This window comes from Pelodiscus sinensis, chromosome 1, assembly GCF_049634645.1.
Source record: "Pelodiscus sinensis isolate JC-2024 chromosome 1, ASM4963464v1, whole genome shotgun sequence".
In the NCBI taxonomy this organism is placed as follows: domain Eukaryota; kingdom Metazoa; phylum Chordata; order Testudines; family Trionychidae; genus Pelodiscus; species Pelodiscus sinensis.
The window spans coordinates 266,926,928-266,999,016 of record NC_134711.1 but is presented as its reverse complement, the minus strand read 5'-3'; positions in this window follow the sequence as shown (position 1 = coordinate 266,999,016).

Genomic DNA, 72,089 nt, shown 5'->3' with positions numbered 1-72,089 from the left:
ATCATTGGCAGAGCCTGGCAGAAGTGGAGCAGATGGCAAGCCCCGTCCCCAGGGATCTCCGGTGGAGCGCAGCAGAAGCAGGGCAGCTGGCAAACTCATCCCCAGGGATTCCCAGTTGAAGAGGGGGAGAAGCAGGACCACAGCGGCTGGGGAGCTACCTCCCCAGGAAGCCCCAGTGGCTGGAGCCCAAGTCCAAGCCCTGCAGGCTGGAACTCAGTGGCACTAGAGCTAGAGCAGAGCCAGTCACAGGGAGGAGGAGCGTCCTGCGAGGCTTGTGGCAGGGGCCCTCCCCTGATTTGGAAAATTCCCTCATTTGAAATGGGTCAGGTCCCAAGGGTGTTGGACAAGGGAGTTCCAACCTGTACCAATAATTCCCTAATGGCCAAGGAAGCCTTAGTTTTTAGAACTGATAACGCTGAAATTGGAGCCTCTGCTTCAGCTTCTGAGAAGACAGGACATACTCTCACAAGGTCTTACTCTCCTTCCCCCTCTTTTTCACATTCTGTTCCTCACTCATCCCAGGTCTTTCTCTCTCTTATATTCCCCCTTCCTTCTGTCCCAAAATCAATTGCTGTCATTGATGTGCCACTCATATTAATGGCACTTTTCCTTCCTTAAAAATAACTTTCTGTTTATCCTCCAGAATCTCCTTCATTGCCCTTCTTCCACTTTCACCAAATAATTTTATCCTCAATTTTCTTAGCTTACGTATCTCACTCGCATCTGACCTTTCTCAGCAGAGAAAGATGCAGTATCTTTCTTTTTGGATAGTCCATTGTATAAACAGCCAGAGCTCCTTCTGTAATTGTCCTGATTTCAAATGTCGTTGCCCCTGGTAACTCAATCCTTTACACACAACCAGCATCATGTCATGATTGATAGTCACTCTTATATGTCAACATTAGAACCAAAAATACAATAAAATAGTAACAAGAAAAATAAATAACAGGGGTTCCATAAATACCATTTTGGGTAACCCATATGTAAGTATGCTTCTCATCACTGAAGACAACATTTAACTGAATCCTTTGTCTACAGAGTTTACCTTCCTTAGGTATATTCAGATTTAGAATTAAATGTTAAGTGATGTCATTATTATTTATAATAATGATGCAAGTGAAACTCATGAACACTATACTTCATAGATTATTTAGAATCAGACAGAAAACATAATGAATGAAATTTTGACTTCACTGAAGTCAATGAGAATTTTGCCATTGACTTCAATGGAGGGGGGGGCAACATTTCTCTCTAAATGAAATACTCTATTGTATGTAACCTTTCTACCAGCTCTTGACAGCATAAAAAAAGTACCATTTTCTAGGGGGTATCTTTACAGATATACCCACTATATACACAACGTGGGGTTCCCTGATGCGCAATACTTCCACACTCACAAACACTGAATCTGAGGATTAAAAACAAAGAGAACTTTATTAAGTAGAAGGAGGGGAGGACAAAGAATGCACTTGGAAACCCCAGCCATTAATAAATCAACAAATTTGTTCAGGCAAGACACTCGTGCCCTAAGGGGTCTTAACAAAAATCCCAATCTTCCTCCTCCTAAGAATTGTGAGTGGCTAGTGCATTCTAGCCACTTCTCTACTTCCAGCTCCCTAGTCTCATTTCAGTTGGAAGGCCGCCCTTGTTGAGGAGAGAATAGTTTGGTTCCCATGACTTTTATACTGAAGCCCTCTACTGAGGCTATCAGTTTGTGTCAATTGTGGAGTGGAAATCCCTAAACTAGGAATTGAACTGAGATCATTAACTCATTTGCCACCGATCGATGAATCAATTGGCTTTTTTGTACTGGTTCACTAGAGATGAGAAGTCTGAATTCCACTGCAAACTCAAGAACCATTTAGGGCCCTTTTATGTGCAATAGTTTTGATTGAATAATATCAACATATTTGAAGGATGATGTCCTCCTAAGATTTATTACATTAAATCTGCACCAGTATAGAAGGAGCTGGGTGCAGCAGAGTCAGGGAGGATGTGGAGAGTTGCCAGAGAGCCAACATATGTTGGAACAGTGTAGGAGCTAGTCTAACTGGAACCAGTCAGCTATGGCCCCAGGAAGTCTGGGCCAGATAAGGACAGCTTGAGCACAGTGTACTCTGGCCACTCCATCTCCCTGCTGTGCACAGAGCACTGTTGTCTGAGCAACAGAACCAGGTTCCAATCAGTGTGGATGCACTGTTTCAAAATAATTCTGAGCTCTTTCGGTGCTGCCTTTTAATGTGTATGCGCTATTTTGACATTATTATTTTGGAAGTTACTATTTTGAAATAAGTTATTTCAAAATGATTTTCTGGTGTACACCTGTCCTATCACACCATGCCAGCTCATGCTTCAATGTTGCCACCACCATTGCACCATCTCAAAGCCATCCTCAGCTTCACTGTCTGCTGTTCTGCAGCAGTCTCAGCTCAGCCTTTTAGGGAGGGAGAGTCCTCAGCACCGGAGAATCACTCACAGCAGACTGTAAGAATCTTTTTTTTTCTTTTCTCTCTCCCTCTTCTAGCTGTGTCCAGGCATTCCAAGCTAGCTATGAATGACAGTGCCTGACAGCAGTCTCGGTGAAGGTGACGTCCAGCTCATTCAGTGTTGATGCAGTATTTTTTTTTATTTCTCAGAAAGGTCAGTTGTGTATCATCACCCTAAACATTTAACTGTACTATGACCAAAATGCTCAAAACCTCACATAAAACTGAAATGTCAATGATGTCTGGCACATTCAATTAGTTCCCCTTGTTCTGCAACAGATGCTAGCAGAAAGCTCCCTGGCCCAAGGTGTCCCTGTGCCTCTGCAGCTCTTAAGCATCTGTGATGAGCTCTGGTCCCATTTCACAACAATTGACAGTAGTGAGTTCCTGTCTCTCTTTGGGCCAGAACTTACATGTGTATTTGTCATACTTCGAGCTCTTTTGTTTTGTTTTCTTTTTTTTCTCATGCCTTAAGTTTTTTTTTCTCTCCAAGTAGATTATGATTTGCCTTATCATGATTCACTTTCAATATAGCACAGGACTCTAGCACATGGATGTAGCAGCAGGAAGTTTGATATAGAAGTTGTGACTTAATCAGGAGATGTTGTGTTTGAATGGTAGAAATATGTACATCAAAATAAGGTCAATATATTAATGTTGTCTACAAAGGCAGTAGCTTTAAGGTTTTCTTGGATTTGTTGTTCTTTCCTAAAAATGTTCCAGAGGAAGTTTTCCCAGACTTCCTTAGCAACATAAGGAAATAAACAAGAACCTGTGATTAGAGATTTTTAACAACCAGCAGTTCTATATTGCAGTATGTGGGAGCTTTTAAATTCCACTGGCAGACAGTTGACAAGTGGCTTTCAGTAGTATGCTCAAAGACAATGAAGCAAGACGGCTCAGATGCAGAAAGAAGAGAAGAGGAAAGAGATACTTTCAATTATTAAAGCGTTAGAGAGAAGCAGAAATTAAGGGACTATTTCTGAGAAATTATGGATGGTAGTTTCTCACACTTCATTATATGACTAGGTCAGTAAAATTTTCAGGGCTGGAATTCAGTCTCCAAAATTTCTAAACAGTGAATTTTGGCTTATACTGAAGGACAAAATCATAAGTAACTAATAAATCATTTTAAGTGATGTCACCCAATACTTAAGGTTTGTGAAACACTTCAAGATTGTTGGATTGAACACAATACTAAACACAAGTGCTAAATATTATTAATTTCAGTGTTTAATCTTTTTATATTTGTAATTTTATATTGCAAGTAAAGCAAATTTTGTCTTCTTGTCAATATCTCTCTGTGCTTCCAGTTTTCCCTCTTTTTAGTGTTGTCAAAGCAACAATAATGGAAATGGCTATGGGCCACATTTATTCCTCATTAACTGCATTAAATTCATTGGCTTATTAACTTCTTTTAAGACCACATTTCTGCTCACTAGCACACAAATTAGCCAAGATGGTCAGATATGCAATCCCAAACTCTGAGTATCCCCAGCCAGATCGCTGGAACCCGAGAATGTATGTCAAGTGATGAACTGCTCAGTGACAGCCTGTTCTGTTCACTTGTCTCTGAAGCACCTGGTATTGGCACTGTTTGAAGTCAAGATACTGGGCTACTTGAACCATTGATCTGACCCACTATGGTCATTCATATGTAAATTCTCTGTTCATGTAAATAGGTGAAAATCCTTTAAAGTCATGCCCCATTCACATCAACAAAAAATGTGCCCTTAGATTTTTGTCTTTGGTATTGGCAGCTGAGTGAAATAAAGCTGGTTTATTTGGGAGAGAGAAAGAAAGAGGGCAAAAAACGGCAGATGATCCTAATTTAGCTGGCATTTCTGCAGCATGGCAAACAAACTTATCTGAGCTAGAAGTTTGGAATCAGGGAAGGTGGCAAGGTTACAGATATCCTAATTTGCTTGGTTCTCAAGGGAGAAAGCCAGTGAGTTCAGATAGTTGCTTTAAGAGTCTTCTATTCATCATTTCTGCCTGTACTGTCTGTGTAGAGGCTGGAGCAGAGAAGCAATGATGAAAAAGAAGCAGCAGTAGCTCTGTCCTTCCCTCCTTCTACTTCTGTTAGTGTGGTGTTGAACCAACGAGCATTGAGAGAGCAGTTTTCAACAAGTTCAGTTTATTAGAGTTATTACATAATTTAAAAAGGGTTTAATTGCAACATGAAGGCTATTTAGGTTAAAATAATGTCACCTGTGACATTATTTACTATAACTATGTGACTTTCCTAATATCAGACCATGCTTTTTGGATACCTATTCCCAGGGCTCGACGAAGCATTAAATCTACTCACCCGTGGCGAGTAGATTTCAGCTGGGCGCCCCGTTTGTTTCCGGTGCGCGCATGTGTAATACGGGTCTTACGCATGCGCAGTGCGGGGCTGGCGAGCGGCTTTCACTGCCGTTCATCAAGCCCTGCCTATTCCAAATAACTAAAAAATCTGTCAACTTCATGAAGAAACTCGCATAGATTACAGAACAACATTGCTGTCCCGCTAAGACTTTTTACAACATCTAGACAAGCCCAGCATTAGTTTCTTCAGTGCTTTCTGATACTAAACTGTAAGTGGCTTATTTCCACAAATGTATGATTTTTAACTCTTCTATTAATTAAGAACATAAGAATGGCCATGTTGGGTCAGACCAAAGGTCCATCTAGCCCAGAATCCTGTCAGCCAACAGTGGCCAATACCAGATGTCCCAGACGGAGGGGACACAACAGGTAATCCTCACGTGATCCCTCCCCTGTCTTCCACTTCCAGAGAAATAGCTATTGAGGGACCTAATCTCCATGAATCTATCTAGCTCTTTTTTGAACCCTGTTAAAGTTCTAGCCTTCACTGCATCCTCTGGCAAGGAGTTCCACAGGTTGACTGTGCGCTGAGTGAATAAAAACTTCCTTTTGCTTATTTTAAACCTGCTGTCTATTAAATAAGCACAATGAGAAGTTCCTGTTGATTAATCTCCAATGTTATTTATGTTTTTATTTTTAAATATCCTTTTTAGTAGTAATCATCATTTGCATAAAGACTGTGCATGCGTGTGCACGCGTACACACACACACACGTAGAAGACATGTATTGTCAGCTATTTTGTGCACAATATAATTAGCAAAGAAACCTGTACCACTTCCAGTTTGATTCATTTGCTGATGCTTAATCTGATTCATTTACAATTATGACAGTAATTGGCATAACTGTTTAGATGTAATTGGAAAACTTCCATAAGAGGATATCCAATTATAAATCTATCCCAGTAGTAGACAATATTCACATTGCATAATAACCCTTTGTTCATATGTCGGGAAGTGCTAAGCAGATTTCTAAAATAAGATACTAAGGCTGCACTCTGTTTGATTATTATAGAAACATTCTAACAAGATGGGTAAACACAAATGACAGATAACTTTCAAAGGGTTGCAGATAAAATCAGAAGGCCCAATCATACTCCCAGTTAAGTCAATGACTAAACTTATGTTGGCTTTAATGGAAGTAGGAAGAGGCCTTTATTTTTATTGCATTCGCACTTTAAATGCTGGCTGGACCTCCCTGGTCTGGCACCTTTGGGACCTGACTGATCCCAAACAAGGGAATTTTGCTGGACCAGGAGAGGTCAATTCTCCCCCCTACCGCACCCAGCTCCACTCCTGGCCCCAGATGCTGCCCTCCCCACCTCCAAATTGGCCGCTGTTGCCCACCCATTCAGCTCTTCTAGCCACCATCCCTGTTGGGGCTCTCTTTCCCCCAGCCAGACTGCTGCCCTAGCCAGACTCCCAGCACCACCACCCCAGCTAGGCTGCCATCCCCGGCTCGACTCCTACTCATGCTGCTCTTGACACATGCTGTCCCTGGCCTGACTCCTGGTCTTGGTGCTGCCACCCTGGCAGAGTTGCTGGCCCTAGTGGGACTCCTGGCCCCAGCCAAGCTGTTGCTGGCCCCCTTGGGGCTACTTCTAGCCCTGTCCCCCTGCCCGGCTGGACTCCCGGCCCTGGTGCTGTCACTCCAGCAGGGCTCCCAGCCGCAAGCCCTCCTGTACCTTACTCCCAGCCACAGGGGCTCTCAGGCACCACAGATGTTGCCAGACCAGAGAGTCTCAGTCTTTAGAGGATTAACTTGTATTCCAATTGTGTGTGGTTTCAATTAAAGAGATCCTGCTAGCCTCTGTGGGGTTTTTCCCCCAGATGAGTGCAAAGAGAGTTAAAACGTCTCTTGAAGGCTAGACATTTCTCTCTGTGGGAACGTCCCCAGTGTATGTAAAGCCTTTGGAGCCAGGGTCTGTTGCTCGGACATCAGTGCTCTGTGCACAGCAGGGAGATGGAGTGGCCAGAGTACACTGTGCTCAAGCTGTCCTTATCTGGCCAAGACTTTCTGGGGCCACAGCCAACTGGTTCCAGTTAGATTAGCTCCTAGACTGCTCCAACATATGTTGGCTTTCTGGCAACTCTCCCCATCCTCCCTGACTCTGCTGCACCTGGCTCCTTCTATACTGGTGCAGATTAAATGTAATAAATCTTGGGAGGACATCACCCTTCAAATATGTTGATATTATTCAATCAAAACTATTGCACATAAAAGGGCCCTAAATGGTTCTTGAGTTTGCAATGGAATTCAGACTTCTCATCTCTAGTGAACCAGTACAAAAAAGCCAATTGATTCATCGATCGGTGGCAAATGAGTTAATGATCTCAGTTCAGTTCCTAGTTTAGGTATGTTCACTCCACAATTGACACAAACTGGTAGCCTCAGTAGAGGGCTTCAGTACAAAAAGTCACGGGAACAATTCTCTCATCAACAAGGGTGGTCCTTCCAACTGAAATGTGAACTCATTATCTAGTCACCATTGGACAATGAATCTCAGGCTGCTAAATTGGTACTTTTCATGCTAAATTAACTAAAACATGTTCACGGACATAGTGAATTTGATCTTGGGTTGATAGTAATCGAGTTCTGATTATGAGATCCAGGTGAGGACTTTCTTTCATACAATTCAATAACACTAAAAAAGAAGTCAAACAGTATTTCTTTCCTTTATATATCAGAGAATCACAAAATTAACATCAGAAAGAAATAAAAATCTGGTTAAATTACAAATTCATGTTTGATTATATATCAATTTTAGCACAATGGACATTTTAAGTGGAGTTTTTTTTCTCTAAATACAATGAGCAAGGTGTCTGGTTTAATGGTTCCAGAAAAGACCATGTTAGAATTCCTATCCTAAATGCAATATATATATATATATATCAATGTGACTTTTTGGAGGGGGGGGGTTACCATTTCAAATAGTTTACAAATCAAACTGTCCATTCGGGAGCCAAAACACATATGCACACGCTAGTTTAACAATAATATTTTCATTAAATATTATCCTTATAAAGATATGTAAAATAACCACAAACATTTGCTAATGCACTCTACTCGGTTTATCTTTGCACGCATTGTGATTTGTTATTGTAGTGAGATATACAAACTTGGCACCCAGCAGGAAGGCATTAACAAATTATTTGAGACTCAGTTAATCCTGCCCTGCTGCACCTGCAAGTTATATCAACCATGATGGAGGAAGAGTTCCAAAGAGCTCAGCTTACCAATAGGCCTCTCAGGGGAAGTATGGCTTGCTAATCTTCTTAGGCTGTCTACACTGCTGGCTTTTGCTGGCAGGGAGTATGCTAATGAAGCGCACATTAGCATTTGTCCCACTGTCATTAGCATATTCTCTGTCTGAGGCTTTTTGCACAAGAGGTTTTTGTGCAAAAACAAACAATATAGATGGATCCGTTTTGCGCAAAAACTCCATTTTGCGCAAGATCCTTATGCCTCAAAAAAGGAGGGATACAGATCTTGTGCAAAAGGGAGTTTTTGCACAAAATGGATCCATCTACACTGCTTGTTTTTGCACAAAAACCTCTTGCGCAAAAAGCCTCGGTCTTCACCTTGAAGACTGGAGGTGTGCCTAACATAGTGAATACAAGCAGAGAGAGGGTACGTTTAGAAGATAGGATACACAAAGAACAAGTTAAAAATCACTTAGGAAAGTTAGATGTCAGCAAGTCACCAGGTCCTGATGAAATGCATCCCAGGATACTCAAGGAGCTGATAGAGGACGTATCTGAGCCTTTAGCTATGATTTTTGAAAAATCATGGCAGACGGGAGATTCCAGAAGACTGGAAAAGGGCAAATATTGTGCCCATCTATAAAAAGGGGAATAAGAACAACCCAGGAAACTACAGACCGGTCAGTTTAACGTCTGTCCCAGGGAAGATAATGGAGCAGGTAATTAAGGAAATCATATGCAAACACTTGGAAGGTAATAAAGTGATAGGGAATAGCCAGCATGGGTTTGTGAAGAACAAGTCATGCCAAACTAATCTGATAGCTTTCTTTGATAGGATAACGAGCCTTGTGAATAAGGGAGAAGCGGTGGATGTCATATACCTAGACTTTAGTAAGGCATTTGATACGGTCTCGCATGATATTCTTATTGATAAACTAGGCAAATATAACTTAGATAGGGCCACGATAAGGTGGGTGCATAATTGGCTGGATAACCGTAGTCAGAGAGTTGTTGTTAACGGTTCTAAATCCTGCTGGAAAGGGATAGCAAGTGGAGTTCCTCAAGGGTCTGTTTTGGGACCCGTACTGTTCAATATCTTCATCAATGATGTAGATATTGGAATAGAGAGTACGCAGATTATACCAAACTGGGTGGGGTTGCAACTTCTTTGGAGGATAGGGACATAATTCAAAATGACCTTAGCAAGTTAGAGAAATGGTCAGAGGTAAACAGGATGAGGTTTAATAAAGAGAAATGCAAAGTGCTCCACTTAGGAAGGAACAATCAGTTCCATACATACAACATGGGAAGCGACTGTCTAGGAAGGAGCATGGTGGAAAGGGATCTAGGGGTCATAGTGGACCACAAGTTGAATATGAGTCAACAGTGTGATGCTGTTGCAAAAAAAGCAAATATGATTCTAGGTTGTATCAACAGGTGTGTTGTAAGCAAAACTCATGAAGTCATTCTGCCACTCTACTCTGCACTAGTTAGGCCTCAGCTGGAGTACTGTGTCCAGTTCTGGGCGCCACATTTCAAGAAAGATGTGGAGAAATTGGAAAGGGTACAGAGAAGAGCGACAAGAATGATTAAAGGTTTAGAGAACATGACCTATGAAGCCAGGCTTCATGAACTGGGCTTGTTTAGTTTGGAAAAAAGAAGATTAAGGGGGGACATGATAGCGGTTTTCAAATATCTAAAAGGGTGTCACAAGGAGGAAGGAGAAAATTTGTTCCTCTTGGTTTCTGCGGACAGGACAAGGAGTAATGGGCTTAAAGTGCAGCAGGGGAGGTTTAGATTGGACATTAGGAAAAAATTCCTAACTGTCAGGGTGGTCAAATATTGGAATAAATTGCCAAGGGAGGTGGTGGAATCTCCCTCTCTGGAGATATTTAAGAACAGGTTAGATAGACATCTGTCAGGGATGGTGTAGACGGAGCTTGGTCCTGCCTTGAGGGTGGGGGGCTGGACTCGATGACCTCTCGAGGTCCCTTCCAGTCCTATTATTCTATGATTCTATGAAAGAATATGCTAATGACAGCGTGACAAATGCTAATGAGTTCTTCATTAGTATACTCTCTGCCGGTAAAAGCTGACAGTGTTGACATAGCCTTAGTGCCTAGGGAAAGAGTGGCCAAGACTCCTGAAGTGAAGGTGGGCTGGTCAGCAGACAGTGAACTGGATTGTTGCTTGATTGAGGGCCCTCTGAGGAAAGAGAGGCTGGCAGATTGTCTGAAATTGACTGCCTTTTTTCTTTTGCTTTGTTTATTTTCCTCATCTTTTGTTTGATCATTTGAAACACTGGAGTGGTTAACTCCAGAGAAACTCAGCAGGAAGGCTGGGATTTCATCCCTGGTCTAGTGCTCCAGAGTACCCCAATTCAGATGACAGAACCTGAGTAAATTCTTAACTCCCAGAGTGCTGCTGAGAGACCCAAAAGTGACAACAACACAGACAAAGGCTAGTAAGGTCACAGGCAGAAATTCTATGTAAAAAATGACCTTGGTAACTGTGTTCCATTAAAAATGCAATTAGCTTATATTTGAATACTTCCTATTTTCAGAAACAATAAATGCTTGTACCAAGATAACAGGCTTATTTTTCTTTGGGTTGTGGGTTTTTTGGTGGTTTTTGTTTGTTTGCTTGTTTTGTTTTCTTTCAAATCTGATAGACTGAATGATCTTTGCTTAAAAAACACTGGTTTAACTTTGCCTTGGCTCTTTTGTGCCAGTGTTAGGCAACAGTAGCTATACCAGCACTCTTACCACTGAATCGCAACTAAATCATAAGAACATAAGAATGGCCGTACTGGGTCAGACCAAAGGTCCATGTAACCCAGTATCCTGTCTGCTGACAGTGGCCAGCACCAGGTGCCCCAGAGAGGGTGGACCGAAGACAATGATCAAGCAATTTGTCTCCTGCCATCCCTCTCCAGCCTCTGACAGACAGAGGCCAAGGACACCATTTTATCCCTTGGCTAATAGCCTTTTATGGACCTAACCTCCAGGAAATTATCTAGCTTCTCTTTAAACTCTATTATAGTCCTAGCCTTCACAGCCTCCTCTGGCAAGGAGTTCCACAGGTTGACTACACACTGTGTGAAGAAGAACTTTCTTTTATTAGTTTTAAACCTGCTCCCCATTAATTTCATTTGGTGTCCTCTAGTTCTTCTATTTAGGGAACTAATAAATAACTTTTCTTTATTGGCCCTCTCCACACCACTCATGATTTTATAGACCTCTATCATATCCCCCCTCAGTCTCCTCTTTTCTAAACTGAAAAATCACCCCAGAGCAAACATGAGGGGCAAAGCTGTTTCTAATTGACAGATTGGGGATGGGCTGGAGAGAACTACAGGACTAATGAACCCATGTGCCTAGAAAGGCTAGGGAGGTGATGGACAGAAGATACTGGCAGGAATCTGAGAGGCAAAGAACCAGGTGAGATGTCTCTGAGGGAAGGGACCTTTTGTTTACCCCATGCTTGTCTGGAATAAGTTAGGGAACATATACTATTGTGAATATAAAGCTGCACAAGTTAATAAGGGTTGTGGAAAGAACACTGTAAATAAATTGCCCAAGGTGTTTGACCAGTGAAGTGAGTGAATGGCTGGCTTGAGGAGAGGCAAGGCCCCCAGCACCACCTCTTCTACTCAAGACTCTGCCCTTTCTGTGCCCACTGGAGTCTGCCCACCCACCCAGCCCCCATTGTATTCAGTGGCCCCTGCCACACACTCCCACTCCCATTGTGGCTGCTGGTGGGCCACAACCCAAGGCTAGCAGCCACTCCCCCCCCCCAGAATGCTAGGTTGCCAGGCACCGGGGCCCCCAATGAGTAGCCACGCAGCCTGATTGGCCAGAGAACCAGACAGCTACATGGCCCCAGCCTTCCTGGCTGCTCAGAGTGCTGGTCAACTAGGCAACCATATGGCACTGGAGCACTGGCCAGCCCCAGCTTTCCCAGCCCTGCAGCATTGGGGGACTTGGGAAGCACAAGCCAGACTATGAGACCTGACCCCTACTTGTCCCGCCCCCCTTCCAGCCATCAGCCCCAGTTCCAAGCCAAGAGCAGTCTGCTGCAGGCAAGTAGGAGGAGGCCTGGCCTAGGGTGGAGCATGGGGAGGGTCACCCATGTTTTTTTGGGGGGATGCCATCCCCTCCCTTGCCTTCACTACCCACCAGCCATGGGTATGTGACTAGAAAAGAGGAGCAGCAGGATGTCCGGTCACACATCTACATATATTGTTCATGCCAAGTAATAGGTACAAAATGAAGTAGTTAGACACTTGTTGTTTTATTTTGGCAAATACAAAACACCACAAAATAAAATGACAAACTGAGGATAAAATAAACAATTAGAAAACAGAGCTTATCCCCCAGGAGGTTCAGCAGCCATGAGCAGCACTCACAGATGCAAATGGTGAGCTCACAAGATCAATTTTTCATACTGAATGAACCAGTCAATGGTGGGTCCCATGCACAAGTGGTATATACATGAAGCATTGTGCTGAGAGGTTAGGATGGGCAATGGTTGGTGGGAAGATCTTGCAACAGCTAGAAGAATGCATGGGAGAGAATGAGAGAGGCATGCCTGAACGAAGAGACCATTGAGATGAGGAAGCTGGGAAGAGCAGGCATTCAGCTTCCCCTGTGCCTGCCCAAAAGGGGGCCACAGCTCTGCAGTTCTTCTCTCCTCTGCCCCCTACATCGGAGAGAGGGGGCACTGAGAGGCGGGCGGAGAGATATTGAAGCAGGAATGTCTGGGGCTCCAGCAGAGGTTATGAATAAGGGAGGGGTGCAATTGGGTATGTGTTTAGGGCTCTGGGGATAGGGGTTGTGTTTGGGAAAGGTCTGAGGGTGGGCAGCAAACAAAATGACACACTATTCCCCCCAAAAAGTTAAAAAATTCACAGGACTCTAAAAATGTTCATAAAATGTTAATAAAAATGGTCATTTATCTTTCAGATAAATATAATGACTTGCCCAGCAATTTGATCACTGAATTCTACAACCATGTCATGTTGTCGTTATCTGTTTCATATTTCCACATATTATACAGATTGCACACATGCCATTAATAGACCACTGCAGTGTTTCTCCTAATCAGTGGTTCTCAAACTATTTACCATTGTGGGCTGCATATGATTCGCTGTATGTGTTATGTGGATGGCATCTACACAATAGAATATTACTTGTATGACCCTAAAGATGAAAGATGCAAGCACCCCACAGGCTATGAACCAGTGCTCCAAATGCTTCAGAGAGGAAAAGGGATAAACAGCCCTTGCCCTGAAAAGCTTAGCATCAAAGGGGCATTTCCTGCTCCAACCTGAGTCAATGGCAAAAGTTCCCCTTGATTTCAGTGAAGAAGTTTACATGGGACAATTTTTCTGCTGCTTTAACATTCATGTCTACTAGCTAGGTTTGCTAATAAATTACGCTTCTCTTGAGCTCCAGTACACAAAAATGACCTAGATCTTTAAAGTGACTAGATATAGATGGTATTTAAATGACTATATACATGTGCCACATTTTATGTCTTATAAAATGGAGATTATTATTTGTATTGTCAACAGGTGCCAAAAATGGAATTGGAGAAATCAGTGGGTCAGGCTTATTTTCCCTATGAATGATTTTAGTGATTACCAGGGCTCGACAAACTGTGCATGCGCAGCTCGCCGGACAGTGCAGCTGGCGAGCGAGACTCGCTGCAGCTCAGCGAGCCCTGGTGATGACTGTCTATCATTTTTTCTCCCATTTTAAATAAATGTTATCCCCTACTATACCACAACATCAATGTTCCCTCTAAGCTGCAGGGTAGCACAACTTCACAGGTGATTAATCAGCCCCGCCCAGTTAGTCAGCTCCCTGCACAGAGCCCTGAGCCTCTGACTGGGCAGGGCTGATTAATCACTGTGAAGCTGTGTGGCATGGCAGTTTAGAGGGAACACTGCACAACATGTACAGTTTTTGTTTTGTTTTAAATGTCAAATGGGAGGTACTTGTAGTCTTGATGCTTGTAGGAACAGGGCTCAATCCCAGCTGATGACATTGGCATCTTTATATCTAGCCATGGATTTTTACACACCCACAGAGACTTTAGTCCAGCTAGCTTCAGCACATGCTCAAGAATTATCTTACTGTGCTTTCATCATTCAATATTTGTGCCTCCTTTCTTAGGTTTCTTTCTCACAGGCCAGTCAGAATTCAACACTAAATCCATAATTGAGGATGAATACAAATCTTCAGGTTTGGTCTGGGCTCTAGCTGATATTTTCTTTGACATGTTTTATCTTTGAACTCCATCAGGTTTAAGAAATGGGGCAGGACACTATTTTATCAATCATCAGACTTATCTGTATGCAAGATTATACCAGCTATAGGGAATGCTAAATATTGATTTTGAAAATCATAGCAAAAAGAAATAAGTTCTTCCCAAATGAAAAGATTAAACAGAAAAACAGAACAGTTAAGGGTCACATATCCCTCTTCCCTTATATTAAAAGAATACACTTATTATGTTGAGCTAATCATTTACTATTTCACTATGCTATGTCATATACAGTAAACTTCCAATAATCTGACACCTTTAGGACCCAGGGGGTGCCAGATTATCAGATTTGCCGGACTATCGGAAGGGGGGGCAATGAGGGGTCTGGGGTGGGGGCGATGCCACCCCAGACCTCTCATAGCCCCCCCTTCCGATAGATAATCCGGCTCTGCCCCAGGCATCCCTGATTCAGCCGCTGCTGGTCAGTTTCAGCAGCAGCTGAATCGGAGACACCTGGGGCAGAGCAGCTGGAGTGCTGTGGGGTTGGTCTGGTAGCGCCAACCCTTGGCACGGCGAGACCAACCCGGCAGCACCCCAGCTGCTCTTAGGGACGCCTGGGGCAGAGCAGCTGGGGTGCTGCCGGGTTGGTCCCGCAGTGCCACTCCTCGGCTCTACTGGACCAACCCGGTAGCACCCCAGCTTCACTGCCCCAGGTGTCCCCAAGTCAGCCGCTGCTGATACTGATCAGCGGCTGACTCCAGGAAGCCCGAGGCAGAGCTGCTCTGCCCCGGCTTCCTGGAGTCAGCCGCTGGTCAGTTTCAGCAGCGGCTGAATCAGGACGCCTGGGGCAGAGCAGCTGGGGCGCTGCCGGGTTGGTCCCGCAGCGCCGAGGAGCAGCACTACTGGACCAACCCAGCAGCACTCCAGCTGCTCTACCCCAGGTGTCCCCAAGTCAGCCGCTGCTGAAACTGATCAGCGGCTGACTCCAGGAAGCCCGGGGCAGAGCAGCTCTGCCTCGGGCTTCCTGGAGTCAGCAGCTAGTCAGTTTCAACAGCGGCTGAATCCAGACGCCTGGGGCAGAACAGCTGGGGCACTGCCGGGTTGGTCTGGTAGCGCCAACCCTTGGCGCTGCGAGACCAACCCAGCAGCACCCCAGCTGCTCTATCCCAGGTGTCCCCAAGTCAGCTGCTGCTGAAACTGATCAGGGGCTGATTCCAGGAAGCCCGAGGCAAAGCAGCTCTGCCTCGGGCTTCCTGGAGTCAGCCGCTGATCAGTTTCAGCAGCAGCTGAATCAGGGACAGCTGGGGTGCTGCTGGGTTAGTCCCGCAGCCCGGAGGGGCAGCGCTACAGGACCAACCCGGCAGCGCCCTAGCTGCTCTGCCCTGGCTTCCCCGATTCAGCGCTGGTCAGTTTTAGCAGCGGCTGAATCGGGGAAGCTGGGGGCAGAGCAGCTCCGGGTTCCTGATGGTGCCGGACCATCAGATGCTGGACAATCTGAGTTTTACTGTACAATGTACACAGGCCTTCGATATTCTAATAAGTTTTCTGCAGCTTTAAGGATTTCTGTCTCCTAATTTATATACATGTCTTCTCAGAATTCCTCTTGTTTGTCTGAAATCATGATACAGGTGGGCCTTTTTTGGTTTCTGCCTTTAAATGTAATAAACAGACCTGTCTCTTATTGAGATGGAAAGACCTAGCTCCTCAGGGGAGTTTTTCATGAAGTAATAGTTCAGAGAGAAAATAAACACACTAAGCCCCTTGAATCTTTTTTGCTATAAATTTCAATTTTAAGTATGCTTCTACTGTTTTAGAAATCTAAAGAGGTAACAGTGAAAGTCATTTGTAAATCCAGGATTTTATAAAGAGTCTAAAGAGTCTTAGGAGAGAAAACTAGAATAGAACCAGAAATGAAGATGACTGATAGACACATGACAATGCTTTAACTGCACCAGTGTAGCAGCTTCAACAATCCATGGTCTTGCAAAGAAAAAACAGTTTTGTAAACAGTTAATGGAGATAACGTCACTCTTCCGTAAGGTGCTTTTACTTTTCCTATACCTACCACACTGGATGACTTAGAACTATCTACATTTATGAAGGTGAAGCATGATCTGGAGAATACAAACACTAACCCATGTCTATACTTATGTGCTGGAAATTGATCTTCTGGCATTAGATTTAGTGGGTCTAGTGAAGACCTGCTAAATCAAATGCTGAGGGTGCCCCTGGTTGGCACCAGTACTCCTTGAAGTTGTGAGGAGTAGGGGAAGCCAAGTGGAGCATTTGTTCCTGTCAGCCTCCCACTGTCAAGATAGCACCAAGCTTATCTTAAGGTATGTCGACTCCAGCTATGTTATTTAAGTAGCTGGAGTTGTGTACCTTAAGCTGACCTTCTGGGTCTAGTAAGTCTTTGAGTGGCATTGGGCTGCAAATCAATCATTAATTATTATGGTTTTGTTAGAACATTGTATCTTAGCTAGTGCTTTGGACCATTGTCTCTCCAGGCTGATGAGGATCACCAAAGCACTATTGGGTTTAAACCACCAGAGAATAGATGACATTTATGACAAATATTATACCCAGTAGTATCTTCCTCCTTAGATGGTTTAATATCTGCAAGCCAAGATTAAGCAATCTTTCTTATTGACAAGATTATAATCTAAGACAAATTATAAAACAAATAAAACAAATTATAATCTAAAAATTTACAGCGCATGTAGTTTGTACTCAGAATAAGTTTCTGAAAACTTATAAATTTGTTAACTTGTTTTTATTAATTATAAGTATTTTAAAACGCAAGTGTGTAGTCCAAATTCATTAATCCAAATCAGAATGAGCAAAGAGTTAACCCTGGCTCTCTTATGTGACAGGGGAGTACTCTACTGCCTGAGCTATTGCCTATTCTGGAGTATCTTTCATAATGGTGGGTTTTTTGTTGTTGTTTTATGTGAAGAATTTCAAAAGATTTCAGGTTTATTCTGATGAGGTTTTGAAACCAAATTATGAAACCTCAAAACTGTGAATTGGGATTCTTATTTTCTGGCAAACTCTAGTGAGATGCCTGATTTAGATATAAGCAGGAATGTAGAGTGGTTGAAGTCTTGGGAGGTTGCCGGGAAGCAAAATTTAGGAATCTGAGGAGCTGAAGAAACAATCATATCTCATCTCTTTAGAATCTTAACCTCTGGCAGAGAAATCTTTAACTGAAGCTCAAGCTTTTTTAAACTGTTACTCTGAAAATCTTTGACCATCAGGCTCCAGCTGCTTAACACAAAGAGCTGACTGGCAGATGGATAGCCCTGTGTTTTCTATCGAGTTGATACTAAATATCTAAACTCATAGGTTGTCATTTAGCTGAATATTTTCATCAGCAATAATTCTGCAATGACTTAAACTGTATTACTAAGATAGAAATGATAATGTTCTATCTGCAGGTAAAGGCACCCCTTCAAGAAAATTCTGGTCCAGTCCAATATGTACATTTAGCCAAAATAAGAAAAGCCAGAAAAACTACTGACCATCAACTCCACAGTTGCCAATTACCTTGATTTCACAATGGCTGTGTCTTAGAAAGAATTATGGTCAGACAAAGCTCCATCAATGTGTTTCATGAGTTCTGGACAGGCATTACTAGGGAGCTGTAGCCACTTAAAAACATTCTTAAAATTGACTCTTCATGAAGCCACTTCTTCGACTCAATTATAAAGCAATATCTCACTCTCTCAGTTGACAGCTCCTGCCAATTTCCCTTTGTTTAGCACTCCTCCATGTTCCACTGTGAATACACTGTAAATACAGGTACATTTCCATAGCAGCCTTATGATTCTCTTGTAATGTTACTGGAAAAACCTCCAAAGTATAATTTAAAGACAGGTTTTTTAACTGCAGTGACATTCCCTTTGAAAACAAAAAGAGAGAATGTTAATAATATTTGTTGTTTAACTATTTGTTAAATATTTTCTCTTCCTTCCATTCAATTAAATGGGGCCTACCATTAATCACTAAGGGTATGTCTACACTACAAAGTTAGTTCGAACTAACTTTCATAGGCACTACACTAGCGCTCTGTTAGTTCAAATTTAATTCGAACTAACGGAGCGCTTAGTTCGAACTAGGTAATCCTCATTCCACGAGGATTAAGCCTAGTTCGAACTTACTAGTTCGAATTAAGGGCTGTGTAGACCCTTAATTCGAACTAGTGGGAGGCTAGCCCTCCCCAGCTTTCCCTGGTGGCCACTCTGGCCAACACCAGGGAAACTCTATTGCCCCCATCCCGGCCCCGGACCCCTTAAAGAGGCACGGGCTGGCTACGGTGCCCGTGCCAGGTGCAAGCCTGCCAGCACCCAGCCAGCAGACCCTGCACCTGACACGGATCGAGCCACCCACCCGATGCCCCCCAGCCCTCCCCCTCTTCCCGGGACCAGGCTGGCGGCTCCCGGGAGCTTGCCCGGGACCGCAAGAGGTAGGCACCCGCCTGGGCTAGTGCGGACATCGTGGACCTCGTCCACGACCTCCGCACTAGGCACAGGAAAGTGACCGTCTAGGGCAGGAGAGCTGCCAGCCTGGCCACCCAGGAGCAGGTGTGCATGAAAATCAAGGGGGTTCACTGAGACCCCCGACCCTGAGCCCTGAGCTTACAATGGCCATCCTGGGTCAGACCAAAGGTCCATCTAGCCCAGTAGCCTGTCTGCCGACAGCGGCCAACCCTAGGGACCCTGGAGGGGATGGACCGAAGACAGTTACCAAGCCATTTGTCTCGTGCCATCCCTCTCCAGCCTTCCACAAACCTTGGGCAGGGACACCACTCCTACCCCCTGGCTAATACCACTCCATGGACCCAACCTCCATGACTTGATCTCACTTCCCTTTAAACTCTGTTCTAGTTCTAGCCTTCACAGCCTCCTGCAGCAAGGAGTTCCACAGGTTGACTCTTTGCTTTGTGAAGAACAACTTTCTGTTACTAGTTTGGAGCCTGCTACCCATTCCTTTCCTTTGGTGTCCGCTAGCCCTTCTTTATGGGAACTAATGAAGAACTTTTCTGTATGCACCCTCTCCACCCAACTCCTGGTTTTAGAGACCTCTATCCTGTCCCCCCTCCGTCTCTTCTTTTCTAAGCTGAAAAGTCCCAGTCTCTTTAGCCTCTCTTCATATGGGACCTGTTCCCAACCCCTGATCATTTTAGTTGCCCTCCCCTCTCCCACCCTCTCTCTTCCCCTCTCCCACCTCCTTTTCCCAGTCTCTCCCAGTTTTGTTCAATAAAGACAGATTCAATTTTTGAACACAATTGTCCTTTATTTTGTACATCAAGAAGAGGGGCTAGGGAGGGGTAAGTGGAAGGAGGTGAGGGAGGAATGGGGTAGGCGCCCCTGATGGGGAGGACTGGGCTGGCTCTGCGGGCTTTTGGGGTGGAAGCTCTCCTGCAGCCCCCCAATTGCCCCCTCTCCCCAGATGGCAGCCTGCAGCAAGTGCAGCCGGGCTGATGGCCGAGTGCTGTGATGTGCCCAGTGTGGGTACTCCGGGCAATCCAAGCCAGGACTGCTTTGCAAGCGGGGCACCCCTGAGAATTGTCTGTCCGGGGTGGGGGTCGGGACCCTTTAAACGCAGCCCTCGGCTAGCCTGACACAGCATCTCCACGCTCTAAGTCCTCCTCTGATTCCCTGCTGGCACTGCTTCCGGCCATCCTTAAGCCTGGTTCAGAGTCCACTTAATGTGGACATGCTAGTTCGAATGAGCAAAACGCTAATTCGAACTAGTTTTTTAGTCTGGATCCGTTAGTTCGAATTAGCTTAGTTCGAATTAACTAAGTTAGTTCGAATTAACGTTGTAGTGTAGACGTACCCTAAAATATGCAATTAGCCCTGAAATCTCTGTCTGTGAATGGGATTCTGGAAATTGAATAGACTGGCTATATGGCCTCTCTAGAAAAATACCCAGATAGAATTAGACCACTATATGCATCGAGGCTGTGAGGCTTGTTGAAAAATCATGGAGAAATGTGTGAGAACTCTAATTGCATTATCATTCTTATGTGAGTTTTCCCCGGGGAACCCAAGGTCATAATCACCTAGCCTATGAAAGATGGAGAAAAACATTCTCAGCTACTGATACTACCTGCACATCCAAAAGATATATAAGATAACCGAATAATATCTTAGTGTTTTCTATAGAGCAAGTTAAGAAAATACAGTAGACTTCCGATAATCCGGCACCCTTGGGACCCAGGTGGTGCCGGATTATCAGAAATGCCGGACTATCAGGAGGTACTCTGGCAGGGGCGGGTCTTGTCGAAGGAGAAGTGGAGGAGGGGGCGGGGGTGTGCCAAACCCTCCCTCCTGCTGCAGGGAGGCAGAGCCTGCGAGCGGAAGAGGAGAGGCGGTGACAGGCAGGCAGCCGCATTCAGGACGTTCTGGTCAGTTACAGTCACTCCGGCTGGATCCACAGCCGACACGCAGTTAATGTAATTTTCCTCTCTACTGCCGGGAGGAGGGGGGGCAGGGAAAGGTAGGGGTCGGTGGGAGAGGGGGAGGGAGAGGAGGAGGGGGCGAGGGTGTGCCAAAGCAGCCGCATTCAGGACGTTCTGGTCAGTTATAGTCACTCTGGCTGGATCCACAGCCGACACGCAGTTAATGTAATTTTCCTCTCTACTGCCGGGAGGAGGGGGAGCAGGGGAAGGTAGGGGTCGGTGGGAGAGGGGGAGGGAGAGGACGAGGGGGTGAGGGACTAGGCTTCCTATTCCGAACTACCATTACTCCCTGGAGTAGGAAGCCTAGTCCGAACTACCTAGTCCGTGCCGCGTGTAGCCGTGCGGCACAGAGTCCACACTAGTGGACATTTAAAAATGGCGGTGCCCGGCAATATGCAAATGAGGCCTGGGAAATTCAAATCCCGGGCTTCATTTGCAACTCCAGTTGCCTACATTACCACCCTAGTTCGAACTAGTGTGGTAGTGTAGACATACCCTTATTTTCACAGCACATATATGAGATAAAGAAGTGGTAATATCCCTATTTACACATGGAGAACTGAGGCACAGACCAGAAGGGCAAAATTATCAAAACCATGCACTAATTTTGAGTGAGGAATTTGAAAGACCTAAGCTTTGATTTTTTCAGAGTACATTATATGTTCACTGCACAGCTTCTCTTGCCTTCAGTTGCAATTGTGAGTGCTTAGCTCCTCTGCAAAGCTGACCCCATTTGCCTCACTTTGGGCACTCCTAAAATGAAGCTCATGCAATTAACTCTGAAAAGTTGTGGTTTAAGATACTTGTCTAACTTTACACAGAGACTCTGTGGCGGAGGCAGAGAGAGAATGCAGTTCTCCATAATGTCTTTCAGTTTAAAGACATCCTTTCTCTTCCTACAGTCCTCTGCTTTATTTGCTACGCCCTTGCCCAGTTCTCTCCCACATGAGGCCAGGTTCTACAGCCAACAGCCTCCTTTACTTCACAATTCTAATTTATTCCCTGCCTATCATTTATTCTGTGCACTGAAAGAGAGAGGTGTTCTGTGGAAAATGTGAACACATAATTAAAGACTGTCATGTATATGCACGAGGGGGCTGAATTAATTGCTCAGGCTTTAAATTGGTAGGCATTTGCTAACTGCTGATTCTGAGCACTTGACTTTGCAACCTAATTTGTTTGGTTTTAAATATATCTTCCTTGGTTGAAATAGAATTTGTCTTTTCAGCTTCTGCTCAGATGGAGCCATTTGAAATCCCACATGATTCATCAGTAAGACTGGATCATTTACATCCACAGCATGGACTTCTGCTTGCCCGTTATAATGGACTCACTGACAGCAATAGATTATCATTCCCTATGTGGCCCATCTAGAAGATTGGGAGACACACTCTTGAAACCTAGACAGTTGCCAGACTGATGAGGATTATTGAGACTAGATTCTAATTCCAGGCTGGAAAGGAGAATTCTGTAGTGTTTACACACCCTTCTTTCCCTGTTCCTGTCTACCCCACCTGTCCCTCTGCTCTAGTTCCTATCCTGCACTTCCCAGAGTCTTTCTACTCCCATTCTGTTCCTTTCCCTTCCTTTGTAGCGTTGGTTTCTATTTTTCTCCCTGACCACCCCTCAGCTTTCTGCATTTCAGTTGACTATTTCTTCTTCTGGACACCAGTAGGAAGAGTACTATAGGAAGGACAGTCTCCCTGGGATCTCAATTCCTGTGCTTAGTACCATAGTGGCTCCTGGCAAGTGGGAGCAGCAATTGTAGGAAAAGTCCCAATCAGCCCCTGCATCCCTGGGCTAACGAATGCCTTATATGGAATGTTCTGAGAATTTGGGGGCAAAACTCTAACAAGTCACCACTGAGCATATGTGAATTGTGTTTTTCTGAGGTGTACCATAGTCCCTCCTATTCTCTGCTTGTGGTACATAATAGTTTAGTCTCCATGGGCTGTAATACTTTGGTGTAATTTCAGTTGTTGGATTTAGTGTGTGAGTGTTGGGTGGCCTTGATGGCCTGCAATATAAAGGAGGTCAGACCAGTGATCTCTTTGGGCCATAAGTTTTATGACTATAATGCTATAACTTAGCCAAATTTTGATGTATTTTCACTGAGTTGACACTTGGCCAATCCTTCTGCCAACTATGAAGTCCCTGATATAGCAGCATGGGGCTCCTATATCTTCTCACTGAAGTAGTTATAAAAAAAATGGAACAAGGGCAAAATAATGCATTTTTCCTAACCTTTTTCTAAGAATCAACTCGACCATTTTTACCAAAATTCCATAAAAATTCAGCTTGAGGCAGATTCCAAGCATAAAAAATAGAAGTCTGATAGACTGAAGTTTGGCAAAGTGAGTTATAAGCAACTGAAAATAGAGTCTTAGCCTATGTCTACACTGCAGAGTTATAGCGGAAAAAGATGCAAATTGCGAACTGCAATTTGTGTATCTTTTTCTGCTTTCTTTCAGAAGAGGCTTTTCCAAAATTTGGCCCGTTTACCTAGGGCCAAATTTTGGAAAAACCTCCTCTTTCAGAACATCCCTTATTCCTCATACAATGAGGAATACAGGGATGCCGAAAGAATGCGTCTGCTTTTTCAGAAACTGTTCCAAAAAAGTGGACGCGTTCCTTGGATGCAGCAGAGCTTTTCCAGATACCTACCCTTGAAAAGGTCTGCAGTGTAGACATAGCCTTAGTAGGGAAAGTGTTTGGTAAGCTTAACTATAGGCATGGGTACTAGCTCCATTTAGTTTGTTTATGTATATATAATACTTGTCATTTCATGCATGTAAAAATAACCTTTGTTGTACTCCCCCTAACAACTTGACTTCTTTGGCTATGTCCACACTGCACAGTTATTTCAGAATAAGCTATTCTGGAATAGTTATTCCGAAATAGCTTATTTCAAAATAGCATATCTACACTGCAAGGAAGCCTCAAAATTAGTCCAAGGTAGGCTTTCCTAATGTAGATGTGCTATCTTGATTTAGAGCCCCAGGAGGAATAACTTAGAATGGCCCTGGTGAGGGGCTATTTCGAAATAGCAGAAGTGGAGCATCTACACACATCTTATTACGAATTAGCTATTTCGGAATAGGCTTTATTCTTCATAGAATGAGGTTTACAGAAGTCGGAATAAGCCATCCATTATTTCAAACCCAACTAATTGCATCCACTGTGTGGGTATGGTGAAAAGGAGAACTCTGACAGTTATTAGAAAATTCACTCTCTCTCTATTTCCACGGCTGGCCTTGGATATGCATTGATGGCAAAGTTAATACAAACAGACCCTTAGAATACCCTGCATAACATACCCTTCCAGGCAGAAAACTAAGTGCCAATAAGAGAATCTTTTTGGGCCCTGGGGGAGGATAACTAACGGATTCATTGCCAATATAGTTCTCCCTAACCCTGCCATCATCCACAGGTATGTCAGTAACATCTCATGGTCAATAGTATAAAAAACAGATAACTGATGTAAAAGAATCATTATATCCACTTTCCATTCCTACAACAACTTGAATCTGAGGATCCCAATGCATTTTTGAAAATATTACTAAAGCATCATATACTGGTAGTACCTCCCTTAACCCGGATTCTCTGGTCCTGCAACATCCATGGTCCGGCAGGACCACAGATGTTCCTGGATCACAGAGGCCAGATATAGGGAGTCTGGCTATGGGGCAGGAGCGCAACAGAGGACCAGTAACACATCTGGGAGCCCTGTGTCAGAGGGTAGGGGGGAGTGCAGCAGGGAGATCTGGCCTCTATGGCTGAGCAGTAGCAAGAGGCGGGCAGCGACCTTGGAGCTGCGGCCACAGCCAGGGAGCTCTGGCCCCACTTGCACAGCTCAAGCCTTGGCAGCGACCAGGATGTGCATGGCTTCAGCCCTGGTGGCAGCCACAGAGCTCTGGCCCCAGTAGCAGCAGGGCCAGGCAGCAGCGGGCTGAACTGGAATCCTATCTGGGGTCAGTGTTAAGCACAGGCCATGAGGAGAGGGACTTCCCCATGTCCAGCAAATCCCCTCATTCGGGACCAGTCAGGTCCCGAAGCTGCCAGACCAGCGAGGTCCAACCTGTACTCATGTTGGGGCAGGTATGTGCTTTTTCTCCCAATTTCACAGTGGAGAAAACTGTAGCACAGAAAAATTAGGCGAGTTTCTCAAGGTCTCTTGATTCTCAAGATCGTGCCTTAATACCAAACTCATCCTTCCTACTGCCACCGATGAGGCTAGCTGCTAAATGTTCACTCATCTGCGTAGTCCCACTGGTTTCAATAGTACTACACATCTGAGTGTGCAGCTCTTGATCACATTGATGAGCACTTAATCCAGCCCATAATATCTATTTAAATGATTGTGTTTGTAGGCGTATAATTTAGTTCAGTGGCACTCAATCAGAGATATGTGCACCCCAGGGGCACACAGAGGTCCTCCAGGGGGTGCATCAACTCATGTAGATATTTGCCTAGTTTTACAATTGGCTACATAAAAAATACTAGCAAAGGCAGGACAAACTAAAATTTCATGAAGAAAATGACTAGCATATACTGCTCTGTATACCATACACGGAAATGTATGTACAGTATTTATATTCCAAATTATGTTTATAGTTATATGGTACAACTTGAAAAACTTAAACAACAAATAGTACTGCAGCACCTTAGACTTAGAGACTAACAAAACATGTAGATGGTATCATGAACTTTTTGTGGGCACAACCCACTTTTTCAGATGAATGGAGTTATTTAAAGGACCAGTTTCTAAATAAATAGGGGATGGGGAACATGGAAAAAAAGGGGAAGAAATAGAGTGTCCATGCTACATGAAGCTGAGAGAGAAGTTGCTAATTGTTCTTAAGTACCCATTGTTTGTTTGTTTTATGTCATTAGGATGTGGAATGTCATGGCCATCCAGCTAACTCTTCATTCATACTTCTGTGGTAGGAATCAAATTTGTAAATGAAGCTAAGTTCTAAGACTTCCCTGTAGTTTTTAATGCATTGCTGTAGTTGGAGTCACCAGATGGCACTATTGCAAATAGTCAATAGCTCTGTGTAACTCAAGTGTTATTTTGAAGAGTGGTTCCTCTCACTGGAAAGTGGCAACTTGAGTGTACTAATTTGAGGCAAGGCTAACAGCTCAGAGTGATTGGATTAGCTGAGGAGTTCTTACTCAGGCTGTTCCCATCCTCACTGAAACACTCTGATTTTTCCACCCACATCCCAATCTGCTAGCTTGCTCAAATTTAGAGCAACATTTACCTGGAGCTGGAGGTGTTTGTGCCTGGACTGCAGTTGATCTACGGGTACTGCTCAAACTGACTATGCCGCGTGCCCCCATGTACAGTCTATGAAGAAATGTGACAATATTGTTGGTGATTATGCAGCTTTTTTGGAGGAGTTGTAGAAACAGCAAAAGTTTGCTCTTTTCCTTAATCTCTTTAGCTAGAACACGGGGTCACTTACTGGGGCAGATTTGATTCTTGGAACGAGGCATTACTGTTTGGGCTGAAATTCCTAAAAGGGGATATTGCTTACAAGTTGATTGTGACTGCCTCTGTTCTGTGACTGGTACAGTAGTGTAAACAGAAAAGTTATTCCAAGAAAATACCATGATTCCATGCCACTGATTCTGTTCTGAGACTAGTATATGTAGTGTAAATGTAACTTTGGGTGGGCTAGACTCCACTGCCCTTCTCCAGTGTCTAAAGAAACCCCCACTTCTACAGCAGTACTGGAGACCCAGGCTACGTCTACACTGGCCCCTTTTCCGGAAGGGGCATGTAAATTTCACCAGTCGTAGTAGGGAAATGCGCGGGGGATTTAAATATCCCCCGCGGCATTTAAATAAAAATGTCCGTCGCTTTTTTCCGGCTTTTAAGAAAGCCGGAAAAGAGCGTCTACACTGGCCCCGATCCTCCGGAAAAAGCCCCGATCCTCCGGAATAAGAGCCTCCGGAAAAGGGCGCTTTTTCCGGAGGATCGGGGCCAGTGTAGACGCTCTTTTCCGGCTTTTTTAAAAGCCGGAAAAAAGCGACGGACATTTTTATTTAAATGCCGCGGGGGATATTTAAATCCCCCGCGCATTTCCCTACTACGACTGGTGAAATTTACATGCCCCTTCCGGAAAAGGGGCCAGTGTAGACGTAGCCCCAGAGTTTAGTCTATAAGGAATTTCAGCAAGGACTGCCCAGTGTCAGCCTCTCTACATTCAAGTTCCCAAAGAAACTAAAATAATGAATTTAATTAAATAACTTTATAACATTTTATGAAGAAACAAATAATCTAATTCTTACAATAGAACACAGCTATTTTATAACCCACAAATAATAGCTATAATTACAATAAACATAAGGAAAGAGAAAACTAAAAGTGAAATTTGAACAGTTCAGTCCACACAAACACAATAAGAAAAGACAGAGAGGTCCCAAGAACTTAGATTTGGTTCACCAAAGTCTCAGTTTGTGCCTCTGCTATCAAATCTGAACCACATGCTGTGTCTGAAGTCTCTCTCCACTTGCTTGTAGGGAATCCTCAGTTGGAGTCCAGGCAGACTCTTCTTCTGCTATGGTCGCTTCTAGGCAGCCAGCTCACTGATTAACTAGTCAGTTAGCTCACAAGTGAACAGACTTAAACCCTTTTATAAGAAAATAGGGAAAAAAACCTGAGAACAAAATAGAAATGACTCTTTTCCCCACTGCTACATTTACAGAGGACTTGAAGAATCACAAGAAAGTGAACTAGAACAGTTTGATTAAAATCAAAACAGCATTTAAAGCAGACAATTAACACAGGAGTTATTTCCCCTCCCAGGTTTTCCTAGCTCTAAGTAGCATTGCCCGTGATCCCTGGTTGAGGGTTAACAACATCACTACCTGCTGCAGAGTGAGGAACAGCAGCCAGTTCTCGGCTCCTGGCTTAGCTTCCTCCAGCTCACACAGGCCTTAGAAAAGCATCTGTCCTGCTTGCTCATTTTGACCCAAAACTACTGGACCCAACTCCAGAAGCTTTTGGGTGGAGAGCTGAATCTGCCCAGCAACAGTAACACTCAACTCACTCCTACCTTTCCCACAGGGGTCTCTTAAAGAGATAGCTCCCTATTAAGTGCATGGGTTCATATACAGAACAGTTATTCCAAGAATTCCATGCCACTGATTTCTCCTTCAAGAGGGAAACCATCTTGCCAGTCTTCAATCTGCTATTGCTCAGTAGAAAGATGACAGTATTCATACACACATGCATGAAAAGGAGATAGACATTTGATAAATTACACACAACCTAAATTGGTCACTCTCTGCCTACTAATCCATCTCTCACAAAACTTGATCTAACATTTCAAACACCTGATTACCAGAAAATCATTTCATTTTCTCTTCAAATGAGGACTTTTCCCATCATTCCTCCCTCCCTGGAGGTGGTGATGGTTGGGGGGGGGGGGGGGGGGTGGCCCCTCCCCCAACCATCACTACCAAACAAAACACTTAAAAATTACACCCCAAGATGAGGGAAAACTCAGTGACGTGTTTATTATTCGGGATTTTTTGATCTTTCAGGAATAATGTGACAGAGAGGCCTATTTTTATATCACAGTTCTAGGGTCAACAACAATTTTCACATCTGGCATACTCACAACATGTAACACACTGTTGTCATAATTGCTATCTAAAAGGGGTCATGTAATATGTAATTAAAAAGCTAATAACACGCCGATCATTAATATTCTGGCATGATGGATGTATGGGTTTTATACAAAGTGCTATTAACAGAATTTTGTTCTTAATGTGTTTGTTTCACAAGCAGAGGACAAGCTCAGTCTGGCTGACAAAGATGTGTGTATTAGTTTGTCTGACCTCCCTGTCATCAGACAGAGACAACTCAGGCACATTTACATAAAGGTTAAATGAAGCCACCAGCCTAAAGAGATGGGGAGATAGCCTCTTTCAAGCATCTTAACCTCAGCTGATAGTAATTAAATTCACTAATTATATGCAATTTCACTGTATTATAAAAGTGTATTAAATAAGGTCTTTTTCTGAAAGCTAGTGAACACTGGTGATTAATATAATTGTGAAATATACGTATTAATGTGATATAAGGAAGTTAACGGAAATCAGCATCTTGTACTGCTGTGGAAGGTCCTGACTGAGGGAAAGTCAGACCTGGCTAGAAAGAAAAGGATTGTTAAGAAATCTACCATGAGCCCAAGCTGTAATTTAATGAGCTATGCCTTAGCCATTAGAAAGTGTATTTTTACTTTTTGTTTGTAATCCATTCTAACGTCAATCTAGTTTGTGCCACTTCACCAATGTCCTTTTGTTAATAAACTTACTTTACTTTTAATCCAAATCAATTTAAACACACTCCTGGATTGAAATACAGTAATGGCTATCTCCAGTTAACGTAATACACTGTGCTTTTTGTGTCTCATTGTTCCAGGAGAAGACCGGACACGTCAGGACAGATGGTTTTAGGAAAATTTGAGACTACAAAAAGTAACCCAGGCTGTTGGAGACTAGGCCAGGATTGTAGTTTTGCTGGTAGGCTGCTGGGCTCAGAGCCGTGAACCAGGGCTGCAGAGCATACAGTCTGGTGGCTATTGGTTGTCTAGGATGTGAGCCACAGCAGACGAGCATTTATGGCACACAGGTCTAACAGTGACAACCTCTCCACTGGTCAGGATTGCACACTGTAATATGACAGCTAGAAATAGGAGTTTTTAACCATTGTTTTCATCCCTGAGATGATAGCCTTAAAAGTGGTGATATTTTTACATAAATTGCAAGGTAGGTCATTTGTGGAGATCTTATTGTTCCCTGTGAACCCTACAAAAGTTGGCAAAAGAATATCAGGTTTTACAAGCAGCGGAAAAGTAAAAAAAAATAGCTCTAAGATCTTTTTTAAAAATTCTTTAAATATTTGTGTTTTAAGGCTTTGGTTTTGGTTATTTTAATGTATGTGGCAGACACATCATGATGTAGTATGGCATAAAGATTTAATTGGCATGAGTTTGGGATGAGAACATTAGCTACAATAGCAAAGGCACAAACTCTGTATTCTGCATATGACAAAATATTGGTGCTCCTTTTCAGCTCATGCAGCTAGTCAAAGTTCATGGTCTTGGGGTCTTCCAGTTCGAAGCGGAAATTGATGGGATCTGTCTGGCATTTTGTTTGCTGTTGACTTTGTTATTTACAAGGAATGTTCAAAGGTCTCAGGATGTCGACAGCATCCAAACCCCTTCCCTACAGCCAGCCAGACTCTTCCTGCGGTTCTCTAAGGGTATGTCTAAACTAGCTCATTAATTCAAGCTAGGTAAGAAAATCAGGCAACCGGAGTTGCAAATGAAGCCCGGGATTTAAATATCCCAGGCTTTATTTGCATGTTCCCGTCCGGCCGCCATTTTAAATCCCCCTTAGTTCGAACGAACTGCCCGCAGCTACACGCGTCAGTTTAAAGTTAATCCAAACTAAGTCCTTGTTTGCCTTGTTAATCCAAACTGTTACTCCTTGTTACTCCTTCATGACACCATCACTCCATAATCTAGTGCGGAGGAATTTGTGCTGGCTATGACTTTTAAAGCCCTACATTGCTTGGGATTGGCCTACCTGAGGGATCTCCTCTCTTCCTGCACCATAGTGCCCTAGCTGCAGTCAGCAGGATGCCTGAGCTGGATCGCCTCACCATAAAAGAATGGGACAGCTAGCAGGGCATCCTCTGTGAGTTATCTGGGACTCTGGCCCATGCTCCCCTCCTTAGACCAATATAGGCTGGACTTGGTAACATTCCAGGCCTTGTGCAAAATACACCTGCTTGTGAAGGTTTTAGAAAGGGCTTGAGAATATGTTTCTAACAGTGATTAAAGGGTGATAAGGACTCTCTGTAGGTAGCTGACTGGCTGGCAAAGTTCCAATTTGAATAATTTTTAAAAGATGTTGGGGTCGAATAATATTATTTTAGATGTCCAGGGTCCTGGATAGTCATGTTCAAAATTATTTCAAATCTACACAAATAAAATGCTGACTGGTACCTACGCCTTACTTTATATTCACTGACTGAAACAAGGCTGGCTGGCTGTCTCCTCTTTAGTACTGCCAGCAACTCTTACAGATCAATTTCACTCAGTGACCCAGGAATGTGCTTGCTGCCAACTGAATAATGCATCTTGGCGTGAAAGCCGGAATCTGGCTCTGGTTGCCTGCTGCTGATGATCTAGCTTTGAGGGCTAGTTCCATAGCCCCTCCTGCAGAGTAGCTTTACATGGTAAAGTCTGCCAGGACTCTGAGCACCTGGCCTGGACCACCTAGGGAGCCTCAGCAATCTTTATTTTGGGAAAAACATCCTATATTCACCACAATCATGCTTCAGAGCAAGCCAAAACACAGCACGGGCTTGCACAGCCAGGTGGTATTCTCATGGCTTTGGAAAGGAAAGAGAACATTACACTGACTATTAAATCAGTTGCCTTTGATCACATCATTGCTAAAGACCTACATACAGAATCTTGCAAGTGTAAATGTATCAGCATTCTACTTGATCCCCTTCTATGACACAGAGCCACGTGAGTGGAGAAGAACACCTGCTGTTCATCAACAGCCCTATACAATGCAGGCTTTCTCACAAAGGTTGGTATTTTCTTACTTCCTCTTAATCATGTATCTTAGACAACTCAGAGAGGCCATATGTGCCACAAATGTACATACCACCCCTACACAGATGTCACTTAACTGCCCATGTCCTCCTTCAGGTCTCATTGCCTGGAGAAAATTATTGGATGAATGAATAGTTGGCTCAAGCTTTTTCTTTGAATCCCCTCTTTCACCACCGTGTATCCTTTTTCAGTATTGCGCTCTTGCCCATTGTGACAGGGCGCTCGCCCTGCACTGGCCCTTTAAGGGCAGACCCCGGCCTGAACCAGGGCCGGGGAATTTAGCCCAGCTGAGGCGGTACTAGCCCATTAGGGCCCAGCTGGGCGCTATAATAGAGAATGGGCTGCTGCTGTGGAGGGAAGCAGTGAGAACCTGGCTGCTGAGGGAGGAGGAGGCTCCCTGGAGCTAGGGCAGGGCTGGGGAGGCCAGGCAGGGCTAGGGGAGCTCTGGCCCGCAAATCCCCAGACTGCAGGGCTTGAAAGAAGGCCCGCTGGAGGAACATCAACCCCCGGAAGGGGGGCTCAGAGACAGACTTGGGCACTGCCGGAGGGCAGTGTGGCGAAGAGGACGCCGCAGCCGGGAATAAAGAGGGGAGACACCACCCCAGAGAAGGCACCCTACCTGCCGAGGGAGCCAATTCCTGAGGACAGACGGCAGGGGGGTCACGGTGGTGAGTGAACCCCCTCACAGATGGTGGAGAATGTGGGCACATGCGGTCCCCCCCTGATACAAGGGGGCTACTTTGGTGAACTCGGGCCATTGGGCCTGCTGCCCTGCGACCAAGGGGGCTGGTTTGGACCCGGGACATTACAGAACGAGATGGACATTTATTGGAGGCCGTGGGTGGCCCAACCTGCCGAGCAGCAGAAGAGGCTGGTCAGGCCGCTGCAAGGGTGGGCACCCAGACTCCAGGGACACACAGGCGCCAAGGGCTGGGAGCCCGGGCCTGGACTTCCAACTTGTTTCTCCTGCGGACATCGGGGCCACAGGAGGAGGGAGTGCTGCTACTGGGTCAGGGAAAGGAGGTCCCACCCAGATAGGATGGATGGTGGGAGAGTCCCCCCTGTGAAGGCAACAGGGGGGTTACGAAGGTGTTGGGCCTGTGGGGAACCTGGGCACCTAAAGAGGGAGTGCGCCAGGGAGACCTACAGGGCACCGGCTAGCCCGAGAGGAGGGGCTAAGCCACAAAGGGCCTGGCGGAGGGCCAGGACCCAGAGGAGGCACAAACAGTGCTTCTATTGCCACGCAGCAGGCCACATAAAAAGGCACTGCCCCCAGGGAGGGGGGCGGATGACCCAGAAAGAGAGCCAGCGTAAGGCGACTCCCCAGGAGGGAGTGGGGGAGATAAGAGCCTTTAGGAAGGGGAAGGCTGAGGCCCGAAGGCCTAGCGCAAAATGGGGAACCCGCCTCGGAATAGGCAGGGCCTCGGTGGGAACCCAGACTCCAGCTGTGGTCGAGAGGACCCCAGTGGGAGTCCAGACCCTGGAAGAGGGGAGTAGGCTGCTCCTGAGAGTGGAGAGTCTGCGGGAAGAGAGAGACACCCTACGGGCCCAGCTAAGGCGTACATTGGGGCGTTAGGGTACTTCCCTTCCCTCCCCTCCCCCCCCCGGGAGAGATACTTAAGGGGGAGGGTGTGTGACAGGGCGCTCGCCCTGCACTGGCCCTTTAAGGGCAGACCCCGGCCTGAACCAGGGCCGGGGAATTTAGCCCAGCTGAGGCGGTATGATATATGATTCTAGGTTGTATCAACAGGTGTGTTGTAAGCAAAACTCGTGAAGTCATTCTGCCGCTCTACTCTGCACTAGTTAGGCCTCAGCTGGAGTACTGTGTCCAGTTCTGGGCGCCACATTTCAAGAAAGATGTGGAGAAATTGGAAAGGGTACAGAGAAGAGCGACAAGAATGATTAAAGGTCTAGAGAACATGACCTATGAAGCCAGGCTTCATGAACTGGGCTTGTTTAGTTTGGAAAAAAGAAGATTAAGGGGGGACATGATAGCGGTTTTCAAATATCTAAAAGGGTGTCACAAGGAGGAAGGCGAAAATTTGTTCCTCTTGGTTTCTGCGGACAGGACAAGGAGTAATGGGCTTAAAGTGCAGCAGGGGAGGTTTAGATTGGACATTAGGAAAAAATTCCTAACTGTCAGGGTGGTCAAATATTGGAATAAATTGCCAAGGGAGGTGGTGGAATCTCCCTCTCTGGAGATATTTAAGAACAGGTTAGATAGACATCTGTCAGGGATGGTGTAGACGGAGCTTGATCCTGCCTGAGGGCGGGGGGCTGGACTCGATGACCTCTCGAGGTCCCTTCCAGTCCTATTATTCTATGATTCTATGATTCTATGGTACTAGCCCATTAGGGCCCAGCTGGGCGCTATAATAGAGAATGGGCTGCTGCTGTGGAGGGAAGCAGTGAGAACCTGGCTGCTGAGGGAGGAGGAGGCTCCCTGGAGCTAGGGCAGGGCTGGGGAGGCCAGGCAGGGCTAGGGGAGCTCTGGCCCGCAAATCCCCAGACTGCAGGGCTTGAAAGAAGGCCCGCTGGAGGAACATCAACCCCCGGAAGGGGGGCTCAGAGACAGACTTGGGCACTGCCGGAGGGCAGTGTGGCGAAGAGGACGCCGCAGCCGGAAGTAAAGAGGGGAGACACCACCCCAGAGAAGGCACCCTACCTGCTGAGGGAGCCAATTCCTGAGGACAGACGGCAGGGGGGTCACGGTGGTGAGTGAACCCCCTCACACCCATCTTCCTGTCACTCTTCCGTGATTCTTTTATTTTTCAGCCTTCTTTGCTGCTCTCCTCTTTTTCTTTCTCTCCATTTCCTTTTTCCCTTCTGAAGATGTCTTTGTTTCCCCTATCAGCTCTAACCTTTCCTCCACCCACAATTTAGTGGTGACAACTTACAGTGGGAACGGCAGATTTTCTACTTTTCCCATCTTATAAAAGATAAGTCTGTATCCAATGAAGCAGTGAATTCTGTCAGCGAGAGCTGCACTGGAAGCACAATCAAACTGCTCTTAAAGTCACCAATTAATCTTTAGGAAGGAAACTTCTGTTAGTCACCTCCAACCTCATTTGGTTTTGAATGCTGGGAGGCAAAAGCCTAAGTTCTCCCTCCCCATTATTCAATATATTGTGTATGGGAAGAAAAGCAACTGACATACAAAGTCCATGCAACTTAGCACTCCTAGCACAGCACCCTTCAGGCAGAGTAGAGCTGTGTGAGCTCCTCTTACAGGTACTGGACAACTACTTTGCTTCTGAATACTAGTGGGAAGAGGGTAGGTTTAGAAGATAAAATAAAAAAAGAACAAGTTAAAAATCACTTTAAAAAGTTAGATGTCTGCAAGTCACCAGTGCCTAATGAAATCACCTCAGGGAACTGATAGAGGAGGTATCTGAGCATTAAGCTATCATCTTTGAAAAGTTATGGAAGTCAAGACAGATTCCAGAAGACTGGAAAAGGGCAAATATAGTGCCCATCTATAAAAAGGGAAATAAGAACAACCCAGGAAACTACAGAACAGTCAGTTTAACTTCTATGCCCGGAAAGATAATGGCGCAAGTAATTAAGAAATTTATCCGCAAACAACTGGAAGATAAGGTGATAGGTAATAGCGAGCATGGATTTGTAAAAAACAAATCATGTCAAACCAATCTGATAGCTTTCTTTGATAGGATATCAAGTCTCAAGGATAAGGGAGAAGTGGTGGGTGTAATAAACCTAGACTTTACTAAGGCATTTGACATGATCATGCATGGCCTTATCAATAAACAAGGGAAATACAACTTAGCTGGGGCTACTGTAAGGTGGGTGCATAACTGGCTGGATAACTGTTCTCAGACAGTAATTATTAATGGTTCACAATCATGCTGGAAAGGCATAACAGGCGGGGTTCCGCAAGGGTCTGTTTTGGGATCAGTTCTGTTCAATATTTTAATCGATTATATAAATGATGGCATAGAGAGTACGATCATTAAGATTACAGATGATACCAAGCTGGGATGGGTTGCAAGTGCTTTGGAAGATAGGGTCATAACTCAAAATGATCTGGACAAATTGGAGAAATAGTCTGAGGTAAACAGGGTGAAGTTTAATAAAGACAAATGCAAAGTGCTCCACTTAGGAAGGAACAATCAGTTTCACACATACAGAATGGGAACCAACTGCCTAGGAAGGAATACTGCAGAAAGGAATCTAGGGGTCACAAGTTAAACACGAGTGGACCACAAGTTAAACATGAGTAAACACGGTGACGCTGTTGCAAAAAAAGCAAACACGATTCTGGGATGATTAACAGGAGTGTTGTGAGCAAGACATGAGAAGCCATTCTTCTGCTCTGCTCTGCTCTGCTCTGCTCTGCTCTGCTCTGCTCTGCTCTGCACTGATTAGGCCCCAGTTGGAGTATTGTGTCCTATTCTGGATACCGTATTTCAAGAACGATGTGGAGAAAGTGGAGGAGATGCAAATAAGAGCAACAAAAATGATTAAAGGTCTAGAAAACATGACCTATGAAGGAAGACTGAAAGAATTGGGCTTGTTTAGTTTAGAAAAGAGAAGACTGAGAGGGGAGATGATAGCAGTTTTCATGTATCTAAAAGGGTGTTACAAGGAGGAGGGAAAGAAGTTGTTCTCTTTGGCCTCTGATGATAGGACAAGAAGCAATGGGCTTAAATTGCAGCAAGGGAGGTTTAGGTTGGACATTAGGAAAAACTTCCTAACTGTCAGGGTGGTTAAACACTGGAATAAATTGCCTAGAGAGATTGTGGCAGTCTCCATCATTGGATATATTTAAGAGCAGGTTAGGTAGACATCTGTCAAGAATGATTTAGACAGTGTTTGGTCCTGCCATGACAGCAGAGAACTGGACTTGATCTCTCAAGGTCCCTTCCAGTTCTATGATTCTATGAATCAGGGTTGGTTTTAGTGTAGCTAGTGGTCATGATGAGCAGATCTGATACCCAGCCTACATGAAAATCTCTAGATATATATATATAGGGAAAAAAGAGGAGGCAGCAGTGGGCCTCTATAGCTCATATTTCATACTTCTGCCAAAATTTAAAAACAAAAACAAAATGCATTCTCCATTCCTGCAGATACAGCTACAGAGAACATTAGCATGACAGAGCCACTTTCAGGTTGGCTTGAAAGTGATCCTGTCATGCTTAGTTCCCTACTGAGTTAGTAAATAGCTGAGAACCAGTTATAAAGATCTAAATTTTTGACTGTGGATCTAGCCCCAATGAGCTGTCCTCTGCCAGAGGTTAGAGCTCTCAGAAGCTTTTTATTTGTTCTTTGCTGGCAGAGATGCATCATTGCACACCCAGGACTTGATCCACAAAGGCAACTGAGGATCAGCATTGCACGTACCATACTGCACTCCACAGCTCTGAATTAGGTTTCTGAACTCCCTATACAATGCAGGAGAGAGTTAGGCACCAATGAATGGGATACACAACAGCCAGCACTCTGAGAAGGAAGCCAACTAGACTAGCTCACAAGAAATGCTAAGGAGAGGCCTAAGAGATCGCAAGGCATGAACCTCAAAGTGCCTATGCCAGGTCTTCCCTTTCCTACAAGAAAATGATGGAAAGAAGCCCCTGGCCTTTTATTCAACATCCCAGTGATAAGAGCACTCCCCCAGGCTTTGGGAAACCCACATTCAGATCCCTGCTCTGTTGCTGATCCACTTTGCGTAAAATACTTAAAGCACCATTGTCAGGTGGACTTGAATGTAGATCTCCTGGATGGGTGACCTACTTACTAGGCTATACAGTCATTCTCACACTCTCACTGGCCTGAGTAGCTAAATATGTTGTACAATTAACTGTCCAGCAGCCAGTGGTTAGATCTTTCAGAAGCAATGACCAGCAATAACTGAAGAGGGACTTGTGTTGCTGATACTTATGGGGAAAACAATAATTGTTCGAGTAGTGTAAGAGGTTCTCTAGGTGATATGCTTCATCTTATTAAAATGTTTCTGTTTTTAAGAACATTTCTGCTCGCATCCGTACTCCCTACTCTAATATCAAATGTCTTGTAATAGGCCCAATTATTTGCTCTATTACTATACTATTGCTTTTTAATTTAAATTGTTGCGTTGAAATCTGTTATGTGCACTGCTTCTTACCTCTAATGGAAACATGTTTTAAAATAAAGACACAGTTAATTTATCTGGCCCACATCTGGGAGACTCAGGATTAAAAATTAGAAACTATGACTTGGAAGAGAATTAGCAGCTTTATGTATCTCTTCAATGGTAGGCTCACCTCTAGCCAACTCAGCACAGTAAGGGTACTTCTACACTATGGCACATCTTAACAGCACTCCCGTTATTTCAAAATATCTTTCAAAATAACAGGCACGCTATTCTGATGTCCCCGTAAACCTCATTCCATGAACATTAAGGGACATCTTGGAATAGCGGTTTATTTTGAAGTTTGGCGCTGTGTAGACAGCACCAAATTAGAAAATAAGCTATTTTGAAATACATTCAAAATAAGCTACACAATTTGCACAGCTCAAATTGCATAGCTTATCTTGAGCTAAGGGTTCAGTGTAGACACACCCTAAGAGTCATTTGTGTCAAGGGAGCTGTATTGCATAGTAAACTGTATTTTATGCAAGGCAAATCTGAGGTTTCTGATTTGTCAAGAATATTCTAATAATTACAAATGTATTTGATTGGTTACAATGATTACCTTTAGATAAGATTGCCATCTCTTTTTTTTTTATGTCTTTCAAATTCCATAGTCATTGTTCCTTTCTGTGAGAACATGTGCTGGGAAGAACAAAATTGAAAGGAAGGGCAGTCCAGAAGGTCAACATTTTACAAAACAACTATTGTTCTGCATAAGGGAGGGAAAGGTGCTGGTGTGTGTAATAAAATCTGGTATCAGCTGGCTTTTTTTGTCCTTAAACATATGAGATGTGGGAAGCTATGAGTTGCTAAACCCCCTTGCTTTCATGCTACTTAAATATATACATTGGTTAAATGATTACTCACTACTTTTGTTTTTATGCTGAAAATGTCATCTATAAAAATGGATGGTCTGTCAGAACTTCCTCAGTCAGAAGAATTTCATTTCTCCTCTGGGTGTTAGGCAGAGTCAACAGCATCATTTGAGACAGTTTACCTGGGACAAAACTGATAAGTGAGATTCTGTTGCTCAATAAAAGGTAGATTTGTTTGGAATAGCTGCTCCCTTCTCTTACTGCTTTGAGCCAGATACTCAGGTAGGAGGGTGCATAAGGGTGAAGTTGTGGACCTGTGACATGCTCCCCAATCTGTCAGAGTATGTCTACAGTAGCTCATTAATTCGAGCTAGGTAGGTAAATCAGGCAACCGGAGTTGCAAATGAAGCCCGGGATTTAAATATCCCGGGCTTTATTTGCATGTTCCCGTCCTGCCGCCATTTTTAAATCCCCCTTAGTTCAAACGAACTGCCTGCGGCTACATGAGCTATTGTAGACATACCCTCAGATACTACAGATTTTATATGAAGCAACTCTGCATGTTCATAGACTCATAGACTTTAAGGTCAGAAGGGACCATTATGATCATCTAGTCTGACCCCCTGCACAATGCAGGCCACAGAATCTCACCCACCCCCTCCTAGAATAATCCTCTCACCTATATCTCAGATATTGAAGCCTTCAAATAGTTTGAAGACCCCAAGATACAGAGAATCCTCCAGCTGTGATCTGTACCCCATGCTACAGGGGAAGGCGAAAAACCTCCAGGGCCTCTGCCCATCTACCCTGGAGGAAAATTCCTTCCTGACCCCAAATATGGCGATCAGCTAACCCCTGAGCATATGGGCAGAATAGAAGGGGCATACCAAGCATAGGAGAGGATGGAGCTAATGTATTCCACACTCCAGGGCAGATTTCCCATTGTGGGCCCAGTAGATAGCTAACAAGTCTACATCTGTGAGAATTAATGCTCCTCTTCTCAATGGCTTCTCCCCACCCTCCACTGGTGACAGAGGTAATGTGTAGCTATGGGCAGCTCAGCTAAAGGAAGCTAATCTCCTAATTGGATCTATGTTACATTGAGGAAGTGGAAAAGTGCAATCAGTTTGAAGTGTCAGGCCATCTGCAGCAATTATTCATGTTATTCTCTGTTCCCATGGATTCCTTCAGGGAGCTAATCTACACCCTTACTGTGATGCTGACATGAGAAAACTCACTCTTGTTTTTGCTGACTCTCCTGAGAACATAGCATGGTCGTACACAGTCAGATGATCAAAATGTGTTTCATTTTACTTCACCTAATCAGCCTACCTCAACATTAACTGCCCTATGAAAAGATGAAGTGACATTTTTGCTGGCACCCAAATATTACGGGAGGAAATTCTAAATATCCAACTTTGACACCATGTGCATGGATCCAAAAAACATTCCATCGCATGTGCTGAAGTAGGGATAACATTTCAAGAGTTTTTAATGTAGTGATGTTTATTTCATACAGCTCCAGACCCAAATACAATAATTTGCCTGTTTATGTTCAGTACTTAGGGAATCATGGCAAGTGAAAATAAGTATCAGTGTGATTACCTAGGGTCTCTACAAATTACATGATGCATGTTGTATTGTAGGTACAGTATGGATACTCTTTGATAATGTTTTGGTTCAGATTATCTCATGCCCTTTTTAATTAAGCAATGAATAAAGAGAGTGCAGTGGGTAGTTTGTTAAGAATTAGAAAGGCAGGATAACAGTGTGTGTTTAGATTTTAGCTCATCAGTAAGCAGATAACATTACACTGTTGATTTTTCTATGTAATTAAATGCAGTGAATTTGCCTTGTTGCTAATCTATTCTACCAGATATGGCCTCTGGAATCTAAACCAGCCTTAGCCCATATCCCCATCATGCTCAGGAGCATGACAATTTTACAACACAAATCTGAAATACAAAATGGTGTACAAATGAGAAGCTGAAAAACAGAAAGTGGCCAGTTGTGCTCTAATTTGCTTTTGCTGTTGATCACGTTTTCGTACTTCTCTTCTTCTCAAAGCTGTCATGATTCTGTGAAAGTCCTGCTTTCCATTACACCAGAATATTTGACAGTAACATATTACATGCACCTTGAAACCCAGTTCTAATTTGGCCTGTAAGAGACCACTTTTTTTTTTTTACTGTAGTTCAGACTAAAGCAATATATTTTACACAAACAAAATGTTTAAATATTGTTTTCTGCACTGTAAGCCCCAGCCTACAGTAGGGGTGCATCTGCACTGCAGGGCTTAGCTTGAAAGAAGCTATGTAAATTGAGCAATGTCAATTGCGTATCTTATTTTGAAATAGCTTATTTCGAAATTGGGAGCATATACACAGTATTTATTTCCATATAGAACACTCTTCTTCTGACTTCCCTTATTCCTCATACAATGAGGGTTACGAGAGTCAGAGTAAGAAGTCCTCCAGCTTGACAGTATTTTGATACTATTTCAAAATAACTGCCTGCTGTGTAGATGCAGACTAAGGGTGTGTCTAGACTACTGAGTTTTGTCAACAAAAGTGGACTTTTGTCGACAAAACTATACCAGCATCTACACTACCGCTGAGTTCTGTCGACATAACGTCGACAGAACTCAGCAGTTTTGTCGACGCTGGTATACCTCATTTTACGAGGCATAACACCTTCTGTCGACAGAGTTCTGTTGACAGAAGGTGTTATTGCCTGTAGGGTTGCGTCTAGACTACAGGGTTCTGTCGACAAAGCAGCTTGCTTTGTCGACAGAACTCAATGTGTCTGAACACTCTTTGTCGACAGAAGTTTTGTCGACAGATACTGTCGACAAAACTTCTGTCGACAAAACCTGGTAGTCTAGACGTACCCTAAGTTATTTTGGAATAGTGCTAGTTATTTTGAAATAATGTTGCAGTGTAGGCATACACTAGGGCTGTGTCTACACTGGCATTCTTTTCCGTAAAAGGGATGCTAATGAGACACTTCAGAATTGCAAGTGCCGCGGGGGATTTAAATATCCCCCACGGCATTTGCATGAACATGGCTGCCGCTTTTTTCCGGCTCGGGGTTTTGCCGGAGAAAAGCGCCAGTCTAGACGGGATCTTTCAGAAAATAAACCCTTTTCTGGAAGATCCCTTATTCCTACTTTTATTCCTTGAAAGTAGGAATAAGGGTTCTTCCAGAAAAGGGTTTATTTTCCGCAAGATCCCGTCTAGACTGGCGCTTTTCTCTGGCAAAACCCCGAGCCGGAAAAAAGCAGCAGCCATGTTCATGCAAATGCCGCGGGGGATATTTAAATCCCCCACGGCATTTGCAATTCCAAAGTGTCTCATTAGCATCCCTTTTACGGAAAAGGGTGCCAGTGTAGACACAGCCTAGGAGTGCATGGAAATGCACAATGCCATGGAGAGCTCTGAGAAAGAACACATCAGAAGTAGTCACTGTGACAGTCTTCAGCAGGATGCAACGTTCGCTTCCCTTTGTGCCAGCTTTGTTTTGATGACCAACACAGACAGCAGCAGAGCCAAAGCCTCTCGGCCCCTCTTCACTCTTTTTAGGATTTCTGTCATCACAGGCAGCTGTAGTCTGCTCATCTTCTTGTATTGGGGAGCACAAGGTTCAGGATTATATACTGCTCAGCCATTGCAACTTCCCAAAGACAGAATGTGCCTTGGGGCCCTCCCCTATACACACATGTACATCAAAGAAGGACTAACCACGGTCCATCTCTTAATATTTAGTAACTAGCACAGTTATGCTGCATTGCGTGGGTCCTTAAGGAGGGACTCAGGGCAGGGGGGCAAGAGGATAGGTGTAGGAGTCAGGGTTGGGGCAGGGCCTTTTGGCAGGGAACTCTGTGTGGGGGATGGGATGAACAGGGAGGGCAACCTACCTCCCTTCCCCCCCAAGATTCGTACCATGGCTGCTTGATCTTCCTCTTTCTGTCCATGTCAGGGAGCAAGAGTAAATTGCTCAGCTTATCTGCCTTCTGCACTCCCCAGTCAGAATGAGGAATGCAGCAAACTGTGCACTTTCTCCTCATTCCCTGATGAAGGGGAACATCCAGAAATGTCCCTGTACAAATCTGGGAAGGGGACTTTAGCCCCCCCCCTCCCTAAAGAGCACCTAGGCTCGAGGCTGGGGCAGTCCAGTACAGGGAAGGAGTGCCCCTAACCAGCCCCTTTCACCTGCCTGGCAGTTCTGTCTCATTTATGTATGGTTTTATAAGAAGCAATCCCATTCTAGTCACATCCTATTTTCCTGACCATGCTTTAAGTTATGATATGGGGAAGCTGTATATCAAATTTGGTGACCTTAGTGTTTAGGAGTTTTTGAACAAACAGACAAACTTTCTCAAATATATAATAGACTAGTTTCAATAATTTAGTAGATTCAGGTAATAATAAACACTGGACTGCCTGCACAGTTGCAGATCCACCTATAATATACTGAGAGTGTGAGAGTGGTAGAACCCTTTTTTCTTTAAACAGGACTTGTCAATGTCTTCACTAACCCCATTGTAATAGCTCAGGACCCTTTGCGCTACTGCATTTGTATTCTGAAGTGGCACTGTGGTTGACGGTATGTTTAAGTTTAAATTCACACTTACATGAATATGTTCAGCTATTACATAATGGAGTCCAGCATTCTAATTGTATTATTTAACATAAGTGTGGTGTTTCAGCTGCCAACTCTTCAATTTTGAATCTATAAAAATAAAGAAACATGTTTCACCAAACAGTATGTAAAATGGAGGAAATAATTCTCTATGAATCCTTATCAATCAACTTAGATCCTAGTAGTAACAACTGCTGTAAATGTTATTATGATAATTAGTATTTAAATAAGTTAAATGTTGAGTGTATACTGTTTTTGATGAATAAGAAAGTTGTGTCTAACTAAATTCAGCCTTGCATTAATCCCAGAAAACATTTCTAGCCACATCAAAGCAAGGAATCAACAATTTACCCTATAAATAGAGGAAGTGCATTTTTTTGTTCCAGAATATTACTCACTATTTTGTGTAAAAAAAATAACGTATTTATTTTTCCTCTAACATTTCCATTTAAGTTTAATCTTCGAACATTCCACGGATCTGTTTATTAAATCTCCTAGCAAACAAAAATAAATATATCCCAAAGTAGCAGAAAAATCTGTTATTTCTAAGGTTTCATTGGTATGCCAAACTCCCTTCAGGATTGTTCAAAATATTCATAACATAAACAATTCTTAATTATGTGATTAAACTGCTTCTCTCCATTACTGTTGGTGAGTTATGTCCATCTTTTAGTATGTGCCATTTTTCTTTTGTTTTTTGGCTTGAATCAGGCTAAGTATCACTTTCTTCATCAACAGAAAAAACATTTACCAATAAGATCATTTTCTTTGTGTGGGCAGACATCTGTTCCCAATTTAGTTTCTGTAAGCCTGGCACAGTTTCTATCAACTTGCAGCTATGTGATAATTTTTCACTTTAATTCCATTGCCAGAATGAGCCCTCTCAAAATTTCAACACATCCAAATGAATTAAAATCCATAACTTTTGTAAGCTCCCAGTTTAATGTCCTTAAACTAATTTGACTCTTAATTGGAACCTTCTTCAGATATGTTATAGAAGAACAAATTGTTCTCATTGGATTATTGTTTGTGATGTTTCACAGAAAGCATTCAATCAACTACTTAATATTTTAAAATTGACTTCCTACATTGATGATGCACTTAGGGTACATGTTCACAGCAAGGGTGGTTTGAATTTCAGTAGAAGCTGAGGAAGAATGATACACATTCAGCAATAAGAATACAAATGCTGCTGTGATATATATCCTTCATGCACAGAAGAACTTGGTTTATTGTTACACTCAAGTTCTCTCTCTTCCAGACATTTGATTTTTTTTAAAAACATATTTAAATGGCTAATTGAAGAATTACAGCTCTTCACAATCACAGAAGTGAGAGGTGGCATATCACCTCTGAGAAGTGAATTTATTAAAAAGGACAGAGAAAAACATTTATATTTATTATATGTAAACTGCAAGTTACGAACCTGCTGAAATAGATTTGCCTCTGGGATTGCATTACAGTAACATTAATTCTTCTCAATATCTCCCCCCAACTATTTTTGTCTTATTCCTTTCACCTTCTCATTGCATTCTGTCTAAAATTAAATAGTAAGTTTTGGAGAAGGACCCTTGTCTTTTTATATGTTTCTACATATGTTTCTATTAAGGGGGCTATATGATTGATGACAATAGTTATGAGAAACTTGGAAAAATATTCTGTTGTAGCTGATAAACTTTGACCCAAAGGATTCGTTTTGATTTTATCATCACTTCAATGTTATAAAGGGTCTGGTGATGGTGGTGGTTCGGGAGGAGTTATGTAGGTGTGCACTACCTACTCTCAGATGTGATACATCTGAGCTGAGGTATATTAGCCTAAGTTGAGTTGGTCTGTAGTTAACGAAAGAAAATTAATCGTCAGGGCCTTCATTGTGACTCTTTTCATAAGCACTAAATTTATGCAAAAGAATTAAAATAATATTAAAGTAACTATGAAAGCCATTGGAGCTAAGACTGAAACATTTAGTATACTACCTGCAAGCCAGCATTGTGGGTTCAATAAATACTATGTTCTAAATTCATGTATTTTAGCCTGCACAGATCTCTTTTTTTCTTTAAATCAAACAAGCAAACAAGAGACTTTGCTTGGATTTCTAAATAGTTTTCTTCTTCCTCTTTGAATTGTGATCCTGTGTGTGCTCCACTTCAGGCACATCTGTGCCCTTGCACCTTTGATTTTTTTGTAGCAGTGCCTGTTCAGCCTACACATGTGACCCACATGTCCTTGTGCCCCATTCCGATTATATATGGTACTGTGTGGGCGAATCATTCTCGGTTTGTTTTCAGCCTGAGACAGAGTCTGCAACGTGTGCTTGTTCTCGGTTTAGCATTTAGATAGATAGTATGCTTTCCTTCTTTCCTTCTTTCCTTCTTTCCTTCCTTCCAGCTTCCCCTACACTTCTCTTCCCCCCAAAATAATTTTAAAATCCTTTTATTCTGAAATAGCAGTTTAGAACTTTTCTTTCTTGAGGTTGTGTAGCCAGACACAAACCCCATCTTGTTTTTCGACGAGCCCCATCTTGTTTCCCCCCCCCCCCCCCAGAGAGCAAGAGAAAGGCAGTCAGCCTTTGATGCCCTGGGAACGCAGGTGTGGTGCCTGTCCCTGACTCTACCATAAACAGAAACCAGACAGTAAATGGGCTAGCTGACGACTGGGAGGCCTCCCGTCGCCGTGATGGCTAGTACCAGTAATTGACATGCCTGCACTGTCTCAGGAGAGGAATCTTCGCCCATCACATACCAGAGGTGCCCATTGTCTGCATCTTCCCAGGTGTGAATTATGCTTTGCACCCTTCGTGGGAAACTTGGCATTCAAAGCCATTTTTCCTAATTGGCCACTTAGACCAGGAAGAAGCCCATGTGACCCAAGGGGTATAAAGAGGGTTTAGTTGCCCACCCCATATGAGCTCCAATCACCTAGACCTGCTGGCAGGTATTGATTGTCTCCCGAGGTCCGTGGGACGCCCAACCTCGCCCTACTTCTTCCCGAGGGATTGAGAGAAAGACGCTGGCCACGCCAAGTCTGGAACGCAGGGGTGAGAATTGTACCTGCAATGTGTTTTCTTTATGTGTACACTCTAATTGTCTCTCTGTTGTAAGTTAGTTACTTTATTATAGTTTTCTTAAGTCAAACTGCTTCATTTCTATTGTAAACTGCCTTTGGTAAGGTGATTTAGCTATAAACTTTGGGAATAAGTGGGGTGCCCTCATTCACTTATAAAAATATATATATATATATACACTGAACCAAGTTTCTTTATTTCTTTTCTCTTTCTTTCTCCTATAAATAAGCCAGTGAGTGTCAAGCTTCTGACTTGAACCCGTGCTGCTGTACCCGAACCGAACACAAACAAAAGAACTTCAGCCGGTCATAAAGGGACAGTTATAGGAAGAGCTTGGGCGTTTGGATCTGTGTCACTCCCAGGTGACAGGGTCCACTGGGGCACTTCTCAGTCTTTCCTGGGCTGCCCGCTGCGAAGGAATTATGAATTCTAGCAGCTAAAATCTGAAGTGTAATAAGCTCTTCCTGTACACACTGGGGCGTCTGTTAGCCTGTTTGGCTATCCTCTGCAACGGGACCTCGGTCCTAGCAGTAAAGTCACGGACGTTAAACTATTTTTCGGGGCGCCCTCCAGCCTCCTAGGCTGCCCGCTGCAACGAGACTTTGTGTCTCAGCAGTTGAAGACTTGGGTGTAACACACACGCACACACTGCCCTGACCGTCGGCTGACAGGTTGTATCTCTGTTATTTTCCCTCAGAAATGCTAGGTTTACTAGGGTTCAAGAGGCACCTCTCCTGCCACAAGGAGACAGACTTTTCCGGTACCTTCCCATGTTCTTGCTAAGTGCAAGATCTGTACATGCTTCAAGACTAGATCCCGTGAAATCGGGGAGATCAAATGTAAGTGACTTATGGTGGAACAAGTCTTATGTCCAGCTTCAGAGCCACTGGCAAAGGACTTCCTCTGCCCCCACTCTACCAGTGCCCCATCCACCTTAAGATCTTGGTCACCAGAGACCACTAAGTGGTACAGCAGGTACAAGTATTTCTTCAGTACCAAAGTTCTCATCTGCCTCTGAACAGAAGGATATAGGCAATAAATCTCCAAGAGGATCTTGATGACTGAGAAGCCAGAAGGCTGTGGAGCCCTCAGCACCCAAAGGGAGTACCATACATGTTCCAAGTAATGCTAGTACCACAAAGACAAAGAAGAAAATTCAGTCTAAGAATCCAGATTCTGAAGGGCAAAGACACAGATGAAAACAGCTATAAGACCATCCTGGAAATTAACAAGGAAAGTCAATTGTATCAAAGAGCTAGACTTTGATACCGAGGGAATCCAAACAGAACTCCAGGCCAAGCAATCAATGCCAGCTACATTGGTACTGAAGCCTCCACAAGCTCTCTCTCCCAGGCCAGTTTTTGTTATTGTCAGCACTGCAAGAGATCAGGTCCCCTAAGAATTTGATAGTCTCTTTGGAGCCAGAGTCTGTCTTATTAATGAGTGCAGTGGCTTGTCAACATCGAGACTGTCTCGGTCATGGACCCCTATATCACATAGGGAACCATACTTCTCCTCTCTTTTGTAAATTAAATGGCTTTTTCTCCCTCACGTCTCCCCTCCACCCCCCCCCCCCCCACCCAACCTTGGAGTGTGTGGATGGCAAGTGTGGAAAAGAAGTCTTAAGATTCTGAGATCTCAATGCAGGTTTTCTCTGTCTATTCCAGAACATATCACTTTGCCTCCTACACTGGACTTCAAATGAAACCTTTCAAACAGAAATGGATGCTTCTGTCTATGGCTTTTGGCTCCCCTCAGTGGCCTCATTTGGATCCATGGGCATTTTATTGCCAACAGTTCATGATGAGCTCATCACACCACCAGAGGGAATAGAGAAGAGCCTATTATGATCAAAGGGTTTTTGGGGAGAAACTACTTTTTTGGCAACAATTTACCTTACCCATTGTCAGGTCCTAGATATGGCCTGCAAAACCAAAAGTGAAGTGTCTGATGTTATCACCATAGCAGGAGAAATCTGAATGGATGGAACCCTTTAGAAAATTTCCTAGATTACAGCTCTAGAAATTGTGGAACAGAAGTTGTCAAAATGGATCTCTGGTAGTATTAAGTCTGGCTATGACTAAGTCCAACTGCCTTCAGGAGTAAGAGCACTATACACCTCAACAGACTTACTCAAGGATGTACTGACTGTAAACATCTGTAATATAGCAATATGATCCTCTGTTTATTCTTTTTCTATTCATTGTGCCACCGTGCCTGTGGCAAAATCAGATGCACCTGTGGACAACACACTTCTCTCTTCTGTATTGAACTTTGCTCCAAACAGCACGTCTCCTTAAGAGGATACCACAGGGAGTCACCTGAAGTAGAGCATCCACTAAGGCTATGTCTACACTGCAACACTATTTCAGGTACTGGAGTATCCCGAACTAGCTATCCCGTGTCTTTTCAGCAAGACCCTTATTTTGAAATATAATGGGCTTGCTATTCTGACGGCCCTGTAAACCTCATTCAATGAGGAGTAAGGGATGTTTCGCAATAGCGGGTTATTTCAAAATTTGGCATTGTGTAGACAGCGCCAAATTATAAAATAAGATATTTCAAAATAAAATCAAAATAAGATACGTGGTATGTGTAGCTCAAACTGTATATCTTATTTTGAGGAATGGTGCAGTGTAGATGCACCCTAATTGAAGCTAAAGGAGGGGTTATTCATTTTGCGCAGTTACTGGGAGAATTGCCCTCCTTCTCCCCTGCTTCAGCGTCACTCTCTGGGACTTTGCAGCTTCAGTACAAGGCACAAGGATGTGGGGGAGCATGCATGAACTGAATGGGCATCAGTAGGGTCAAAGGCACAAGCACACCTGAAGGAGTGCACCCACAGAAAGAGGCATTTCGAAGACCTCCAGTTACTGCATATGGTGAGTAAACTACTCAGTTTCAAAGAGGAAAAAAACTCTGAGGGATCAAAATGAAAATGGCAATATATATGCAAGCTTTTCCAGAAGATGTATACATGCCCTTAAAAACATTAATATGGTATTCACTGGGAGTACATTTACACAGCACCCTAACCTCAAAATAAGATAAGCAATTCGCGCTATGTATTTTGAAATAGCTTATTTTGAAAGTTGGCATGTCTACACAGTGCCAAATTTCAAAATAATGTGCTATTTCGACACATCCCTTAACCCTCATAGAACGAGGGCTGCAGGGATGCTGAAATAGCACAGCCCTTATTTCGAAAAATATTTTGAAATAATGAGTGTGTTTCAAAGATGTGGGTTAGCTCTTTCAGGATACCTCTGGTATCCAAAATAGCTCCATTGTCTAGACATGCCCTGACAATCTAAGGCATTCCAGTTTGCAATCACTGTTCCATAAATAGTTTTGGCCCTTATATTATAGTCTGTTTTTACAGGTGGCATTTCTGTTGATCTACTTCTTTTTGTTAGGGTCTTGTTCCTCTTCTCATGGAATGAAAGTAGAATGGAAAAAATGGTTTCCCTTTGCACAGGGTGGAAATCCAAAGAATGATATCTAAAATATATAGAGGTTTTCAATTATGGGTTTCAAAAAAGCCTAAGTTCAATTTTCAGTAAAAATCAAATTAAAAATAGCTCTTCAATTACATTGCAGTGCTGCCATGCCATTGCAGACTCTCACTACCACGGGGACCTAAGGAGCCTCACTGCTTTTGAAGCAATGTTAAATCCACTCAGTTCAGAAACCATTTAAATCTCATGATAGCACAAATAATATAGGTAACCTATAGTCCCCTTTCATGTCTCTCTGTTTTTAGAATGGATACATTACCTTAGATGAACAGCTCAGTTATTGATCCCCTCTAGTATCCTGTTTACACGGTATCACATGCAGACTGGAATCAACAGCAGGCAGCCATGAGTCAGATTCCTCTTTTCTTGACGATTTTATAAAAGATAGTCATGTTTCTTGTGAGGAGTGAATTTTGCACGACACCCGTTGCTTATGGGGGCTAATCTTGCATTATATCCTGGTATGTGGTCTTTGAGGCTGGGGGTCAACAGTTCTGTGCTGTCTTCAGAAAGACATATGGCAAGGCTTTCATGCAGTCAGTGTCTCTCATTAGAAGCAGTTATCACTGCAGAAGTCATTAATGTCACCTTTTTGACTGGTAAGGCAGCACTCCAACCTCAAACTTATTTTTGCTCTCAAAAGATGCTAATATATGATTCTGTAGAACTCATTTAGCATAGGATGGAGGAACATAGATAAATGTCTTATCAGACAGGAAAGTAATTTTGTGTTCTTTCATTTCTTTTGGTTCCTGTTCTAATATTAGATGGCCTTTAATCTTTAACAAATGACTTCCTCTTAGTTCTTCAGGAAATTAGTTCAACCTTTTCTAACATTATTATTGTTTTGAATAAGTTGTCTTAGACCAGTTAGGAGGAATCCCCCTGCATAAAGTATTTATCCTGGGTTGGTTTGTTCTTTAAAAAAAAATGATTTGAGTGTGCACTTCACTATTTCCTCATTCTTCTGAAAGATCAAATATTTGGAAGGAAACTAGAGGGGTGACCCAACAACTCACTATACTACAGGACAGGCGAGTATTGGTCTGTACTGCAGCAAACACATTAATGACATTGTATTATTGTGTTATAATGATCTCTGCTTCTGCGTAAGAGCATGTTTTCCTGAGTTTGACTCAGTACCTAGAAAAGAAGGGACCACTGAGGCTGTGAACTGAATATCTGCATGAGAGGATGTCACAGGATATGCACATCCCACCCATGAGAGAGAGAGAGAGAGGTCACAGGGGTATGTAGACATCACTTGCACTGTTATTGGTCTGTCAGTGATCTGAGTCAGTCATCACCCAAGGAAGTGTTGCCTAATGGCCAGAGTCTATATATTAGCCCTTGTGTTACAGGACAACATGGCCTAATGGCCAGAGTCTGTAACATAGCCCTTGAGTGCAGGTCAGTATAGCCTAGTAGTTGGATTATATATAGTAGACCTTGGGAACAGGGTGATACAGGAGTCTATAAAGTAGTGCTTGGGAACAGGGCAATACAGCCTAATGGCTAGAGTCACAAGGGTTGGGGGCAGAAGCTGGGTCCACTGAGTCCCAACCCAGGACCCTGACAGTGGGGAAATCATCCATCACTCGCTCAGCAGAGAATCCCACCGCAACACACTGAGCTCAGTTAGGTGCAAGATATCACTCACGCACCCTCCCTAGGTCTGTTGTAAGGGGTGATCCATTTGGTTTCAGGATCTTCAGTCTCTGCAGGGCTAGTCTATCCCTGAGGCTCCACTAGCACTGGAGGCTTGATGCAGTCTGCTGGGTCTCCAGCTCCTGTCCTCTGGAGCTCTCGCTGGCTTACCTCTGAAGATCCCATAGCAGGTCCTTCCTCTCCAGCATCCAGCTAAGACTGAGCTGAGCTGTTCCCTTTTATATTGCCCCAACACTTGGAGCATGCCCAGTCTGGGACTTCCTGTTCCTACAAGGTTTTAAACCCTTCTATCCCAGTGCCCACACTTTGTCACACAGGGACTGTAAGCTAAGCTACCTCACTGTTCTGTCCAGTTATTCTTCAGCTCCCAGGACAGACCTCATATTGCATCTCAGATGGCAGCTGAGATCAGCTCCAAAAGCTCTTGGGTCAAAGTCTTTGGTTCCAAAGGAATTTCTTTCCATTCATCTGTATTAGGATGTGGAACAAGGGATAGGGAGTGATCAGGTGTGTGGAACAGGAGGAAGAAAAACAAAGAAAATAGTAGATGATGCTTCATCCCTTGGCTCTGTGGTATTATCAGATTTTGACTGGTGGCCAAAAAGTAGAAACCAAGACAATCTACCACTCTGGAGTTACACCATAATATGCCAGTGTATTGCCTGCACTTGTCTCCCTTGGAACTGAGGATATACTCTACTCTGAGGAGTTCATCAGTACTCTTTCAGCATTAGCAAATGCTCAGAATTCAACCAATTCAGCATAAGGGAGAACAATCCTATTGCATCTCCTTTTTCTTTTTTCCTCCTTCCTTGACAGTGATGGAGAAAGAGATGGATCAAAACAATCATTTATTTTTATGCCTTTACTTGTATCAGTCCTGGGGACTTCCTGGAGTTGAAATATGTATTCTAGGTTATGACTATAGGTGACATTTAGGCTGGTCTACAGTGTCACTTAAATTGATGTAAATTATGTCGCTCAGGGGTGTGAAAAAATCACTTCCCTGAGCAATGTAACTTCCATCAACCTAATGCGCTGTCTCCCACTGATTTACCTGCCACCTCTTGGGGAAGTGGAGCACTGAAACCAATGGGAGATCATTCTGTCATCAATTTATTGCATCCTCACTAGACCCACTAAATCAATGTCATTGCATCAATTACAGCGACACCAATATAGCATGCCAATATAGACAAACCCTTAGTTTGCAGCAGATTATGTCACAAGGCCTCTGTTATTACAGGGGCTAAAAGACATGCAAATGACAGATGTTCATTGAGAATAACACTCAGCCTCTAAAGGGACGCGTTCAGTTTCAGCATCTTATTATCTATTGGATGTATACCTTTTACAACTGGAAACCTTATTGGGTGGAAACTTACCAAGGGTGGACAATGAACACAACCGAAAATAATCACCAATAGGCTTGCATAGAACCTGCTATAGGTGCTGAGTTTATATGTAAGGCCATTTTAGGTCAGGGACACACTAATATCCTAAAAGCTGGCAATTCTAATATTGATTGTTTATTAGAGAAATTATTTAAATTTCTGAGGGAGGATAGAAAGGGAAGGACAAAGGCCTGATCTTTAGTTATCTTAGTGAGAAGGACAGTTGGATCTACTGTCTTTGACAAGGTACTTATATAGCCTCCATCACCATTAACATCTATGTGACTCCTAAATATTTTACACTTACTTACATATACTTACAACATCCCCATGATGTAGGAAATATCTCAGTTTTACAGATGGTGAACTGAAGCACAGAGAGATTAACTGACTTACCCCAAGGTCATACATCAGATCGGTGGCAGAGTAGGAGGTAAACACCGATTTCCAGAATCACAAGCTAATGGCTTGCATACAAGATGATGCTTTTCCCCCTTCCCTTCAGTATACAGACACTGTAGCTGAATATTCAACTCTGCATGTGCTGTGTGAGACCTCAACAGTCACTGGTTTTCCAGAAGGCTTGGCTTGACATGAAGGGCACATAGACATTCTTACAAATGAAGATCAATGCTGAGAAAATGTGAAGAAGAATTCAAAGTCTTCTATTTAACTTAGTGAAATATAATTATTCCAACACCAAAGAAAGATGAAAAGCAATGCAATGTGTTTGGTCTTTTATTATTATTCTGGAAGCATTCCCCTTCTCCAATTAATGTAGGAAAAATTATTCCTGAAAAAATAAAAAGGCAAATTGATGACCTATCAGAAAAGAGAGAAATGACTAAAGCAGTTTCAAAACCTCTATCTCATTTATCTACAGTATTAAAGAGTGTATTTATCCAAAAGCTTTTGTCTTGGATCAGGCAATTAGACTGTAGAGTAGAGCTCAAGAGTTATTAATACTGAATGGCTGATAATCAAATTTCACTCTACTGTCTTTCTTTGGAAACATTCCATCTTAAATACTTTGATCAATCCTAGTGCACCAGAGAAATATTAAAACCCCGGCAAAAGATTTTAACCATTCGTTTCACAAGCAGTCTGCCATGTAAAAGGACATTGGCAAGTCCAGAACTTCAGTGCTAGTTCCTTTGGGTATGTCTACACTACAAAGTTAATTTGAACTAACAGCCGTTAGTAGTTCGAATTAAGTGCTGTGTAGCCACTTAACTCAAACTAGCTGGAGGCTAGCCCTTCCCAGGTTACCCTGGTAGCCACTCTGGGCCAAACCAGCACTCTTCTGCCCCCCTCCCAGCCCCAGAGCCCTTAAAGGGGCACATTCTGGCCACAGTGCCTGTGCCACTTGCCAGCCTGCCAGCACCCAGCCAGCAGACCCTGCACCTGGCGCAGCATGAGACAGCCATCCACTGCCACCCAGCCCTCCACCTCTTCCCAGGACCAGGCTGGTGGCTCTCAGGAGCCTGCCAGGGGCTGAAAAAGACAGGCGCCCACCTGGTCTAGTGCGGAGATAGTGAACCTCATTGAGGTTTGGGGGGGAGACCTCCAATGTCCACAATCTCCGCACTAGGCACAAGAATGCAACAGTATACAGCCGCATGGCTGCCAGCCTGGCCACCAGAGGCCACCTGCAGAGCCAGGAGCAGGTCCGCTACAAAATCAAAGACCTGCAGCAGGCTTACTCCAGGGCCTCCCAACCAGGGGCCGACCCAGATACCTGCCCTTGTTACGAGGCCCTGGACCGCATCCTGGGGGCTCACACAGCCCATCCCCCCCCCCCCCCCCGGGTAGCGATCGACCTCAGGGCAGAGTGCTCCGCTCCTGAAACAGGGGAAGAGGAGGAGGACGATGACAGCCAAGAGCCGCAGGAGCCTGCCCTGCACCCAGGACCTCCAAGGCATCCCACAGAGCCCATCAGCTGTGTCGTCTGTGGCTGGGGAGGGCTCCACATGTGAATGTCATCATGGTCCCCTTATGTGTGTGGGGGGGAGAGAGGGAACCCAGGGACCGTGCGCCTGGGCCTTGCCCGCCATGGAGCAGCAGCTGGATGTCATGCAGGGGCTCTGGCTCGTTCCCCACATGCCGACCTCGCCTTGCAGAGGGGGGCTGGGTTTCACCCACTGTGTCCTCAGGGAGAACTGACCACTGCTTTTGTTTCACCACAGCCGCAGCACTTGTGAGTGCAGGGCGCACCATCCCACCTGGAACAGCCACCCGCACCTGGGCCAGCAGGTGCACCTGCAACCAGGAGGAGTACCAGCGGTGGTACCTGTGGCTACTGGGGCAGCAGCTCCGCAACCAGGAGCACTGGGTCCACGAGGAAATGTGGCTGCAGCAGCAGAGCTTGCAGGTGCTGGAGGAGCAGGGCCGTGCCCTCAGAGGTCACCTCCAGACCCTGGTGGACAGGTTCCTGCCTCCTCCCGCTCCAGCCCCTGCAGCCACCCCAGCTCTCGCTCCTCCTCCCACCCTTGCTCCCCGTCCTGTTTTCTCCACCCCCCTGCCCAACCCTCCACACCCACTCCCCCCTGATGCCCCCGCACCCGCAGTGCTGTGAGACGGGAGAGCCTGCAAGATCCCAAACCCTGAGCTTTCCCTTCCCTTCCTCCCCTTGCCTCCCCCTTCCAGCTCCCTCCTCCCACGTTTCCTCCTCCTCTCTCCCACCCTCATTCCTCCCTCCCCCACCTTAGTTCTGTGAAGTAAAAGAGATCTTTGTTGGCAAAACAGGTGTTTTTATTGTACATTAGGAAGGGGGGCTAGGGAGGGGAAAGGGGAAGGAGGTGAGGGTGGAAGAAGGCCCCAGTGGGGCATGCCAGGGAGAGTTCAGTCCTCCTCCACCTGGAAGCTCTCCCGCAGGGTTTCCCAAATCCGGACAGCCCCCTGCTGGGCCTCCCGGACAGCATCGGTGTGGGGCTGCGAGTACTGGCCAGCCAAGTGTTCCGCCTCAGCCATCCAGGCTGGCAGGAAAGCCTCCCCCTTCTTCTTGCATAAATTGTGCAGCACATAACATGTTGCCACCACGGGAGGGATATTGTGTTCGGTGAGGTCGAGGTGGGTGAGGAGGCATCTGAAACGGGCTTTCAGGCGTCCGAAGGCCCTCTCCACCACAGTGCAGACCCTAGTGAGCCTGGCATTGAAGGCCTGCCGGGAGGGGTTGAGGTGCCCTGTGTACGGCTTCATCAGCCAGGGCTGGAGGGGGTAAGCCACATCCCCCACCAGGCAGACGGGCATGTCCACGTCCCCGACCCTGATGTGGAGGTTGGAGAAGAAGGTCCCGGCCTGCAGCCTCTGGCACATGGAGGAGTTGCGGAACACCTGTGCGTCGTGTGCTTTGCCGGACTAGCCCACATTAATGTCCATGAACTGGCCCCGCTGAGAAGTAGCCCTTCCTGTTGATATACAGGGAGGCCTGGTGTTTTGGGGCACGGATGGGGATGTGCGTTCCATTGATCGCCCCCCCCCCCCCACAGTTGGGGAAGTCCAGGGCGCCGAACCCCTGGATGACAGCGTCCAGGTCAGTGAGGTGGACGATCCTGTGGAGCAGCACCCAGTTGATGGCCTTGACCACCTGCAAAGAGACACAGAAAACCGAGAATCACTGGGGTGCCCGGGTGGCTGGGAATGTTCGTTCTCTGGCACTGCCACGCGCCCCACTCCCAGAAGCAACCCCCACTGCAATCCTGGCCACCGCGGGCAGTGTGTAGTATGACTGAGACAGACCAAACCCTCCCATGAAGGGCACTTTCGCCCCCTTTCCCCTCCCCCATTTTCCCTGGGGCAGCCCATGCCCTCCTAGAAGCCCCCTGGCCCAGTGGCCGGTGAGTGCCGTACTTGCATGAGCACTGCTCTGACAGTGGATCTCCCCACGCCAAACTGGTTCCCGATGGATCGGTAGCTGTCCGGCGTGGAGAGCTTCCACAGGGCGAAGGCCACTCGCTTGTGGCTTTTTCACAGTCCTCAGTATCAGACACTAAATTTTAGGTGTAACACAGGCTTGTAAATGGTACATGTGAAAAGGAAAATAGGAGAAATTACAAGCCAAAATAGAGGTCAGAACAAAACTATGTAGAACCTTAAAGGTGAGGACAAGAAGTTTAAACTTGGTATAGATAGTAATGTGTATCTCAAGAAGAGGAAGACAGGGAGATAACACCTAGAGAGGAAAATGATTTGAACAAATGTGGGTAAGCTTAGCACCAGCTCTCATCACGAGAGTCTCTCTGGGATCCCTCTAATCGAGTAAGATTTCTGCTTGGATGTCTAAGACTAATGAGTGCGAAGACAAGAAATTAGGCCAATTTTGGCAAGGAACGCTCTCTGGCAGTGGCTGCATGTGAGGTCTCTGTCTCCATTGCGGCCAGCCGCAGTGGTGCCAATGCAGGCCCAGGCAAGATTCTTACATCAGGCTCTCTGATCTTCTTCATGGAAACAATGCTTGATCTCTAAATGTTGGGCACCATTCTTGATGGTGGTCCTCCAGAACAGCAGTTCCCATCCACTGGGCTGCAGCCCACTGCTCGGCGACAGTGATTCTGGGGGCCAAGGCTGGGGTACACCACCCCACACCTCCCCTCCCATCATGGCTGTCAAGAGAGGTGTGTCCAGTGCTGGGCATGGGTGGGGAGTCACTTCCCGGATGTGGAAGAGTGCTTCACTGTGCAAAGTTAGGTGAGGGAGGCAGAGCAGGCACTGGGGGCTCCAGGGACAGGGCTAATGCTGGGGAGCTCTGGAGGTAGGGGGCTCTAAGAGTCAGGGGGCTGACACTGGGGGCATTGGGGCATATGGGTGAAGAGGTGGCACTGGGAGACTTTGGGGGCAGGACTAGTAGTGGGGGGGCTTTGGGGACAGGGCTGGCACTTGGGGATTGGGTGTAGTGGGGCTCTGGAAACAGAAGTCTGGCACTCATGTATCTGGTGGTGGTGGGCTCTAAGGGGCAGGGTGTTGGCATTGATGTGTTTGGGATGGGGGACTGACACTGGGGAGCTCTGAGAGTGCAAAGCTGGCACTGAGAGGGTTGGGTGCAGGGGACTCTGGGGTCAGTGGCTGGTGCTGGGGGTAGTAGAGGGGTATGAGGCTAGAAGTTAGGGCTAGCACTGGAGAGATTCTGGGGGCCAAGGTTTTTGGCAGGCCGGCAACATTTTATTCGCATATTTGCCTATTTATTATTTGCATAATGAATATGAAAATAAGATGACACTGGTCTGCCAAAAGTTTGTGAATGTGTTTACCGGTCCCTGGTCTAAACAAGGTTGGAAACCACTGCTACAGGTTACCCAATCTTCCACCTGTCTGTCCCAGATGTCAACATCAATGTCGCACTTTACTAAGGTGTTCTCCAGGACATCTCTGAAGCTAAGTATAGAAAATCTGTTTAGGCAAATGTGTGTCAGGCATCCTGACCATGTGACCAGACCATTGTAGCTGCCTGTGGGAAATTAACTAATGTTGGTCCATCTGTCTTGCCACATGATGCCCAATAGTCTCCTCAGGTATCTGTGGTGACATTTCTTCAGATCTTTAATATGACATCTACAGGGAATCCAGACTTCAGCTCCATACAGCAATGGTGGGATGTCGGCAGAATTGTAGACATCGATCTTGATCTCTGTCTTGATGTTGCGATCCTTGAAGACTCACCTCTGTAAATGTCCAGAAACTGCACTGGCACTGGAGATACGATGGCGGGTTTCAAGCTCAACATCAGCATTGCTGGACACATGGCTTCTGAGATAAGGGAAGCAGTTGATGTTCTCCAGGACTTGGTCATCTGCCATGATGGTTGGTTTGGGTAACGGTATGACAGGTGTTGGCTGAAAGGAAACCTTGATTTTCTGTGTATTGAGAGTCAGTCCCAACCTGCAGTAGGCTGCTGTGAAAACATCGACGATTGCTTGAAGACCATCTGCCGAGATGGCAGTGATCTCTGCATCATCAGTGTACTGAATTTCTACCAATGGTGTTGCTGTGGCCTTGGCTCTGAAACAGCCCAGATTGAAGAGGTTACCATCCATCCTGTAGGTTATTTTGACTCCACCTGGGAGGTCATCTCCAATCACGTAGAGCATGGCTGCCAAAAATATATTAAATAGTGTAGGTGCTATCTATCACACCCCCTTGTTTGACTCCAGTGCTTACATCAATTGGTTCAGTTACGTTGCCATTTCTGAGTATCATGGCCTGCATGTTGTCAGGTAAGAGACCGTATAATATTAACAAATTTTGGCAGACAGCCAAAGTGTCACAGGATCTTCCAGAGGGCCTCATGGTTGATGGATTTGAATGCTTTAGTCAAATCGAAGAACACCATAGACAGAGATTGACATTGCTCCCGACACTTCTCTATTTGGCTGGCAGAAAAGATCGTATCAGTTGTTCCTCATCCTGGTCAGAAGCCACATTGTGACTCCAAAAGGACTTCTTCAGCCAGTGGAAGGAGACGGTTCAGAAGGACTCCATTGAGAATTTTACCTGCAGTTGAAAGCAAGGAGATCCCTCAGTAATTTCTGCAGTCCGTCCTATCACCCCTCTTAAAGATGGTCACTATGATGGCATCTCTCAGCTCACTGGATATGGTTTCCTCTCTCCAGATCATCAGAATTAGCACCAACTCCCATCATGAGTGTGGGCACTGCTCAAAAGCCCCCTCATTGGGCCTTAATGGTTGTTTGGAGACTGCCATTAACGAGAATAAATACAACACTCTTCGCTAAAAGCTAAACTCTGCCTTTAACATGCAGATCAGAGAAATGGTTCAAATATTGAGAGAAATTCTGAGAGAGCCTCCGTCTCTTTCTCACCTAAGCAGAATCTGTCTCTAAACAACATGTTTTAATATCTTTCTTGGGCCCTTTGTTTTAAGCTTGAATGCCTGCAATTATGTCTAAATCTGTAAGTAGGCATCTGAATGCTAGAACTGGTCATGCTGGTTACAGAGAATGGGATATTCAATGCATTTAACTCTGCCCTGTTTTTGAGTTTTCATCCAGCACTGTAAAAGGACCTCAAAAACAGACCTCTGACTGACTAAGCCACTAGAATCTGCTTTTTACTGGATGTTTGTTTGTTTTTCTGGCCAGTAAGCCTTCCTTCAATATGCTGTCAAATGGGACTTAGTTTTTCATGACACCCAAGTCTTGTGATTTTTCATTAGAAGCTGTTTTTGAGTCCCATTAAGATCCTCTTAGCTTTCATTTATAATGGCAATTCCTGCAAGGAAGTATGGTCTCTTCATGTCTGCAGAGGACTAGAGTTGTTGATATTTCTATAGAAACAGTTCAAATGAAGTGCTTGCGTAAACAGATACTCCCCCACATAAATAAATACGCAAGAGGCAACTAGACATCCCTTCACATTGAGGGACAGAGTTACCAAATTAACGACTAAATAAGAGGAGGATGTTTGAAATGTTGTGGTGTGAATTTAGAGATGTTGTCAATCTGAACTTCATTAAATTGACAAGCCGCTTTCAAAAAATTCCTTTCCTCATCAAACAGCCTTTAAATATTTTTTAAAAATTCCTTTTACATTTTTTTCAAAGGATTTTTCTGCTACCCTTCTCTGTTTACAAGATATTGTGGGAAGTGCTTAATCCTTCTGGTTTAAAAGTCTGAGGGACTACTTCTGAAAAGAGAAAATATAAAGTTTGCAATGGAAACTTGCAAGTTGACAATGTTAAATGAAGACTCTCTTAATTAAATTGGTTTCATATGTAAGTAATTTTAAAGGTAAATAATTTAAATAGGAAAAAGTAAACAATAATACTAGTCTGCTTTAAGTCAGAAATAAAAGGAGGTCTCACATGAAGAAGTTCTGCAATGATAAGGGGCAACTCAGAAGCAGTTAGCATGTAGTGGCATCATGCAATGGGGCCCAAATATTTAGCAAAGGGACTTCCTATCCACTACTAATACACTACATATCAATTGTTACTCTAGAAACTTGCAAGTGTCTTCCTGGAGATGCATATTTAGTTCTGTGGGGGCTTGATCCTTCACAGAAGAGGTGCAGTGAAAGCACAAAAAGAACCCTGCTCAGGAGAACATCATCGTATAGAGAGTGCTTTGGTTACCAAATGAATTCATCCACAGTGTGCGTAAGTGAAACTACCACTATGCAGATTTGAATCTGGGACCACTGAAGCTTAGTGTGAGAGCCTCTACCTCTTGAGCTATAAATGCAGCTGGCTCTCAGCTTAGGCTTTAGAGTTCCCTTGTGGTTATTGCTCACTGTTAAGTAGTCTAAGTGTCACTCCATAGGACAGTGAACCACACTGGGTGTGTGGGTTACATAAGCTCCAAAAGAGACATGTGTAGCAAATCATCTCATGGCTAACCTAAGAAGCATGCATGTCTCTTCTGACCCTCTGATTCTTCCATTTACCTCTCCACTTACCCCCCCTTTTTTTTTTACTTATTTTCTGACAATAGTGAAAAGTCATGGAAAGGTCCTAGCTTTTATTCCATACTGTAATCTCCCTGCTCTTGGCAACGCTCACTTGTGCTACCTTTCACTCTCTGCTGAGCACTGCAGTTTCTCTGAGAGGTTCTGCTCTCTGCTGAGCATTGCTGGTTGCATTTCCAATTTGTCACAGACTTACTAAGCAGATCATTAATCACAGGAGTTCTCTCAGTGGTCTCTGAAGAAAGCAAGGCAGAAAGGGGAGCACTGAGGTACACTAACTAACCAGATCCACCAGGTAACCTTCTCCTCTACAGTAAGTTGAAAAAAAATGGAGGGAGGTAGCCAAAGGGGGAATGGAAGGTACGATATTAAACAAAGTTTCAAAAAGTCCCAAAATAATCAGTGGGGCTACATACTTACACTGCTTTAGGAAGCTTTCATCATGTCATGTTAATACATCTATACATAGGCATCTAAATGCTAGGACTGGTCATGCTATTTGCTAAGAATGGTATATTCCATGCATTTAGCTCTCTGCTCTGTTCAAGAGCTTTCCCCAAGTAGATTTGTTATTTGGTTTTTTTACCAGAATCAGACATCCCTCTGGTCCAATGGACAAGTGAGAATGGCAAGATCTTATTTCTCATGTCACCATGGATAAAACCTAATACCATGTGCATTGGAAAATTCTTTTTAGCTTCACTTTAATTTCACTACCTTGAGAATAGTTACAGCAAAACCCAATGAGGCATGCCAGTTTAAATCTTATAAATCCAGCTTTCAAATGGTAAAAAGCATTAATCTCTGATTGCAAGAGATCATGAGGATCTTGGCTGCTAGTCACGCTGGAATTAAATTGGTGCCAAGAGCAAAATATTAACTGGAATGATCTGACTTTAAAGCATGGACATAAACTGACTTACTAAACTGAGTTGTTTGTGTTTTCACTCAGTGTCAGTCATGTAAAACTTAAGTTACTTAGCAGCACTAATGAAATATGTTTGTAGCATGGCTGTGATTCACACTGAGAAAAGATTAAGTCAAGCAAGATCCCAGCACTGAGAGCGCATCTGAATTGGCTTGTATCAATGACAAAAATCTCTACGGTACCAAAGGTTTGTCTGGGATAGGACCTGAGGCTGTCTGTCAAATAGGCAGGTTCCAAGACATTTAGGGCTTGGTAGGTAAAATCCAACTCATCCAAACAATACACAGCTAGTGCCGATCTCAGAGCATTGTACTCCTGACCTCTCTTGCTGCCTCATGAACAGTCTTCAATGAGAGCATTTAGTGGGATCTTTTGCATGAGTTTGAATTTGTTGTTATTTAATAAAGACACAGCAAAAACGGAGCATTTCCGAGGGAAGAACTGATATATTGTAGGCAATAAAATATATATTAAAAGCTTATGCGTGGTAATTATTCCAGTAGTGCAGGTCAGTTGGGAAGTCAGTACTAAGAGAGAAGGGAATTGTTTTGGGCTACAGTAATATAATGCTGAATTAGACTGCAGCTGTTTAGATTTAATTGGAACCCTGAATACTAGTTTTGTCAGCTGGTGCTATACAGTGAAAGATTTGTTTTTTTCATTACAGAACAGGAGAGAGAATTGTCACCAAAGCATGGATCTCCTATCAGTCACACTCCAGATGGACTGGAGGTAAGGGGAGATCAGCAGCATGGTACAGCTCATACTCTGCACAGACTTGACTCTGTGAAGTAGGAGTAGCTGGGAATAGACCCTTGATTTTTTTTCTCTTATATAGGTCTTTTTGAAATACAGCATACATTCCAAACATAAACTCCATTCCTGGAACAAATTCAAGCATGCATGATTGTGTTTATAGCTATACGTAGATTGTAGAATTCACATGATCTTTGTAAATCATCACCAAATCTTCACTGTATTTGCAAATTATATTCCTTCCCCTCCATATTTTGGGTATTTAGAGCAAGGCTGGGCAATAAGTGACCCATGGGCTGGACACAAATCACCAGGCTTGGCCCCAGGTGGGATTCCAGATGCTTTATTTACCTGAGCATCTTCAGGTATAGCCACTCATAGTTCCCAGTGGATGTGATTCACCATTCCCAGCCAATGGGACCCGTAGGAAGTGATGCCTTGGCCCATGCCATTTCCTGCAATTCTCATTGGCTGGGAGCAGTGAATTGCAGCAAACAGGAGCTGCGGGGCTTTGTACCTATGAATGCTCAGGTAAATGAAGTGTCAGCTAAACCTGGTTAACGGTGTAAGATTTTGGGACAGGAGCTGTCTCACTGTTTCTGCAGATTCTAGCACAATCAGACTCTAATCTCAGTTGGTTTCAAGTCATTGTTGCAAAATGAATAATGAATAATATGTTAATATTACATTGAAAAATACTATTTGCTCAACTGACTGCATGCTTTGCCTATTTCTTTATTAGTATACATTCATTTACGGATTATCTTAATTTTCTCCTTTAGAGGTGGGGCTGGCAATCAGGTAGGGAATACTATCTCATTTGAATTTTAGCATTTGCATACAGTTAGGCATTTTGTGCACCAGTATAGCTACATTGATGATCAGGGAATCTTAGTATTCCATGGGGAAAAAAAAGTCCTCTAATAAAAATACATAAATATCCATGTTTTTGCAATAAAATGCTGAAGTTTAGTTTCCCTACCCATAATGTGTATAGGTGTCAGTTGCACTCAATGTTTATTTATGTGCAGTAAAACCCCAAGCCTCTGTTAACAAACTTTCCATATTAACCGAACCACCAGTTGCCTGGGGCTGACAATCTGAGCCCTAACTTCCCAGGACTGCCAGCCCAAGCTCTGGCAATGTCAGCCCTGAGCAGCTGGTGGTTTGGTTAATACTGAAAGCTGCATAATGGAGAATCATATAAACAGGATTCTATTGAACATGTTTTGCCTCCACAAAATATAAAAACTAAAGATTTTCTGTAAAAATACGAATTCTAAATTTGTCAATAGCGAACAGATTTCTAAGATCCCTGCTGATGATCAGGGTTCCATGCCCAGTAAGGCCTAAGTTAGGGCATCATCTATCTGCCTGACTGGATTGACTGTTTGAGATTTCAAATCTGGGTGACTTGTACTGATAGAGCCCCATTTTCACACTCGGGCATGTGGCAGTGTAGCAACATTAGCATATAAATCGTTAATGTAGATGAGCCTGTTCACAAAGGATTGTAGCCCCATGCCATGGAAAGTCAGAGCAGGGTGATACTAAAACCACATTTTTTTCTTTTCATTGATTTTTGGTGCCAGCAAATGATAAAATATGTTCTAGCAAAATAATTTTGTGCAGCCCAAGGGCTCAAAATAAAACCATGGCTTCTTTTATGTCAACTGAGAGAATAGAATAACATTTCCCCTGCAGAAATTATGTATGTCCTTTCTCCAATATGGTGAAAAAGATGAGTCATCTATAGCTGACATTTGTTTGTATGTGCTTATCTAATCTGCACATCTGTTTATTTGGAAAGAAAGGACAGTTCAAAGCATGCCATGTGTACCTTGACTCATATGACAGCCATCATCATGTCCTCAAATACAATTAAATTAATTTGGTAAGGGATAAAGTGAACTTTAAAGAGGATTTGTATTCAGAGCTTCCTTTGTCAGGTGAGGCATAGTATTAATTTCCTGTTTTGCAAATGAGAATTCCAGAATCACTAGTCTCAAGCAGCACCTAAATGAATGATTTAAGCAGCATGACAAGAGAAGGGATAAGTGTGCTTTCAGAGACAAGAGAGAAAATTGAATGTTTGTATGATCCTAGTTGTGTGTTGTTTTTGATGCACTCTGGAGAGCTCTCTTTGGGCATTCGATTTAGCGAGTCTTATAAAGAACTGCCAGTGTAGACCTGGTCTCAGTAACTTAGCAGAATTCAGTTTGTCTATAAGTCAAGTTTCCTATTCTTGTATTTTTCAACTAATAAAGATTGATGACACAGGAATTAAATTAATAAAAATGGGGCCTTCTGATGGAGAGAACAACATAACTAAATATTTTTTTATCTTCTTGAAGACAATTCCATTTTGGACTTATTAAATAACAATGACCAATAGCCATAATATTTTAAATACAATTTACATACTTTTATAACTGACCACAAAATCTGAGGTTGGGAAGGAGTAGTCTCCCATGGACAGAGGTCCATTTTTAAACATTTCTTTCTTTAAGGCACTAAGCAGTAATCATCTATTAGGACAGGAGTGGGGAACCTCCAGCACACCTGCCACACGAGGTTCCTCAGGGTTAGCCAATGGTGGGCCATCCAATGGTTTGTTTACATGAGTGTCGGCAGGCATGGCTGCTCGCAGCTACCAGTGGCTGCAGTTCACCACTCCTGGCTAATGGGAGCTGCGGGAAGTGATCGCCCAGTTGTCACCCACAGCTCCCATTGGCCAGGACAGGCAAATTGCAGCTACTGGGATCAGCAGGGTTCCATACCTGCGGATACTCAGGTACACAAAGTGTCTGTTGGCCTGACTGTGACTAACTCTGAGGAACGGCGTGCAGCCCATGGGCAAGAGGTTCCCCACCTCTGTGTTAGACCTGTGGGATATGCTCACTTGCTCCTAATTCCTCCAATTGTAGGAGGTGATCAGGGCAATCTTCAAATTTTATCACTTCTTGCTCTGTGTAACCAAATCCATCCCAGCAAACTCTGCTCTTCTTGCAGCTCTTCCTTGTCTGGAAGTGATTGGCATGAAGCGGTCAAGCCATGGAACCAGGGTAGGAAATATATACTGAGGCCCTTGACACATGTGCAGTTCACTTTGACCTCAGAACTTCTAGACCCTGTAGAAGCCAGATATTTGACCACAGTTGTGCCTTTTACAAAGAATTATGCCATTCAAATGCAAGCTGGCAAAAGAATGTTTCTGGTTCCTCTCCCACAGTCTCTTTAGCATATCTCTGTTAGTAGTGGCTTTTGCTCAGCTCTGCTCACCGACAACGGAAAAGAGGATTAGGTACATGGGGACTACGAATCCCAGATGCTGAGCTTTTCTTCAGATGACTAGCTTTTCGTGTAGATGTATCAGCTCCATTGCTGGAGATGGAGTGACTATGAAACTCCTGAGCTGATTATACTGAGGAAAGACAGCCAATGGACTGTCTTTTGCTTCTATGTAAGCATTTCCTTTGATTTAGCAATAAATATGAAGAATTTGCTCACCATCCTAAATATGCATAAAAATCAGCTCCTATTCTAATCCCTATTGAGATTTCTGTTAAAGGAGAATACTTCCTTTCATAATTACAAAGTGTTAACTTCAATATGGGGTAACTGGTGAAATTCTGTGACATGCATGTTCACAGGGTCAGCCTGGATGTTCTAATGGTCCCTTTTGCCCTCAAAATTGATTAATCTGAAGAGTTCGATGCATTTTACATTCTTGTTTCATTAAGTCTCACATCCATCCTAGGAGATAACCCGCTGCATCTCTACATGATGGCATGTCCTTTTGGCACAATCCTGACATAGCTGCCTCCCATGCTAACTCCTTCTCTTTCTCTCTGCTCTCCCATGCCCCCACTTTCTGAAGAGGGAGGGGGCACAGACAGAACATCATTGTATTCTTGGGCAGGGCACTGCTGTCCTAGCTCCAGGACCAAGAGCAATGCTGATATAAATGGAAATTGAAGCTACTGAACCTCTAACAGGATCAGGCACCAGAAGAATAAGAAAAATGTGTATATCCCTGCAAGCAATTGGATAGGGTGAACCCTAATGCTTTTAAAAGAAAATAGATTCATTCACGATCCCAAGAAAACCAAAAAGGATTGTCAGGGGAAAGTATTCACTATCTATAACCATAAATCACTTTAAATATGGATACCAAAAAGAATAATACCTTTAGCATAAACATATAAGGATAGATAGCATGACTGTTTGAAGATTTGTCTCTGATATAGTTGGATCACATTCTTCCCTTTACTGTTCTTTTACCCAGACCATAAGCTGAATTTCTTTATGCACTGGTTAAGAGGGCAGAAATTCTGTACATATAAATCTGTAAATAAAAATTAATAATTGTAAAAGTAAAGTAGGAGCTAGAAGAACTGAAAACTCCTTTTGTACATTTTTTGCAAAAGATACAAAGAAATAGTGAAACTACAGTTAGAAGCAAAAGACTTACTTGTCCTGCAGCAGATGGATGGAAATAGTATATTTATCACTCCAGCATTTCAAAAAGTGGTTCAACTCGCTACTTGTTGAGCCATCTCCAGAGTGCTAGAGCACCAAATCAAAGGAAAATCACCCAAGACCAAGATTTCATTATAATAGATGAGGTTTTAAAGAGGAAAACATTTAGGCTATGTCTACACTACAAGGTTTTGGAGTGGAGCGTTCACACCTCAAGTGCGTTTTTGCACAAAAAATAATCCAGTACATCAACAGGGCAGAGGGCTTTTGCCAGTAGAGTTATTTCTCTCCCCATGAGGAAAAACTCCTTTTTGCGCTACAGCTCTTGTGCAAAAAGATGTGCATGGACACTCCACAGAATTTTCTTGTGCAAAAAGAGAAAAAGCACCGGTGCTCCGATGGTCATTCTGTGAATGGCAACCAGAGCTTTCTTGTGCAAGAGTGACTGTGCAGTGTGAATGCTCTCTTGCACAAAAGCACATTGCTTTTGCAATGTGCTTTTGAGGTGTGGACGCTCTTTTGCGCAAGAAGTTTTTGTGGAAGATCCCTTTCCCAAAAAGCTTCTTGGGCAAAAACCCTGCAGTGTACACAAAGCCATACAGTCTATTAGCAAAATGAAGGTGCTGATGCTGTGCTATGACTACTGGGAGGCAAAATGTAGCAAGTGCAGCTCACCTTTGCCCTCTCTCAATTCCAGCTGCTGCAGGGGACAAAGCATCCCTGGACTTGCTATGGGGTTGCCCTATCTTCCAACTACCTCCACAAAACTGTCTATGTACTGTTCAGTAGCCCATAGGCTACGTCTAGACTGGCATGATTTGCCGCAAATGCTTTTAACGGAAATGTTTTTCCATTAATAGCATTTGCGGAAAAGAGCGTCTAGATTGGCATGGACGCTTTTCCGCAAAAGCACTTTTTGTGGAAAAGCGTACGTGCCAATCTAGACGCGCTTTTCCGCAAAAAAGCTCCGATCGCCATTTTCGCGATCGGGGATTTTTTGCGCAAAACAAATCTGAGCTGTCTACAGTGGCCCTTTTGTGCAAAAGTTTTGCGCAAAAGGACTTTTGCCCGAACGGGAGCAGCACAGTATTTCCGCAAGAAGCACTGATTTCTTACATGAGATCGTCAGTGTTCTTGCAGAAATTCAAGCGGCCAGTGTAGACAGCTGGCAAGTTTTTCCACAAAAACAGCTGCTTTTGTGGAAAAACTTGCCAGTCTAGACACAGCCATAGTGTTTAGCACCACGTGCAGGCTACATCCTTTCCCTGATCTTCTGCCATGCCTTTATCTGTGTTTTTTTTGCAGGGATCACAGTTGGGGGTCACTAATGTCAGCTTTATACTGCTTCTTCATCAAGGGAAAATCTCTCCTTTGAAGTTCATTTCTGCCATCACCCTACCCCCCTCCTGGAGTTTTAGAAGAAAACTACATTTAAGCATTTCTCCTCCAGTGATAAAATTCAGCAATCCAGCCTTTTGAAAGGCTATAAGCTGTCAGTGAAATGGTCATGTTTACTCATGCTCCATTTGAAAGTATACCCAGGGTTCAAGTGATACCTGTGAAACTGAGCATGGAAATCATAGTTTATGCCAATGGCATCCACATCCCCAAAGATTAGAGAAAATGATCCATGTCAATAAATTTGATCTATGTAAACAATCTGCTATGCAGCGCTGGAAAAAAGACAAACACAAATCTGAATGAATTAGGATAAAATAAAACTATCCCAATTAAACACATCCGCATCTGTGTTTGCAGGTCACTACTGAGAAAGTATATACATGACATGACTCTTTTTATAGCCCTATTGGATTGTGCTACACAGCCTGGAAATTCAGTGGGTTGTCGTGTTTTAAAAGATGGATCAGGAGGCAGGGGAGCTGTAAGGATTCACAAATTACCTCTCTGCCTCACTGTGCTGTACAGCCTGCCAGAGAAAGGGATCATGGGATTAGAGAGGTGGGCTGGAGCCAAGGAGAGCTGATAGAGCTCAGACAATTTAGTGATGGAAACTGTTAGTATCCTAGGAGCTCTATATGGGCTAAATTTCCAGAGATATTTAATGATTATACAACACAGATGATGCTCCTTTACTTAAACACTAACATGGGAGATGTCTAATATTACTTTCCAGTCCCCTCTTTAAAATATGCTATATTTTATCTGCTGTGTCCCAGAGGGTTGAGATATTGGTTCTCTTAGTAGACTACTGCTGTTCAAAACATGGTATTCTTGAAAAAACTGACATTCATTTTTAAAATGAGAAAATTCTTTCAGGGATGCCATTCTTCCTCGTAAACAAGCTAGATCATTAAACTAGCTCACTGACTAGACAAGGACTAAATTTTCCACGTGCATCTAATTTAAAAGCCCTATCAAGCAACAATAAAATGCCAGAGTATTTTATTGGGTAGAGTATCTTTTATATCAACTACACCCTAAATCACTTGGCAGGACTAAACAACATTAGAGAGCTAAATAATAAATGATAGTAGCATGAAAAAAATTAAGTGGCTGTAAAAACAGGGGGAAAATTATTTTTAGATGAGATTTGATAATTGATGGTGAACTGATGAGAAGAGATATAGAAGGCCTGTTGCAAATGACAGAACTGGAAAAGAAAGGGAGAAGGATAGAAAGAAAAACCCTTGTGCCAGACAAATAGAAGATAAAGAGAAACAAAAACCATGAGGCAGGAAAGAATAGGTCCATAAAGGGCTTTATAAACAAGTGTGTGCAGTTTTGTACCAAATGGTCAAAGCTAGCAGAAGGATGGGGTTGCTGGGGCAGTATCTCTATGCATAAGAAGCCAAGCGGCAGCATTCTGCAAGTGCTGGAGTCTGGAGAATCATGATTAGGGAAAGCCATAAAGAGAGGAGTTTCAAAAACAAGAGGTATGGATCAGCAGTCCCAATAACAACACACACAGGAATATCCTGGGATTAACTAACAGAAGATGAGACAAAGCCACAAGTTTATTTAATACATTCTGGCATAGAAGGTGGAAAGGGAGGAATCATAAAATGTACTGAAAATAGACATTGGAGTATCATCAGTGCAAATGTAGGTGCTAAAGTAAAAGACAGACCCTGTCCAAAAGGAAAAAGTGAGCTAGAAAAAAAAAAGAGCATTGTGGAATTGAATTGAGTAGAGGTCCTGGAACAGAGAAAGAGCCACCACCAGAAACAAATACATGTTACAAAATTTCCATTGATGTTACACCTATAATGGGTACGTCTACACTGCACACTTATTTCAAAATAAGCTTTTCAGGAAGAAACACTCCAAAATAACTTATTTTGAAATAGCACATCTACACTACAGGGATGCCTCAAAATTAGTCCAAGGCAGGCTTCCCTAATGTGGATGTGCTATGTCAATTTAGAGCCCCAGGAGGCACTGGGGAGTAATTACTTTGAATGGCCTTGGGGAGGAGCTATTTCAAAATAGCAGCAGGAGAGTGTCCACACTATTGCTATTCCAAAATAGCTATTTCGGAATAGGCCTTATTCCTTGTGGAATGAGGTTTACAGAAGTCGGAATAAGCCATTGGTTATTTTGAATTTATTTTGAAATAATGGGATTGCTGTGTAGATTCTTGCATTGTTATTTCAGTATAACGGCCGTTATTCCAAAATAATGCTGCTGTGTAGATGCACCCCTGTGGTATATCCAGCTAACCTATGAGGACCTATTGCATGGTGACTGGTAACATAATTTCTTCTCCCTCTGAGTTTGACACTGTACATTATATTGTGTTTCAAGTGAAAATGGACAGTAATCATGAAAAGTAAAATGTTAAAAATGACACGATTTGTTCTTTTTTTCCCAATACAGCAAGGCAGTTGAACACATCTATTGTCTATTGAAAACTGTCTGTAATTCTAGGTTTTCCCTTCCATATGTTTTGAGGGTCCAGAATTTTAAAATGGCTTCTATGTAACTGCAATTTTGTTCCCTCAATCAATTACGGATAACTTACTGGCCACTAACAATTATTGAATAGTAGATGTCTCGCTAGGAGATTACACTTGCAATCTGGTAGCTAGCAGGAGATTTTCAAAGGCACAAAGGAGAATTAGGCCATTGACTTTGAAAACTTCCATATAAATATCTCAGGGTATGTCTACACTACAAAGTTAGTTCGAACTAACGGACGTTAGTTCAAACTAACTTTCATAGGCGCTACACTAGCGCTCCGTTAGTTCGAATTTAATTCGAACTAAGAGAGCGCTTAGTTCGAACTAGGTAATCCTCATTCCACGAGGATTAAGCCTAGCTCGAACTTACTAGTTCGAATTAAGGGCTGTGTAGACCCTTAATTCGAACTAGTGGGAGGCTAGCCCTTCCCAGCTTGCCCTGGTGGCCACTCTGGCCAACACCAGGGAAACTCTACTGCCCCCCTCCTGGCCCCGGACCCCTTAAAGGGGCACGGGCTAGCTACGGTGCCCGTGCCAGGTGCAAGCCTGCCAGCACCCAGCCACCAGACCCTGCACCTGGCATGGATTGAGCCACCCACCCGATGCCCCCCAGCCCGCCCCCTCTTCCCGGGACCAGGCTGGCGGCTCCCGGTTCAGGGTCCACTTAATGTGGACATGCTAGTTCGAATTAGCAAAACGCTAATTCGAACTAGTTTTTTAGTCTAGATCCATTAGTTCGAATTAGCTTAGTTCGAATTAACTAATTCGAATTAACTTTGTAGTGTAGACGTACCCTAAAAGTCCCACTTTACTACTGCCACTAACTCCCTGCAATTGATTATAGGCACAAATCTGCAAGTGCAAAACTTGTAGGTAGTTCAGGCCATTTGAAAAATCTGACCCTCAGAAT